Source organism: Mustela lutreola, chromosome 12 (assembly GCF_030435805.1).
Source record: "Mustela lutreola isolate mMusLut2 chromosome 12, mMusLut2.pri, whole genome shotgun sequence".
Classification (NCBI taxonomy): domain Eukaryota; kingdom Metazoa; phylum Chordata; class Mammalia; order Carnivora; family Mustelidae; genus Mustela; species Mustela lutreola.
Window position 1 is genome coordinate 6,432,350 of NC_081301.1, and position 65,727 is coordinate 6,498,076.

The following is a 65,727-nucleotide window of genomic DNA, read 5'->3' on the forward strand; positions in this document are numbered from 1 at the left end:
GGGCGTCAAGGACCCCAGGACAATTGTGCCCTCACCACGGCTTCTGAAGTCCTTGTTCCTCACCTTTATGCCACCCAGCTGGGAGCTCCTGACAATGACCTCCAGGCTCACAGGGGACAGGGGGCCAGCCCCCCCCCCCACATGGTAGAGCATCTGGACAGTTTCCACCAGTCTGCTGGGAACGGCCCATGCTCCCCTGGGCAAGACCCGCGGCGCACGGGAAACCTCCCAGTACTTTTGGCTCTGGCTGTAATTCTGGTTTCCAGCAACACATAAAAATAGCTTCAAGGACACGCAGGGGGCGGGAGAGGGGGAGACCCGGTCCCTGACTTCCAGAAGAACTAGATGCACACTCCCATCTCTCACAGTCCGAGGGCTCCCTGCTGCCCATATTAATCTGGATTTGAACCTGGGTCTGTATCTGCGGACCTCAGGCTGAAACTTGCTGAGCTCAGTCAGCAGCCCCCGCAGCACCCAGCTTGGGGCAGAGAGAGGCAGACGCAGATGCAGAAAAAGCGTCTGAAATCCCTCCCACCGCCAGCTCAGAGCAACCCTCCTGCAGGGCCCTGGTGCATGACCTGAGATGGGAGACAGGCGATGCCGCCAGAGTCCCTGAGCAGAGCCCGGGATCACCCTGGAGCCTGGCTTGGGTCCCTGCCCAGCTGCAGGGACTCACGAGCCTCGTCCAGTCACCAGTGTCGGGGTCCCCAAACAGTGGTGATGCAAATGTGGGATCCAGCTCGCCTTCCGCACCCTGCAGAGCCCATCCTGCGGCCAGGCAAGAGCGCCACAGGAGGAAAAGCCCCAGCCGAGGACGGGCGGAAGGAGAGCAGGGGGACGTGGAAGTGTTTTAGGAACAGGCACATTCAAGGGCACTCCCTGTGCCAAACAATGGGCGTGCATCAGCTGAAATCCTGACAGCCCCCTAGGGACTTAGCATGATTTGTCCCCATCATACAGATGAGCAAAGTGAGGCTCCGAGAGGCAAGGGACCAACCACGCAGCTCGCTGGGACAGAGTCAGAATTCGAACCCAGGGCGACTCAGGAGCCTAGGCTCCTGCCTCTGCACTAAAGGAATAAGCTAAGAGTGGGGATCCATTTTCTTCCCTGCCCCCCCAAAGCCCCCCAATAGGCCTGCTTCCTGATGAAGGCCTCCTGCCTTCAGCTCCACAAACACCCGCGTTCCCAGGCTGGACCCAGGGCGGGGGCCCACAGGAGCTCGCGCCCAGCAGGACCTATTTCTGGCTGCACAAGCGGCCTTCTGTCGTGGCCTCAGCCACAGCCCTGGCCCGGCCTCCAAAGGGCCCATTGTCCAGCTGCCTGGACCGCCGAGCCCGGCTCCTGGACATCCAAAGCTGGGGGCAGAGGGTGCCCCGGGCACAGTGGACTGAGGGGCCTGTGTGAAAACAGCAGCTGACTCAAACAACATCCTACACTCCACCTTGGGATGGCCTCCGACTGGCCTCCGAGAGGCCCTGAGGTCACACACACACACACACACACACCCAGAGGTGACACCAGCAGAGAGCTGACCCACCATTACAGGCAGCAAGGAGAGAAGAGCGCGGGATTTAGAGCCGCTGGGTTGGGATTCTGATACTGGCTGGCTGTGAGGCCTGGGCAGGTCAGGACCGCTCTCTGAGCCTCAGTCTCTTCATCTGCGAAATGGGACACACCCACGGCCTCTAGTTTACAGATGTGCAAACCCAGCTTCAGAGAAGTGACTTGCCAGAGTCCCCCCAAGCCAGAGTTTTCCATATTTACATGTATATTTAAAAGGTTTTTGGGGTGCCCGTCTGGCTTAGTCAGTGGAGCCTGCAACTCTTGATCTTGGGGTTGTGAGTTTGGGGGTAAAGTTGACTTTTAAAAAGTAGGGGGGGCACCTGGGTGGCTCAGAGGGTTAAGCCTCTGCCTTCGGCTCAGGTCATGGTCTCAGGGTCCTGGGATCAAGCTCCGCATCGGGCTCTGTGCTCAGCAGGGAGCCTGCTTCTCCCTCTCTCTCTCTGCCTGCCTCTCTACCTACTTGTGTTCTCTCTCTCTCTCTCTCTCTCTGTGTCAAATAAATAAATAAATAAATAAATCTTTTTTTTTTTTTTTAAGGTTTTCATTAGGAGCACTTTCAAAAATACACAAAAGTCCAGATCCCACCATTCAGATTCAATAATTATCAGGTTGTTGCCCGCCCCCCCTCGCTCTATCTTTTGATAGATTTTGATGATTTAGCTGTTGTCGCTTGAAGTAAATTGAAAGTCAGTCCTGCACATGTCCTTTCATCCGACCCAACTCAGTGCTCCACTGAATACGTGGACATGTGTTCGTATAAAACACGGTGCTGCTCTCCCACCTGGCAAAATTAAGAGCAGTTCCGTGGCATCGTCTCCTACCCAGGGCATAATGGGGTTTTCCCGATAGTCTCATCAATGTCAAGTTCCAGGTGGTTTGTTCGAATCAGGATCCGAGTAAGGTCTACACATGCCATTCAGTTGTTAGGTCCCATGACTTTTTTAAGAAACTGATTTTCTTGTTGCTGGCTTATTGAAGAAACAGAGTCAGTTGTCCTGCGGAATGTCCATATCCTAGATGTATCTGTTTTCTTCTTCACGGTATCATTTAACTTGTTTCTCTGTCCCTATATTTCCTATAAACTAGGAAGTGGGCCCCCTTCCTCTTTAACCGGCTGTTTTATGGAGATGTAATTCACACACCATAAAATTCACCCTTTTCAAGTGGACGATTTAATAGTTTTTAGTATATTCACATGCTATCTCTACCATATCCAACTTCAGGATGCTTTCGTGAGGCCAGAAAGAAACCACACCCCCGTGAGCAGTGACTCTTCGTTATGCCCTCCTGGCAACCGCCCGTCTACTTTCTCTCTCTATGGCTCTGTCTACTCTATCCCATTTCAGATAAATGGAATCAGAAAACATGTAGCCTTTGGTGACTGGACGCTTACATTAATATTTTCAAGGTTCATCATGTTAGACCATGGATCAGGACTTTGTCCCTTTTTATCAGCAAATAATATTCCATTGTACGAAGAGAGCATATTTTGTTTATCCCTTCATCCCGTAATGAGCACTGGGCTTCTTCCCCTTGGCTCTTGTGAATAATGCTGCTATAGACATTCGTGTGTGTTTGTGTTGTAAAAAATGTGTTTTCCATTCCCTTGGGTGTTGATACATAGGCACGGAATTCCCAGGTCATACCTATGGTTAATATTCTGAAGAACGACCACACTGTTTTCCAAAGGAACGAGGCCAGTTCCCCAGCACGCTAGCAATGCACGATGTTCCAACCTTTCCACGTCCTTACCAACACTTATTATTCCCCACCTTTTTTATTTTAGTCATCCTAGAGGGGGTGAAGCAGTAGTATCTTGTGCTGATGATGACTAATGGTGTTCGGCATCTTTTCATGTGTTTGTTGTAATTGTATGTCCTCCTTGGAAGAACGTCTTTTCAAATCCTTTGCCCATTTTTTAAATTGTGTTGTCTTTTAATATTGAGTTGTAAGAGCTCTCTACATCTTCTGGACACAGGTCCTTTATCAGATACATGACTGACAAAAGTTGACTATCATCCTGTGGGTTATCTTTTCAGTTTCTTGGTGTCCTTTGAAGCACAGAGTTTTAAATTTTGCTGAAGCCATATTTGTCTATTTATTCTTTTGTCCCTGTGCTTTGGGCGTCTTATGTATGCCTAATCCATGGTCCTAAAGATTTACTCCTACATTTAATCTAAGAGGTCTGCAGTTTTAGCTCTTACATTTAAGACTATGATCCATTTTGAGTTGACTTTTGTGTATGGTGTGAGGTAGGGATCCAACTTTATGCTTTTGATGTGGGTATCCAGGTGTCCATACCATCTGTTGAAAAGACTATTCTTTCCCTATTGAATGGTCTCATACCCTCATCAAATATCAACTGGACATAAATGTATGGGTTTATTCCTGGACTCTTAGTTCTATCCCATTGGTCTATAGTCTGTCTTTATGCCAGTGCCCCGCAGTCTTGATTCCCATAGCTGTGTAACAACTATTAAAATCAGAAGGTGTGAGTTCTCCAATTTTGTTATTCTTTTTCAAGATCATTTGGCTTTCTGGGTCTTTCACATTTCTGTATAAATTTTAAGATGAGCTTGTCAATTTGTTGGCAAAAAAGCCAACTGGAATTTTGATAGGAATTGCATTAACTTGATAGATCTGTTTGTTGGACTTGCCAACTCTAAATTTAAACTTTGAATTGGATTGGACCCCAGTGATCTATAGTTCTGACCACAAGCTTCCACAGAGACCATGCCCTGAGTGGCCCTCAAGGGTTGAGGGGCCCATACCATTCTGGAGCCAACCCAAGACCCCCAGAGCTTCCAGGCGACCTGCTGCTAGGTCCCACCTAACCGCCATCCTTCAATTGATTTTAAGAGTCAAAATGCAGAAGTTAACATTTCCTTATGTCAAACTCCTTTTGTGAATTATGGATACCAGGGATATCTTCATGAAATCTTAATTCTGCCCAGACAGGGAATGAGCCCCCCCCCCCGGCCGAAGCCCCACAGGGCTGAGCACCCTCATAAGCGCCACTCCCCATCTGCCCACAGCAGAAGCTGTTCTACCTGAGGGTCATTCAGTCCTTGTTCTTCACCCACAGAGTCCCTCAGCTCTGAAGGTGGAGGTGGGGGTTCCTAGGCAACGAGAAACATCGCTGGGCATCATAACCCTAACCCTATCTCTCTGCTGTGTAAACCTCTCATTCAGCCATTCACCAACTCTATGACTGAGTTGTGCCAAGCACAGCAGGGACTGAGGACTCGGGTCCCTGTATCCAGAAGCTCCCAGGCCAGGATGGTGATGAGAGCCACCATCTTGTCCGCCTAGTTCCCCTGAAAGCGCAGTCCAGCCCCACGAAGCATGTGTTGTCATTACTTTGTGGACAAGTGTACATCTTTATCTAAAAAAATATTGATCGAGGAGCTGCTCAGGGCCTGGCCTGTGCAAGGTGATGGGCTTTCCATGCTGACAAAGATTCCCCACATCCCCGCCTCCTTGGTAATGCTCCCCGCCTGGTAGGAGAGATAGACATAGAACGAGAAAGGTGGGGGGGGGGGGTGGGAAGGAAGGTGGCCCGAGCATGCAGTTAACATCACAGGTGACAAGACAGACGAGGAAAAAGTAACAGGAAAGACCTACTTCAAGTTCGTTCATCGGGGAGGGATCTTCTGAGGAGGCCATATTCATACCAAGAGCTCAAGGATGAGAAGGAGCCAGACATGAGGAACATGTAGAAAAGCATTTCTGGTAGTAGAACCACCAGCCCAGGACATGGAGGTGGGGGCTGGACAAAAAGTCCGGGGTGGCCAAGGGGCAGTGAGCAGGGGTGTGGGTCGGGGGCAATGAGACCAAAAGGGTCAAGGCAGATCGTGCAGGTGGGGGAGCCCCGGCCAAAAGCAGGAAGGAGGATGGAGGCTCCTGGGGGTTTAAGCAGGGGCATGACATACTGTGTTGTGTGTTTAAAGCAATCAGGCCCCTCAATGGAATCTTCCAGAAGGAGATGATGACGACCTTCCTGGGGGGTGGTCAGGGGGTGGAGGGAGATGTGGATTGACATGAATGGAGCCAATAGGCTGCGTCTGGATGAGGAGAACAGAGGAAGCAGAGACGCCCTCAGGCCCGTGTTCAGAGTGAAGGCTGAATGCTAGAACAGACTTCCCACCTCCAATCTTGTCTACTTCTCCTTCCTGGGCCACAGACGCCTCCAGAGCCTATCAGGCCATGTCCACCCGCGACAAGGAAGGTGGGCGAGCACAAGAGGCAGCCAAACCCTCCCCTGCTGGTCTCCCTCCTGCTGCCCCACTTGGCAGCAGGGTGGGGAGGAAACACGGCGTCCAGTCCCCTGGCTAGCTGTGTGGCCTTGGGCAATCACAGTCCTTCCCCGGACTCAGGTCATTAAATGATCCTCCCCACTGTGGCCTCCGTAACTGAGACCAGGTATCGAGCACAGAGAAAGCATTTACTCTAGTTTACAGCGCATTACAATGAGCGAAATGTTACCATCATCCTGTGGGTCCCAGGAGGAAAACGTGCTCTTCTGTCACATTCTGTCCCCAAAGGACTTCTGTGGGCCATCCGGACCCTCCCAGTGCCCGGTGGGGACCCCATCATGGTCTCCTCTGCTGAAGGGGAACCGAAATCTCACTACAATCGGGGTGGAGTAGCCCCCCCATACCACTACCAGCAGATACCACGAAGCGCTCACTGTGTCCAGCTCTGTGCCAGGGTCCTACACAGATGTCACCCCCTTCATAGTCCTGCCTGGAAGGCTTTATGGCCACGACCTCTGTTTTCTGGGGAGGTGGGTGGCCAGCAGCCATTCCTGGCCCTTGGCTTAGACACAGAAAGAAGCAGAAGGTCCCCAGCCTGGATGGAAGACGCAGGGAGGAATCATTCAGTCAGTCAGTCCCTGCGGAGCCCCGTTGCGGGCCAGCATGTCCCAGGCATGGGGAAGCAGGCACACCCTCCTGCCCGTGTGGGGCATACAACGGAGTGTGGAGGTGACAGAAAATGAGAAAACCCGCCCTGCGGTAGATGCCAGGGAGCCCAGGCTACAGAGATCTTGCTCCAAGTACCCCGCGGCTGGGACAGAAACAGTCAACCCCCTTCGTGACTGTTGCTGCTGGACACTCGGGGTCACCCTCGTCTCCTGCTTCGTCTTCCCTCTGGCCAGGATTGTCCAGGTTCCCAAGACAGGCAGAGAAACCGAGGCAGCCAGGAATGCCAAGGGGCTCCATCTGACCCCCCCCTACCGCCGGGCATGGGGCGGGGCGGCAGAGGTGGGCCTGGGAGCTCTCCCACAGGCCCGGGCCATGCCTCCCTCCTCCCGGAGTAAGCATGTGATTAAGTAATCTTATTATGAAAGTCCCACATGATCAGACACCCGGGCTACACTTTGAATGAAATTAATTCCAAGGTTCAACCAAGTCCCTGGGCATTTTCCTTCCAGGGAAGGTGGTGGCAGGGAAATGAGATCTGTGGGTTCCAGAACCCCAAGGAACAGGCCCCAAGTCCCAGTGCTGCTGGAGGCATGGGGGAGGATTCAACTGGTCATCGCTCACCCCCAAATCCCAGTCACCTTAGTGCATGTCACCACTCAGATGCCCCAGATGTGCCTTGGCCAAAACTGGATTCCTCGATGCCCGGCCTCCCGTGCCGCCCCTCAGATGGGTTCCTCCTCTAGGACCCCTCACTCTGCAATCGGTTCCATCCTCCCAGCCACCCTGCCCCGCAGCCCCCTTGTCCAACCTGTTGTCCGGTCCACCTGACCTCCCGACACTCGTCAGTGTCTCCCCTTGTCTCCATTCCTATAAGAGCCCTCATTCTGCTGATAAGTCTGGGACACAGCCTGGGAACAAGGGAATGGGGCTTATGGTTCTTACTCATCACGGTACACAGGAGGTGCCTAATCAATGCTCTCTAAGTGAATGTGGAAGCTCCACTCCATCCAGCTGCTCCTCATCTCGTGGAGGGTGATCCCAGCAAAAGCCTGCATGGATCACGGAGATCAGCTTGAGCTCCCTGGCCTCATAGGATGGAGGCGGATGTGACTAGCCTGGGAAGGGAAAGGACATTCTAGAAAGGGACACAGAGTCCTCAAAGACAGTGGGCAGGAAGGAACATGGTTAGGCTCTACTAAGAACGCCTCTCCGCCTGGCCCTTCCTCAGTGCTCTGGGATAAATACTGCCACCACCTCTTTCTTACAGATGGGAAGAATAAATGGTTAAATTCTTTTATCCAGGTCCTACAGGCAGAAATCCTAACCTGCGTCAGAGTCCCAGAGCCCTCGGATCATTGCTGAACTGAACACCTCCCCAAATGGCTTTCTCTTCGCAGCGGGTTTTAGAATTTGTGTGCACAGGAATGAACTTTACATGAAATAGGGTTTCCTGTAGTTTGAATTAGAACTTCCCCTCTGGTTTATTCTGTTACTGCGACATACAGCCCCAGTTTTTTATCTCGGGGCCAGGGAGAGAGGAGCTGCGCATTAAGGGAAGTGTGTGCTAGAGGGGCCTGGGGCCATTCTGTGCTGAGGACTGGGCAGGTGGGGTGGATGGGGAATGAAGAAAGGACAGTCCTTTGGTCCAGGTGCACTACCTGTTCAGTTAAGGGTAGGAGATGGGTCTTCAAAGAGCTGGAACAATCGACAATGTCAGGGCAGGAGTGAGAAGTCATCCATCCATCCATCCATCTGTCCATCCAGCAAATATTGCCTGAGCCCACAGTCAATGAAGTGACACACAGGAAAGCAGGTAATTACAATCCAATGTGATCAGTGCTGTGATACAGGATGTACAGGGCACTAGGGGGAGCCCAGAGGAGACACCTGATCTAGCAAGGGGTTGTGGTGGAGCAATTAGGGAAGGCTTCCTGGAAGAGGTGATGGCTAACCCGAGACTTTGAGGACAAGTAGATCTTAGCCAGGCCAAGAGGTGGGAAAACGGCAGCTCAGCCTGAAGGAACCAAACAGCACCTACCTACTACACCAGAAGTGAGTAAGTAGCCTACAGGGAGGAGAACAGCTCAGTGTGGCTGACACAGCAGCAGCGCGCGGGCAGGGCAGAGTGGGGAGGGGTGCATTTTCAGAGGAGGGAATCGGTGGCCAGATCCACCAGGACCTTGAGAGACACAGTTAAGAGCAGGATCTTTACAGAAGGGCAGCAGGAGCCTATCAATACTTCTTAAAAGAGGAGACATGTGGCCAGATTTTCTGTTTAGAAAGATAACTCAGGCTTCTGATGAGGAAAGGCTGGGTTATTCTGACCACGCTTCTAAGGCAACTTAACTTCAACTATCTATCCTCAATACAGAGATGCAGATATATTTGAAAAAGCATTAAACGTTTACAAAAGAAGGAGAAATTTCCAAACGAAGCCTAAAGCGAAAATAGGAACTCAGAGCAAGGAGTGCACACAGAGGCGTCTTCTGCCTAAGGAAATTTTCCAAGCTCAGAGAAGTCTTCTTTGCCAGCTGCAAAAAAAAAAAAAAAAAAAAAAAAAAAAGGATGGGGGAAAGGGATGGAAACAAAAGCCCAGACCCACAGCCTAACAAAAGACTCTTTCCCACAGTAAGCGGGGACCCCCAAGGCTACATCCTCAGGGAGAGGGCACCAGTCCTTCTGAGGAAAGACAGCTGGGTTTGAATGCCTTGGACATTTCGAGGAAGCTCCAGCTTGGGTTAGGTGGGCCCCAACAGGCAGGACTTCCAAACGTAGGTTGAGGCCCACAAAATTCCTCTATGAAGGAAAGTAACTTCATCCCATGCCCTAGACCATCCTTGGGCTTCATTTTTTCAAATACCATTGATCAATGAGCAAAGAAAACTGGGCATCCAAGGAGATAAGACATCATGAGAAAACAAACGGATGAAAACACTCAGACACATACCTGCAAAGGTTTCAGATGTTGAAATTAACATAAAACAACCGTGTTCACTATATTTTAAAAAATAAAAAGACAAGCATGAAACATCATGGGAGAACATGAAACTATCAGAAACGACATAGCAAATTGACAAAAGAAGAAAACAGAGGCCCTGGGCATGAACATGATGATAACCGAAACTTACAACTCAGAGATGTTAGGGGCACCTGGATGGTTCAGTCCATAGAGGATATGACTCTTGACCTCAGGGTTGTGAGTTCGAGGCCCACAGTGGGTGTAGAGATGGCTCAAAAAAAAAAAAAATCTGAGGCTTTTTTTCTTGAACCTGTTGGTCATGGTCTCATACACACTGGTTTCTAATGGTTCATTAAATTGCACAGTTGTTTTTTTGTTTTTGTCGGGGTTTTTTTTTTTTTTTTACTGTACTGCAGAGCTGTGTGTTTATAATTTATGCGTTTCATGCACATGGGTTATATTTTGAACTAGTGAGGCATAGAAAGCACTGGGTGGATGGGTTTAAGAATGGATTCAATGCAGCCAAAGAAAGAATTAGGTCAAAAGAAAGTGCCCCAAATACACTGCAGAGAGACACAGAGATGGGCAAAAGAGAGGATAGGCAAGACAGAGTTTGATCAGAGACCTAGAAGACAGAAGGAGCAGAGACAATGTTTAAGAGACAGTGGCTGATAATTTCCAGAACTGATAGAAAACACTAAACCACAGGCGCTGGGAGCTCAGTTCATTAAGTGTGCGAATCTAGATTTCAGCTCAGATCGCAATCTCAGGGTCATAAGAGCAAGCCCTGCATCAGGTCTGCACTCGGGGCGGGGGAAGTCTGCTTGGAATCCTCTCTCCCTCTCCCTCTGGCCCTCCCCCTGCTAGCATGCTCTCTCTCTCTCTCTAAGATAAATAAATACATCTTTAAAAAAAAAAAAAAAAGACACCAAACCACAGATTCAAGACACCTAAAAGTCCCCAGAGATAAATAAAAAGAATTGACACTTCCATCTATCAGAGCAAAGCTGCAGAAACCCAAAGGTAAGGAGAGAACGCATCTAGCAATAATCAGAGGAGAAAAGCCAGACTTACCTTCCAAGGAAGCCTGGTTAGACTGACAGCTGACTTTTCCGCAGCAACCATGGAAGTCGGGAGCCCTGGGAAGTAGCGTCCGCCGGAGTCCCTGTGCAGTGGCAGGTCACTCTGGTTGCTGAGTGAAGAATCAGGTGCAGGGGCCAGACAGAGCCCAGGAACCAGCCGGAAGCTGGGAAGGTGGCCAGGACCAAATCAGCAGCAACAAGGAAAGAGAAGGGTAGACGGATCTGGGAGAGGCGGAGGAGGCAGAACTGAGGGGGGACTTGGCGATGACTTTCTGTGATAGAGGAGGGCTGAGAGGAGGCAGGGTGAAGGTCACGTCTGGCTGCAGGGGCTGCTTAGCTGGAGGCTCCCGACTGCCCTGAAAGAGGAGAAGCAGGTTTTGGGGGGGGATGGGTGGGCTTAGTTTGGGAGGTGGTCATCCCAGAAAATCAAGGCCACTGGTACCCAAAGGAAGGGAGTCTCCTGGGCAGAGGGAGACAGGAAGATTCCCGGATGAAGAGGCAGTGCCATCAGTTCTGAGACAAGTGACAGGAAGGGGATATCTCCAAGATGGCAGCCCACAGAGCTCCAGAATGCGGAGAGGGCGAGCCGAGCAGGGAGCCAGAGGAGGCAGGCTGTTCCCTCCCAGAGCACCAGCCACCAGCAGAGCTTGGTTTGTAACAGGTGCCGAGCTCACGCTCGCTGAACAAGCCAAGTGACAGCGGCCGGCACATGGCCGGTGGTTGTGGTTGGTGTCAATGGTGAGGCCAGCACTTAGCCGGTTTCCCTTTTCCATCCTGGCGCAGAAAGCCACACCAGCTCCCCTTCAGCTGGGGTTCCCAAACCGTAATTATGCCTCCTGCAAACACCAGTGCGTGTTGCACCAAATGGGGAAACTGAGGCAGTCCCAAGCAAAGATTGCTTGGCAAGGTTGGCTTTTTGTTTGTTTGTTTGTTTGTTGGGTGGGTGGGTGTGTGGGTGGGTGGGTGGAGAAACCAAGTACTCCACCCCCCTGCCTGGCTCCCTACTACCCCCACCACCTTGCACCCTGCAAAGACCTTCCACGGAGAGAGACGCATACGTTCCCGTCTCCCCCCAACCCGTCACGCACAGGAAAGCATCTGCTCAGCCTGGCTGCCATCCTCTGGGGTCCCAGCTCCGGAGCTAAATGCACAGCCATAGAAGGACAGAGACCCTCTCCTCCGGGAGCGAGAACCCCCAGGGGTCCCCGAAGCCTGTGACAGTGGGGAACTGCAGCTTCCCGGAGCCCCCCTGCTCCCGCCTGCCTTGCGGCTGCTCGTTTCCACAGAATCTGTGGGCTGAGACTCTGGCGTGTGACTCACCGCCCTCCCCTCCTCTCCCCTCCTCTCCCTGAGTAAATGTCAAGTAACATTAGCGATCCCATCTCCCTCAGCAGCCCCCCCCCTCCATTTTTGGTGGTGCTGTTTACCTCGGCTGGATCAATCAGCGTTTGGGGAGAAAATAGAAACCCTTTTAGATCCAATTAATAAAAAACGGGCCGCAGGAATGTGCCTGTTTAAAATTTCACTACCTGGGCAGGGAAAGGACCAGAGAGGCGGGAGTGGGGAACAAGAAGCAGGCTGGGCCCCGCCACCAAGCCCGGACCCTCCTAGCATTCCGAGGAGAAACCCCAGATTCTGAGGAGCAGAGCTGGCAGCACCCCCCAAACTAGGTCCTGGTCAAGCACTGCCCTTGTGGGCACAGAGCCAGAAGGAGCCTCCTTGCTGCTTCCTGGGAGGGCGGGTGGAGAAGCGAGCGAAGAGACGGAGGGGGGTGGTTTCCACATCAGATGCGAGGCAGGGATGCAGAGTGAAAGCCCGCAGGGGGGACTCGGGGTCTTGTAGCTACATCAGCAGCTCGCACCCAAGCCTGCCTTGGGGGGCCCCCTGGCTTCCTCGACACCAGGACCCCAACCCCGAGGAGATACAGCTTCATTCCTAATCCACCGTGTCCCAGGAATCATGCCGGGTGCTGGGGCTTCCACCACTGGGCTCGTGGTCCCGTCGGCCACGTGATGGTCAAGGGCAGGCGACCGGGCTCTGACCCCGGCTCAGCCGCAGCCAGCTGTAGGACTTTGGGTAAATGCCTGAGCCTACTGAGCCTTACACTTTCCATTCTGTAAAATGGGGTCATGATTGGATGCTTCCTAGGGAGTTTCCTCGTTCTTGGGGGCATCTGTGACCTGGCTCCTGGGACCCCCTGCCTCCCCCTCACCCCCTACAGAGACAGCCATTTGAGGCAAAGGCTGTGATGTGCCTGTTACTGAGGCAGGATTCCACACGGCTCCCCCTGACCCCTGAGCAGGGCCACCCAGAGCTTTGAGGATCACAAGGACCCCACAATCCCACCCACAGGACCCAAAGCCACTGGGCAAGGATTCTCCTTCAGCATATTATGTCCCGTAGGCAGCAAAGGACCCAGAGCAGATGCACTAGCGATGTGGTTTGGAAGGACGAAAGGGTGAGTTTTACAGTCTTCCAAGTGCTTCCACATCCTTTGGGTGACAGCAGGAAACAGACAAGTGACATCTCTGGGTTTAGCTTGTCTGTCAAATGGGAACTGAATCAGATACCTCTCGGACCCACTTCACAACCCTCCAGCTTCAGCTCTGCTCCAGGTGAGCTCCAGGGGGGACAGGCACAGGCAGGCTTAGACTCCGCACGGGGACCCTGTGGCCGCGGTGCGTCCTCCAGTGTTCCCCCTGCACCCCCTCTAACCCAGCAGTGTGGGGCAGCAGGGGGAGCCCTCCCAAGGGCATGCATAGCGGGGATGCAGGGAACTGCCTGCCTCCCAGGGCAACCCTCCATCAGTGCTCAAGCAGAAGGTGCTGGGTAGCTTCCACTATGCCCATCAGAGGGCCCAGCAGGAGAGAGGCCAGGAGTGATCGGCCCTATAACCCCCAGTCCCATGTGGGCTTCTCTGGATGGGCTCCCTCTCCCACCCCCTCCTGCAGCCCCCTTGGAGCTCTTTCTAGAAAAGGAGGCGCACCTGGGTCCTCCCCAGGTTCTGCTGACTCAGGCAGAGGCAAAGGCTCCCAGCAACAAGCATATGGTGACCACATGAGCGGCTGGGGGCACGTGGGGAGCCCAAGCACAGCAGATGTGACACAGGCCCAGTATGTAGTAGCTGCTCAATTAACAGGTGTGGCTTCCCAGGGCCAGGGGGTCGGGGAAGCAAGGGGTATCCTTTCATCCACACAGGCTCCGCTGAGGAAATCCCCGTCCCGCGCAGAGCCACGGCTCAGCTCAGAAATGGCACAGTCCCAGCCCGCGAGGGCCACCGTCTCCCAAAGCAGACAGACAGGCAAGTCGACTGGGGGGTGTGAAGCCCGGTGTGGGGGTGAGTGACGCCAAAGGAGCAGAAGTGAGTGGGCGCAGTGAGGGAAGAAAGAAGGGCACCCTCGAGTCCGGGAGCGGGGAAGGAGACACGAGTGCTCACCAGGCGGACAACGCAGTCCGAAGACAGAGGATGACCTCAGGGGGTGGGAGAAAAGGGAGGGGGAGGCCCCGAACCACAGGCTTCCAGCAGACCAGCCAGGCCTTCACTGGCCTGGGGGCGAGGCCTGGCTCCTGGTGTTGGCGGGAGCCCCTGGGCTAGCCAGGCACAGATGTCCCTCTGCCCTGCCAGCGGCAGCTGGGGCTTTTGTGAAGTGCCCAGCCCCAGAGCCATGAACTCGGGGGAACCCCAGCTGTGCTGTCCCATGCCAGCCCAGCTCTGAAGGCCCTGGCACGGCCCAGAGGTCACATCGAGATTACCCTGTGCAGCTGTGCGGCTCAGCCCAGCTCAGACAGGTCCAGGCAGCAGGACCAAGCTCTCCCCCGGGCTCCCCCGCCTCCTCAGCTCCCACTCTGCCCCGCACCATCACTCAGGAACCCAGGCCAGGAGGGCCTCCCCCATGTGGAAAAGGCGACTTTCTGGGGTCTCCAACATAGAGGAAGAGACAACAGGGAAGTCGCAGCTCCAGCCCAGAAGGGACACATGTCACTTCTTCTCTCCGCCCATGAGCCAGGACACAGGTGTGAGGGCACAGGTAGAACGTCAGTGAGCGCGATCATCTCTGCCACGGGGAGCAGCGTGACTTCTGAGGCTGCGTCCCAGCCCTGGTGGCCTTGGGCATGCGGCTCAACCTCCCAGAGTCTCCATCCCTTCCATCTCTTCGCTGGGAGCCGGGGCCGGGTTAATTAAGTTAGTTAAGCGGTAACACAAGCAAAGTGTGCCCCCCCACCCCCTCTCCCCGCACGTAACCCACGAACGCATGTCCCCTGTGTCCCTGGTTCTTTGTCACCATCTTTGACTGCAATGGTTATGACTGGGAACTACCAAAACATGTTATTGCATTTTCTCCTATTTTATAAAAACGACCTGGAAAATGCAAGGGGAGAACCATGAGCCAAAAGGGAGGAGGGATGGGTGTCGTCAGGGTAACGTGACCAAGGGCAGACATCACGAGACCCACCAAAGAGCCGCAGATCCCAGTGCTCCCCTGGACATGCTCCAGAGGAATTCCAGACAACCGGGGTAGCAACGTGAAGCGAAATGACAAAACTGAAACACATGCAAAATCCTGGACGTGGACGTGGCACTTTGACAACAGAACCTAAAAAGACAGGGGGATTTTATGTTTTCCCACTTCGGGGAGGAGCCAGCCCCAGTATGACGTTCAAGTCCGTGAGACAGTCACACGCTCACTCCCCGTGAGTTTTCTTCAGGAATATATAAGTTGAAAGGAACGGATTCCTGTCACAGGATGTCCACCCCGGCCAGAGGAAGGGATGACCAGCTGCCAGTGGAAGCTGGCTTCACGGAGACAAGAATATTTGGGGCTGGCCTGAAAGCGATGGGGTCACATGCTGGAGAAAGGGACACTAGCAGGCACTGAAGGTCCTCTCGTTCCCAGCCACTTCCAAACCCTTTCCTCCCCTGCCTGCCTCCCATCATAGAGGCTAAAAAGCCATGTGCAGATTTTCCTAGCATGTCTTATAGCCAGAAGAGGCCATGGGACCATGTTCTGACAAATGGTAAACAAAGCAAAATCTGCAGGTGCCTCTAGGTCTTCCTCCCTGATAAAAAGGGTGAAGTCCCGGAAGAGAGCACTCTCTCACCACCCTCCCTGTGCCTCCCATCACATACACACCCTCTCCCTTCCCACTCGGAGATGTGGGATGTGGAGCCTGGGGCTGTGGCATCCGTCTTGTCACCATGAGGGTGATGCCTGGAGCTGTGGCAGCTATGTTGTCACCATGAAGAGAATCAGAGAGGCAACTCAGGGTCTGGAGCCTGACCCTGTGGCTAAATAAACTTGCAAACACCATTCCTGGTCTTCTTTTTAGGTAAACTCTAATTTAGGCAAATTCTAACTTAAGCTCTGGGGGTTAGGTTTTCTGATACCCACCATTAAAGGCATTTCTAAAGGATACAAGGTCCTGCCTAATAATGAGCTCCAAACAAGGAGCAGACTTTGCTTCTAGAAGCCAGACCAGGAATGTGAGTAAATTCCCATTTCGGCGAACAGGAGGCCACAATTCACAGAGGCCACGGCACCTCTCAAGCCGGGTCCTACTGTCTCCAGCTCTGAGAGCTCCTGCCCCTGGCCCAGGACTGACTGGTCCTGGTGTGACAGCTGGGAATAAGACAAGAGGTCACAGCTAGCAAGGGACAGACATCGGCCGGGTGCCCACAATTCACTAACCACTCAATTAACTGTGACAAAGGAAGAAATATCACGCGCCAAAAATTCCTGCAACATGGGGAGCCAGCCTGGGGCCTAAGAGAGGACCTCCCCAAGGATGTGACATTTAAACGGAGACCCAAAGGACTCACTGACCTTCTTCCGCTGGCTGAGGCTGCACAGGTGACGGGGGCTCTCCAAGCCTCAATTTCCACCTCTGTGAAATGGGGGTCCTGGGGGGCCTCCCTCACAGGGTCAGTTTTGGAGCCTGGGACTTCAGTGCAGTGACACAGCAAAGCCCAGGCCTGATGGTGTTAAGTGCTCGGCAGACATGAGCTATGACATCACTCTTCAGAAAGACTGGGAGCCTGATGGCCCCTTGTGACAGGCTAATTGGGGAAACAGCCTTTGACAGCGTGTCTTCGGGCTTGGGGACAGTGGAGCAGCTGGTGCTGGCCCTCCCCGTTTGACATTTGGCAAATGAGGGGTACCCCTCGGGCACTGCTCGCAATAAGACCCAGGATGTGGGGAGACAAAGCCCCAGGCCCAGGGCAGAGAGGCTGAGAGGGAAAGCAGGGGCCAAGCCAGGCCATGGAGGGGTCAGGAGTCAGGGGCCAGAGTGGAGAGCCCAAGGCTAGGAGGAGCAGACTGCCCTGGGATTGGAGTCAGACAGACCCAGGTGGGCTCCAACCCTGGACCCCAGTCCCCCCCACCAGTGATGCTCTCACCTCTGTGGGCCTTCCAGTCTGCCTTTAGTTTCAGGAAAAAGTCCTGAGGCCAAGGCCAGGGGCAAGGCAGCCCCCAGGACATGCTGGAACCCCACGGCCAGTCTGCGGCTTCCTCCCATTTGCTGTTTCCATCTCACACCCTGGACTACAAGAGGTCAAGAGAAGGCTGGGAAAAGGTTGTTCCCTCTGGGGTTGCCAGATTTACCAAATAAACACATAGAATGCCTAGTTACAACCGAATGTCAGATCAACAAATAAAATGTTTAGGGCAAGCATGTCCCATGCAGTGTTTGGGACATACTTAGACGACAAAAGTATCCACTAGTTATCTGAAATTTAAATTAAGCTGGCTGTACTCTATTCTATGGGGCAACCTTAACCTCATGATGTCCTTATGCCATGCCCTCCCTTAAGATTCATCCGTGGCTCCCCAGTGCCTTAGGCCAAAGTGTAGCCTGCTGCACCTGTGACGGCAGAGGCCTGCCTGCGTGGCTCCTGCCTGTGGCAGCCTCAGCAGGAGAAGGCAGTAGAGCCCAACCTTTCCTTTCACAGACAGGAATGCAGCCCAGCTCCACGCCAGGCCCCATGCTGGGGATTGGGGACCCTCCCACTGTGGCTACTTGAGCTCCTCTCCGTGAACCCTGCCCTTATCAGAGACTTCGCACTAACAGGCATTTTTCTTTGTTTTAAGCCTCTGCCCCCCCCCCCATTTCCTCTCCTTCATGGGTGGGAAAAACCTGATTTCAGATCAAAAGGACCCCAAAATTCACATGGCATTTCAAGTTGAACCCACTGCTGGACCACTGACTTCAGAGAGTTCCCAGAGCCTCTACGGGCAAAGCTGTCCGGGGCCTCGCCCCCCGTGTCGCCCTGGAGGCAGCAAGACGGAGCAGGAGAGACACCCGAGCTCCAGAATCCCTGGAAAAGAGGGGATTCGAACAGCAACAGCTAGCACCCCATCATTTAAGACTTGCTCCAAGCAGACCTTCCTCGCCGCCACTGCAGAAGCAATCAGGTCCTCAAGGGACACGCGTCCCAACCGCCTGCACCTTCCTGGCCTGGGGCAGCTCGGTTTCGGTGAATTATTTGGGGAATGGTGTGCTCGGCTCCCTCTTGCTGGGCCCATCAACCTCACTGCTGTTCCCCAGCACCCGGCACAGCACCCGGCGTCCAGTAGGTGCTCAGCAAATATCTGTGGCGTGGGGGGAGGAGAAGGACAGAGTTCATGGGCTCCTTGAGGGCAGGAGACTTGCCCGGCTGGATCGCGGCTCCGTCCCGTGAGTTCCGTGCAACACAGAGGTATGTTGAAGTAACAAGGCTCCCTCCGTCGGCACCAGGAGATTTGCTCCTAGAATGCAACACACCAACTGTCAGGATCTGCAAAGTCTGGTTCACTTGTTTCTCTTCCTTCTCCTCCTGAGATGGTGGCCCTCGCTGGATGCATTGCTCTGATGAGGAAGTGGAGAGCTCCCTACTCCTCATCACAAAAGGCAAACCTAAATCCAGGTATGTATTTATTTATCTTTTTACAGATTTCTTTCTTTCTTTCTTTCTTTTTTTTTTTACAGATTTTATTTATTTATTTATTTGAGAGAGAGTAAGCACAAGCGGGAGAAGAGGCAGAGGGAGAAACAGACTCCCCGCGGAGCAGGGAGCCCGATGTGGGGCTCGATCCCAGGACCCTGGGATCATGATCTGAGCTGAAGGCAGAGGCTTTAACCCACTGAGCCACCCGGAAGTCCCTAAAGCTGGGTATTTAAATATACATCAAGCTCTACAGAAAGGCAGGAAAGCGATTTCTTCAAGAGTTAAGATGGGGGTCACCAGTAAGAGGGAGAAAGGTGGGCATAAGCAGTAAGGGATACACGGGGAGCTTCTGGCTGCTGATGGCAACACTCTGTGTCCCAACTCGATTGACATCTCCGTGTGTGTGTGTGTGTGTGTGTGTGTGTGTGTGAGAGAGAGAGAGAGAGAGAGAGAGAGAGAGAGAAAAACCATGACCTCCCTAAAAATTTGGCCTGTACCTGTCAGGCAGGCCCCTCTAAATGTCTGCTCCTTGGACCTCGGGCCTGGGTGCTCTCCACACACACCCACAAGCACGCAGTGATGCCCTGCCTGCCTGCCTTCCGCACCCTCCACACAGTGCCCACCCCTAGTCTATTCCCAGCCCCGGCTTGTCCAGCTGCCCATTGAACAGCACAAGCTTCTTGGGGCCACCACAAAAACCAACCAGACCTAAAGACCCAGAACCCCCAGCAAGGCCACCAGGTCAAGGAAGAGTATTCTGGGAGAGGAAACAACATGTGCTAAGGCCCTGGGGCCATCATGAGCCCTGACTCATTCCAGGCACTGAAAACAGTTCCTCCTGGCAGAGAGAGGGACACAAAGTGGGTGACACTGTGCGGGGGCATGATCTGTAGGGCCACAGGGGCACACATGCCCATGGGCATCAGACTCTAGACCCCCTGCCCCCAGTTTCCCCACAGGCACCAACTCACACAGGCCTCATGCCTGCTCCCAAGAGGGGTTTATAAAGCCTCTGCCCCACCCTACACTCCCTGCCAGAACCCCCCCACGCCCCCATCCCCATCCTCACTCTTCCTCTCCATCTGCCTCTGCCCCTCCCTCCTCCCTCTCGCCCTGCCCTCCGGTGTGCGCACACTGCTCGTCTGAGCAGGCGAGACAGGACCAGCACACCCTCTCCCCACCCCACCAGCTGGCAGAGCAGACTGGACGGCCCAGGACCCTGGGAGCCCGGAAGTATGGCTGGCCTCCACATCCAGTCTGGAAGCTTCTTTCACAGAAGAGCAGGGCAGGAAAGCCCTTGCAACCTGCTTTCTCCTCACACCCCTCCCCTGGGGCACCCCAGTGAGCCCGTCCACTTCCTGCGGGGCTCCCGTTCTTGAGGGTGGTCGAGCTCAGGCCTGGCTTTCGTCAAACTCCACCCATCCGGAAGGCTACAGGCCCCTGCGGAGGAGGAAGGGGGTCAGGGGAGGGGGTGGAATTCTCCAGATTTTCTCCCAGCTTCCAAAAGGCCTCCAGAGAGCTGGTTATATAAGATTTCTTTAAAAAAAAAAAAAAAAAAAAGTGTGGAAAGGAAATTTTTGCAAATATTAAGAAGGAGTGCCACTCAGGGCAAATACGGGGGTGAACAGGACAAGCCCCGAGCCCAGGAGCCCTGGGCGCTCCAGGTGGGCAGGGGGGCCCCATCTCATCGCTGCTGCGCGGCCGGGCCAAGCTCGGTGCCAGGTAGGAGGAGGCGCTCGGCAAATACTTGCAGATTTAGCATCGAGATCAAGGGGAGGGAAGCCTAAAAAAGGGGAAATAGACCAGGGTTGGGGGTGAAGGGAGGGAGCCCGAGAGAAGACAGGAGGGCGGCTCCTGACGGGAAGGGGGCTTGGGTGGGGGGTGTTTCTCAGGAATCAGGAAAACTGCTGAGTAAAAACTGTCTTTGAAAAGGCCCCAGATTATTCATCTAAGTCCTCATCTCGCTAAATTTCAGTTCAAGCGGCTGCAAATATTTGAAATGAGTAATTTCTCCTGATGAAGAGAGTCTGATTTTGATTCTGCCTAATTTATTTCGAGATTTAGGGGAGCACCCGGAGGAGAGGGGTTGAGCCTGTCATCAGCAGCGGCCACCCCCTCTCTCCCAAGCCACCCCCTGGTCCTGCCCTGCCCTGCCCTGCCCCAAAGTTGTGGTTCTGCTGGAGCAGGGGCGGCCCGGGCAGCCGAGGGGCCCCCATCAGAAGGCAGATTCAGAGCCAGGTGGCCCCAGGCCTCTGCCACGTCTGCTGGGCCTCCAAGCCTCTGGTCCCCTCTGTTACAGCTGCCAGCTCTCCCCGCTCCCTCCCCTCCTCAAGTATCTTCAATGGCTCCCTAGGACCCCCAGACAAATCATCCCTGAGCTCAGCTCCTCCGGCCCAGATTATTTTCGGGCCCCACCTCCTTCAGGAGCTCCTCCTCCTCCACTTACTCAAGTGCCCCCCCCCGGGCCCTGGCACCTTCTCACCACTCCACTGGGCATGAAGCAGACCCTGTTCCTCCCACAAGGATCGAGCCCAATACCACTTCTTCTGTGAAACCTTCCTTGTCCCTGGGAGAGGCGGGGGTCACGGGGCAGGGTGGGCTCCCACCCTGCAGAGCCCTGGTCCCCTGTGCAGCCACCGTCTGGAGACCACCTAGCCGCCCTAAGCAGACTGGGGTCCAGGGCTGGCCCTGTGGCCTGTGGGGGCTTGCTGCCTGCTGCCCACGAGTGCACTGGAGAAACATGGAGAGGCAAGAGTTCTAAAGGCACGACGGACGAGGGTACAATTAAACCCATTTTAACATAGAGCCCACCCCAGAGAAGGTTCCTTTCAATTCTAGCATCGCAGTAAGGCCCACGGGCTGGGGGGAGGCAAGCCTGGATCCAAAGCCCCGTTTTACCATTTCTTGGGCTTCAGCCAATGTCCAGCCACCTAGCCAGGGCCATGGGGCTTCCAGAGAATCTGAGGGGCCTTCTGTCCTAGGGGCCCCAGGAACCCACGGCTCTACCAACCAGAATACCAGTACCCACCAATTCTTGAGAACTCTCCCGGGGCCTGGCCCCCACCAAGGCCTTTCCCACACCACATGACCCACCACCAGGACGACCTTTGCGGCCCTGTTTCAAAGATGAGAAAACCCAGGTCTGCGAAAGCAGACCAACAGGTCCCAGTTCAGACTGGGAAAACACAACACCCAAAAAATTACCTCAGGAGAAGTGGAAAGAGCACTGGAATGTGAGTCCAGGAGTCTGAGCCCTTGCAGGGAGACCCACAACCTTCCACTCGCATTCTCTCTTGGAAAGGAAAAGCAGCCTGTGCGTGGGAACAGAGGGGGCGTCACAGGTGCCAATTCCTGGGGACAGTTGGCAACAGGCTTTACCCACAGGAAGCCGCTGAGGCACAGGTTCATCTCGGGCTGACTGGGCCCTACAATGTGGCAGGCTCTGTGCTGGGAGTGGGGTTCAGAGCTGAATAAGGGTGGGGGTCCCTACCTTTGAGCATGAGCAGCGGGAGAGGCGAGACCAGAAGCATCATTCATGGTAGACTCTGCAGGGGCTGCCCTCCAAGGCCGTTGGGGCTGGCGGCTCAGCGAAGAGAGAGGCTGCCACCAGGAATCAGCTTCTGGACACAGGGGGTCTTCCCAGCAAGAGCTGGGCTGGGCTTCGGCCCCAGAGGGGAAAGGTCTGAGCTGCGTGAGTGGGTGGGATCTCATCCCCAACCACCCGGAACCCCAGATTTTAAGAGGCATGTTGTCTAAGGAGATGAGGTGGGGTGACCAGGGAATGCCCGGTTTAAAATGCAGATTCCCCGGGGGCCTCGGGGGCAGGGGGGCTCAGTCATTAAGCATCTGTCTTGGGCTCAGGTCATGATCCCAGCCCCCTGGGATCAAGACCCATATCGGGCTCCCTGCTCAGTGGGGAGTCTCTTTCTCCCTCTCCAGATCCCCCCGGTGTTGTGTTCCCTCTCTTGCTGTCTCTCTCTGTCATAAATAAATCAAATCTTTTTTTTAAAATGCAGGTTCCTAGGGCCCATCCCCAAAGGCTCTCTGATTCTATCCGTCTCGGCCCAGGCCTAGGGATCTGCATTTGACCATCAGCTCAGTTGACTCTGGTACAGCAGGTCCGGGAGGAGGTCCCTGCCTGCTACCGCAGTGGTGGGGATCCCGGGAGCTCTAGGTCCTGACAAACATGTGGGCGATCCCACCTCCATCCCTTCGCAGGGGGAGGGGCAGAGGGAGAGGGAAAGAGAATCCTCAAGCAGACTCCCCACTGAGCACGGAGCCCAACACAGGGCTGGATCTCATGACCCTGAAGTCATGACCTGAGCCAAAATCAAACGTCAGACACTTAATCAACTTAAGCCACCCAGGGGTCCCCTTCAACTTCCTTTCTGCTGGTGGGTGCCCCATGTAGCCATTAGGAGAGGCCGGCGGGTGCAGGGTTTAAAAGCTCAGGCTCCCCAGTCAGACTACCCAAGCTTCTGCCCCACCTCTGCTGCTCACTGCCTGTGTGACCTTCCTCAGCCTAACGAACCTCTCTGTTCCACAGCTCCTTCAACTGCACAGGGGAGGTAATCACGGCACCTGCCTCCCAGGACTGTTAACGGAAAATACACGTGTGCTGGCACGCCCCACACACTCACTGAACTACAGCCCCTGTGCGTGAGTTCTCAACTTCCCAGCCATCTGCCTGCCCCTGCCCTCACCCCCGCGGCAGCCAGAGGGATCCTGGTAAAGCCTGGGCTCCATCGGGGGCCCACGCCGACTGACCATCCACAGCGGTCTCCTCTCTGGTAACCCTCATCCTCCCTGTGGCCAACTGGCTCTAGCTGCCCAAAGCCCGGCCCATGTCTGTGCCCTCAGCCTGTCCACCACCGGGCCCCCGGCTCACCTGCCCATCCTCTGCCGGAAACTCTCCTCGGTTTGGCTCCTTCCCACTCGGGTCTCGGTCCGAATATTGATACCTATAGTGCGCTGACTTTTGTGTTTGATTCGAATATTTGTATTTGCTTACATCTTTCTAAAGAAACTCTGAAGGATTCTTCAAAAACGAAGAACAGTGATGGGGAATGGGGATGCGAGCAGATAAGAGTGGAGGAAGACAGGGGCTTTTCATCTTCTGGGTGTTGAATCACAGGAGTGCTCTACGTGGTCACAAAAGTAAGTGTATTTTTTTTTAAAAGATTTTATGTATTTATTTGAGAGAGAGACAGCTTGAGTGGGGTGGGAAGGGGAGAGAGAGCAGGGAGCCCAATGTGGGGCTCAATCCCAGGACCCTGGGAACAGCCCCTGAGCCAAAGGAAGATGTGTAACTGACTGGGCCACCCAGGTACCCTAAAAAAAAGTACTGATAAATGGATGAATGCATTTTTTAAATCTCAGCCTTCTAAGAGAGGTTCTCCCAGACCAGACTTAGTAAAGCTGCCCTTTTCCACCACTCTTCACCTTTCACCTGCTTTATTTTCCAGATTTTTAAAAAGATTTTATTTATTAACCTGACAGAGAAAGAGATCACAAGTAGGCAGAGAGGCAGGCAGAGAGAGAGGAGGAAGCAGGCTCCCGCTGAGCAGAGAGCCCAACGTGGGGCTCAATCCCAGGACCCTGAGATCATGACCTGAGCCGAAGGCAGAGGCTTCACCCACTGAGCCACCCAGGCGCCCCTATTTTTCAAATCAAAGTGTATATCTGATTGATTGCTGTGTGTGTGTCTCCCATTGGAACACCCCCTGTGAGCACAGAGTCATGTTCCATCCCAGGGCCATGTCAGAAGTGCTTAATGGATCCTGGGGAAGGAGTGAAAATCATCGCAGAGGTACTCCCCCTGCCCAGCTGTGCACACCACACACTCTCCAGGGCCTACTGACGTTACTCCCAGGACTGAACCTGGCATACCGTCATGGCTCAGTAAATGTTGAATGAGTAAAAGACCTGTTAATAGATGGACACATAACTTCCAGAGGGACAAGAAAGGCTTTTTAAGAGGAAAATATTTAGAAGTGTTAGGCACAGAGTAGATGCTCAATACATGGTAGTTACTATAATTATTACTAAAGTGTAAATGACTTACCTGGGTCTATTTCTGTGAGCAGGAGGAAGACGTGAAGCCAGGAGAAACCCTGATGAGAAGGAGGAAACAATTCCAGAGACAAAATTCTTCTTTGGATTTTTTTCTCCAATCATTGTACGATCTGCTTTATACTTTTCAAAAAGTCTCTGCTAGAAGGTCTCTGCCACCCTGCCCTGCCTGCTATAAAATGTCCCAGTTTGAGGGCCAGAGAAACTACAGTTCTGGACCAGTGGTCAGGAAGCACACGGCCCCCCAAAAGTCCAAGCGGGCCACACCTAGGTGCTGGGGGTGGGAGAGAGCGGGGGTACCCCCTTCAACCCCAACCACCCCAGGGCTCCTCCCAGCAGCCCTGAGAGGCCACAGACGTGGTGGAAAGAACCCAGCCTCTGGAACCTGACAGCCCTGACAGCCTCTGACTTTCCAGCACATTCTTTGCCCCAGACCCCTTACCCATATCTTGATATCTCTGGCTTTATTTCGTCCTCACAACATCTTTAAGAAGGAGCTGCGTTCATGCCCCCATTTCAGAGCTGGGGAGGTCGAGGCCAGAGAATCTCGTGCTCACAATTACAATATAAGAGTGTCCCAAGCCTGGAGTCCCACCAGCCTGTCTGTGCTCCGTCCAGCAACACCCCCTCCCTCCCGGGCCCCGGACAGGCCACCTCCCTGCTTTCCCCGCACACGAGAGGGATGATGATGGCCGGAGAGACGCGGACAGGCCTGCTGGCAGGGCCTTCGAGGACCCACGGCTCTCAGCAAGCCCGGTACAGCGAAAGGCTGGGGCCAGAGACAGAGGCAAGGAGGGGCGCACCTGCCCGGGGCCCCACACACCTGGTCGCCACAGCCACGCGTCATCTACGGCCCTGGGTCCCCTAGCAGAGCCCCAAGGAGCTACAAAGGAGGGGTGGGGAAGGAGGGGAGAGCAACCCCTCCCCATCTTCTGTTTCTTCTCGCAGTGCTGTTTTGGAGGGGTTGTTTTTCTTGGGTGTGTTTTGTTTTTTGGTTTTTTTTTTAACCCAGCCACTCTGTGGTCCAGTCGGGGGCCTCCTGCCTCCTCCCACCTCCTTACTGGTGACTGTCACACGACAGACATTTTTAGTGGTGACAGCTGGCCTTGTGGAACTCGGCTCGAGTACGGGAATGGTTTTTAAAAAAAGAGTGAGCCAAACCACCGCCACTTTAAATAGCAATGCAGCAGGGAGGCGAGGCGGGCTAGCGCGCGTGCAGGCAGGAGCTGGTGGAGGCAGGGCCCAGCCCAGGGGACCTCAGGGCTCATCTTCCCCACCTCTACGTTTGCCCGAGGGAGAAACTGAGGCCCCCAGAGGCCAGAAGTCACACCCAAGATCACTGGGCTCCTGAACAGAAGGGCTGTGACTCCACCCAGGTGTGGGGGGGGGGGGGCGTGACCAGCTACACTAGGCTCTCTGCTGTGACAAGGCCACACCTCCCAGGGCCACCTGCCCTTTCCTGACCTTGGAGAGAGCCTGTGTAGGTGGGGGGGGGGGGGGGGGTGATGGTGACTGCCTCTGAGACCAGCGCTCCCAGATGGGGGCACCATGAGGGCAGAGGCACCTGGCTGGGGTGGGGGGGGGGACAGCGACAGGCCCTGTCTTTGCAGGAACTTGGGTACCATTTGCAAGGAAAAGGGAGATACGGGCTAGGATTCCAAGGGGTCCTCCTGTATCCCCTGGACCCTCGTGTTTGTAGCCGCAGGATCTGGAGCCTATTCGACTCCCCTCCATCCAGTCACACACCCCATCCTGACCACTTCTGTCCCCCTGAATTCCCTTTCGCAGCTTGACCCTGACCATCATGGCGGTACTGACAGCCTGGAAATCGACAAACGATACAATTCAGGGCTTCTCTTCTCCTGAGAGCCTGGGGGCTACCCAGAGACCAGAACACCACCGCTGTCCCAGCCCAGGCACCCACTGGACCCAACAGTTTTTAGGACATCATAAGCATCACCTCTGGAGTCCAAGAGACCCAGGCTCCAGCTTTGCCCCTTCTGCAACTCACTCCACTGTCCGGGTCACTCCACGGCGCCAAGCCCCCATTAGCTCCTCCGTAAAATGGGGAGAGGGGTAGCAGGATAGACCTCAGGCTGAGAATACAGGAAGAAGGACATGTAAAGTGCTCAGCCCAGAACCTGCCTTAAGGAGTGAGAGTCGTTCTTACCGTCACGGGGGGGATGTGGGCTCCCCGCCCTCCACCATCCCGCGCTCCTCCTTCTGGACCTCTGCCCTTTGCTTCTGCCATCACTAAAGGACAACTGAAGCCCAGAACAGAAAAGCCCGCGCCGGCTGGGCCTGGGCAGGGAGAAGAGAGGAGGAGGCCCCCCCTCCCTGGCTCTGGACATTGCATTTCTCTTTGTGTAACCTAAGAACCAGTTCCCCAAGGCTGCCTGACCGCCCCATTCCCTGCGCCCTTCCCTGCTTTCGTTGTGTGCGCAACACTTACCTTCAGTGCTGGCTGGGCTGGTCTGATGCCCATCTCGCCCCCAGAATGCGGGCTCCATGAGGACAGAGCACTGCTGCGACACCAGGTCTAGACCAATGCCTGGCGCATCAGGAGCGCCGGATAGTGCCCTGAGGGGGACCTCAGCCTGCAGACAGCAGCTCTGTGCCACCTGGAGAATTCTGGGTGGGGGATGTTCAAAATTCAAGAAGGGAAACATGAAGCAGAAGGGGAAAGGTGAGAAAATAATCCTGCATTGCAAGAGGGACCTCTTGTATCCTAGGAAGCTCAGTTTACACACTACCTCCTTGCGCCTTCCTCTACGGAGAACCCCCTGGGTGTCTCTCGTTTGATCCTTCCAACACCCTGGGAGGTGGATCTTTTATGGTCTCCCCTACCCCGATTTACAGAGGACACTGAGGCCCAAAGAGGTGAATCCACTAGCCCAAGGTCATAAGCACTAAGTGTGGGAGCCCCAGAGCCTGTACTTGCTATTAACAACCTATTAAAAATGTCCAGGGGCACCTGGTTGGCTCAGTTGGTAGAGCATGTGACTCTTGATCTTGGGATCATGAATTCGAGCCCCAAGTTGAGCATGGAACCTACTTTAAAAAGTAAAAATAAGGGGCACCTTGGTGGCTCAGTCAGTTAAGCATCTGCTTTTGGCTCAGGTCATGATCCCAGAGTCCTGGAATTGAGTCCCATGTCTGTAGGGCTCCCTGCTCAGGAGGGAGCCTGCTTCTCCCTCTCCCCCCCACCTCCATTCATGCTCACCCTCTCAAGTAAATCAATAAAATCTTTTTCTAAAAATTAAAAAATAAAAATAAGGGGTGCCTGAGTAGCTCAGTTGTTAAGCTTTTGCCTTTGGCTCAGGTCATAATCTCAGGGTCCTGGGTTCAAGGCCCACATCAGGCTCCCTGCTTGGAGGAAAGCCTGCTTCTCCCTCTCCCCCTCGTCCTGCTTGTGTGTCCCCTCTCTCGCTGTATCTCCCTCAGTCAAATAAATAAATAAGATCTTTAAAATAAATACATAAATAAAAATAAAAATGTTAAATCCCCACCCCTGCCCAAGAGAGTCATCTTGCATCAGAGCAAAGAGAGAGAACCTTATTTACCATAGGGAGATTCAGAAATTAAACAGGCTGGTAGGTGAAGCAGGGAGCTCCCCATCACTAGAAGGATTCAAAGAAGCTGAGCAACCTTTAGAGAGGGACGGGGGACCAGGTTCTTGCACTGGGGGGCAGTGGGAGTGAACAGAGGGACTGGAGGGCCTCAGTGTTGTGAGCGGTGGTCAGTGTTCCTGTAAATAGCACAGTTACCCTACATTTCGAGGCTTAGAAAAGAAACAATAATGCTAGTAAGTTAAATAAATGTATCAGCATGTCATCGTATACATTGAGAGATGCATTTTTACTTGAGGAAATCTTTGGTTAACAATATCTAATATTTTTTAGAGTGACTGTATGCCAGACTCTAGCAACTATTTCAATATATTAAATATACACATTTTAAGTGTTACTTTATTTAATCCGCACAACCATCCTGGGTAGCGGATATCGCCCTTATACACGTGGACCGGTCAGGTTTCTGCTACAACACTGTTGCATCACAAACACTCCCATCCACAGCAGCTTGCCACATTTCTCTTCCACTCTTAGAGGTCTGCTGATCCTTCTGTGGGTTGGTGGGATTTAGTGGGGCCCCAGGTCAGATTCAGCTCGACCCCATGGGTGTCTCCTTCTAGAACCATCCGCTCCCCAGGCCACGTGTGCTTTGCAGCACATGGCAGAAGCTTAAGTGAACAGGCCAAAAACCCAGCTGCATTTCCAGCCAATGCTTCTGTCACTCTCACTGACAAGTCACCCAAGCAAGTCACGTGGCCAAGCCCTCACTCCCACAGGGCAGAGTTGGGAAAGCCTGTGCCCGAGGGAGGGACCACAGCGTCACAGGGCAAAGAGCATGGAGGTATATAATTCCATCACAGGAGGGAATGAAAAGTTAAGAATAATGGCCCATCTGCCCCTAAGAGGTTTCACAGGTGAGAATTCAGGGCCTCCCGTGGGGACACAAGTGACCCAAGGCGACCCAGCTAGTTATTGGGATTCCTCCTGGGATTCGGGCCGACGCCGTCTGACATCAAAGCCGCTCTGGCCCACAGCTCGTCAGCCGTCCTGGGACATAAGAGGGGTTCCGTAGTGATGGGTTGGATAGCCACGGCCGCGCTTCAGACAAGCGCACTTTATGGCACGTCCGTTCCAGGCAATGAAACGCTGACATTGTTTCTTAAAAGAAACTTTGTTAAAAAAAGGAAAAAACGATCAGTCAATAACTGAAATGTTGGTCCGGGGTACAAGACTCGGTTTTGAAGAGGATCATCAGCAGACGGCCGGGCATGGAGAGAGAAGGTCAGGCCGAGGTGCGGCTGCTCCCCCCAGCCCACCCCTGCTGGAGATGTCAGCAGGAGACCTGGCTTTTCCCGGTAACCAAAGGCAGAGAAAGAGAGAATGGCCAGCGGCAGGGTGGAAGGGGAGGGGTGGGTGCAGGACTCACTGGGACCTGCGCCAACTACCCCCTCACACGGAGGCAAAGACGGTGATGCCCCCCAGCCAGCCAGTGAGCACAGGAAGTCTCCGGGATTCAGGGGTGACGGTCAAGGCCGCCATTCAAGGTCAGCTCCAATATGACACCCGCCCTTTCATCTTTCGGGTCGCTGAAGTGATGGGGCAGGGGGCAGGACAGAACAGAGAGGTTCTAGCCCTGGCCTGTTGGGACCCTTTGCTTTGTGACCCAAAATTCAAGTTACACAATGCCTCAGAGCCCTGGCTTCCCACCAATTTATTTTTTAAAAGGTGGGGGTGGGGGAGCCCTGGGTGGCTCTGTTGGTTAAGCATCCAACTCCAGATCTCAGCTCAGGCCATGATCTCGGGGTTGCAAGATCGAGTCCCATGTTGGGCTCTGCACTGGGCATGGAGTCTGCTTGGGATCATCTGTCTCCTTCTCCCTCTGTCCCCCTCCCCACCTCTCTCTCTCTCTCTCTGGGGGTGGGGGAGGGAGGAGATGGCCAATAAAAGCTTCTGCCCTACTTCCTACCTGCAACATCACTTGGTGACCAAACACAGAGCAGGAACATCCGAGCTAATGCGTGAGAAGGAGTGACAGCATCGGGCTATCTCCACGGGGCAGCCCTGGTGAAATCATGTGCTCAGACCCTGACGGACCAGCGGCAGCTGACCTCCCCAAAAAAGGGGAGATAGAGGGTATTGTACCCAATGAGGAAACACCCTACACCAGTGAAATTGTCTAACAGCAAGCCTGAACGGGGATGAGACTTTAGACCCAAGCAGCAACTCACTGGAAATACTGGGAGCACGGCCCGGGGTCAGAAAACACGGTGGTGGGCGCCTGGGTGGCTCAGTCCTTAAGCCTCTGCCTTGGGCTCAGGTCATGATCCCGGAGTCCTGGGATCAGGCCCCGAGTTGGGCTCCCTGCTCAGCGGGAAGCCTGCTTCTCCCCCTCCCTCTCCCCCTGCTTGTGTTCCCCCTCTCACTCTCTCTGTCAAATAAATAAATAAAATCTTTAAAAAAAAAAAAAAACTGATATGTTTAAAAAAGAAAAGTATAGGAAACATGGTGGGGACCCAGTCAGCCAAGTCCAGCCGGACGGAGACTCTCAGGAACAAATAAAAACAACCCAGGATCGAGGAGCCTACTTAAGAAACAATTTAAAACACGGACCAAAAATAAATAAATAAATAAATAAATAAATAAAACACTGACCGATCTCCAGGTGTGGCCCTTAATTTAGGTTCTGGTTCAAATGAGAAAATCATTCTGCAGGAATGCATGTTGTATACATGTCATATAATATGCGATTACATATTAAATACATAAATACAATTATAGATTAAATGTCTATGTGTAGGAATACGCTAAATATTATATGAAAAAGATATGTGTTTATGTTTTAAGTATAAACGGGGGCCATTGGAAATCTGATGACACCACCAACGCGCCCCACATATATAATGACGTGTGAAATATACTTACACTTACAAAAAATGCAATGATATTGATCGGAGATAGGGAGCTATTGTAGCCATGTGTTACATTTTGAAAGGCCCTGATTCTAGAGCTGCATACTGAAGAAACCCCAGATGAAAAAACAAAACAAAACGGCTGGGAGTTGCTTCGAAGTAAATCGGGTTGGGAAGTGATGGGGACAGAGGTGAAGGGACCTGACCGTGAGTGGGCGTTGGCACCCTGGGTGACGGGCACCCATGTTCATCATACCCTTTTCACCATCTCTGGCAAGTGCTTGGAAAGTTCCATCATGAGATGGTGAAAGCTCCCACCCTTTAAAAAAAAAATGTAGAAAGTTTTTTTTCTTTTTTGATGGGTTTTTGTTTTTGTTTTTCTGATTTTTTTTTTTATCGTGGTCAAATAGACGTCACATATAATTGGCCACCCTGACCTTTCTTAAGTGCACGGTGCATAGCACGGAGGCCATTCACACCGTCCGGTCTCCAGAACTCTCTTCTGCTTGCAAAACTGCAGTTCTGTCCTTGTTAACCCCTGGGCGACCGCCCTTCTACCTCCAGCCTCTGAGAACCTGATGACCCTCGATGGCCCCCACCACTGCGATCACACAAGGTTGGTTCTTTCATGACTGGCTTACCTCACTCAGCATCACATCCCCAGCGCTCATCCCAAGGAGGCAGCCGGAGGCAGAGTCAGCTCCCTTTTGAAGGCTGATTAATATTCCATTCCACTCACAGACCAACCCCATTGCACTTGTCCGTTCATCCACCGGTGGGCTGTTGCCACATCTTGTGGGCTGTTTCCACATTCTGACTCTTGTGAGTCATACTGTGGCGAACCTGGGGGTCCGGACATCTGGCTGGGTCTACTTTTCTCTGAGAAGGTACTATGGTGGCCATCCTCTCCAAATCAGAAGTGGGAACTCAGGGCCCACATTCAAAATAAAATATAGCGAGCTCTCAAGGTTAGGTGCCTCGCTAGACACCACGGATACCACAGGCAGCAAGACGGAGATGCTTGGCCCTAGTGGCCTTTGGGGCAGGAGGACAGGACAAACGCAGCCTCCGGTTTCTGGCTCTGGCAGGGAGGTGGGCTGAAAGGGGACAGGGCTCATCAGAGGGGATCAAGTTCACCAGGCAAGCGGAAAGCAAGAGCAGAACCGTGGGGAGTCACCTCTGCTTTAACAGAAGCTAAGCCCGCAAAGCAACTTCTGGGGTGAGCTGGGGCATCTCTGGCCTCATTGTTCTCCTCGGTGCCCAGGAAATGTGGTGGTTCTCGAGGTACGGAAGGGTTCTCTTCAGAACCCAAGAAAAGTCCGGGCAGCACCTTCCCTGCACTCACCATGAGCCGCCGGGAGCCAAGACTCGGATTCCTGCTCTCAGGGCTTGCTGGGTCGCCGGAGAGCCAGACACACCAACGGCAGTGCAGCAGGCATGGCACAAGGAGTGAGTGCAGACCCAGAAAGGGCCCAATCCCCACTGAAAGTAGGGGCCTTGGCCCCCAGGGACCAGAAAAGAGGCTGACAGGGGGGCAGGGCCAGAGAAGGAAGAGCCTGTTAGCAAAGGAACAGGGTCCGGGTTTCACTTAGGGGCAATAGGGAGCCACTGAAGACTATTCAGCAAGAGACACCTGAGCCGATAATGCCCTCAAAGGTTCCATCGTTCTGGCTGCCAGGGTGAAGATGGGAAATGGGAGAAGACAGGCGGGGGGAAGCCAGACAGGCCGGAGGGCCCCCCCCCCCCCCCCCGCCATCAGGCAGTACCTTCACCCCGTCCTGGGAACCGCCTTCAGGCAGGCCCCCACCCCCCACCCCCACATACATCCAGGAAACTCCAGAATTCTCCATGGCTTCATATTTGGCCTCCACCCCAACCTCCTGCCAAGGTGGTCAGGAGGACACAGCCGAAAACGCAGAGCCCCAGAAAAAGCCTCATGGGCCTGAGCGGTTAAAAACTTGGGATAGAAGTCAGAGAGATCTGCTGGCCCCTTGGTGTCTGTGAAGCCCTGAGGTCGCCACCATTCTGGACCTCAGTTTCCTCACCTGTTAAATGGACATATGCACATTTTCCCCTACAGGGAGGTGAAGAGAACCAATGAGAAATAAGCACCAAGGCTAGCACAGTGCTTGTGGGACAAAAATGTTGGTGACTGATTGTCAGTGGTAGTATTGAGTATTACCATTATATATGGCCCAACGGTCCCTAAAATCCCAACCCCTCCCCACCCCAGCCCCAGCAGCAGAGTTCAAGTATTCCTGGTCTTCTCTACCGGCCTTCTTCTGATTACTTCTGCTCTTATTCTCTAACCAGTGAAATCCTGCCTATGCCTCAAAGCCCTGCACAAAAGTCCCCTCCTCCGGAAAGCCTACCAGGATTCCCCCTCCCCACAACACAGGAAATTCTCACACCGACACCCCCCAGTGCTCACCTCTGTGGCAGCTCCTAGCTTCCCATGCCATGAAAAGTTTGTGTCACCTCGTCACCCCCCCAACTTCCGGCTGGGAGGGCTGAGGTCCCAGCAGAAGGGCAGGTATGGAGCAAGAGCTGAGCAACTGTGAGATGGAAGGGTGGAAGATGGACAGACAAATGGGTGAAATATGTTTTCTGTATTAGTTAGAGCTAGTTTTGAGTACAGAAATCCAACTCAAATTGCTAAAAGCCAAAGCAGATAGGCGGGCTCAGGCAAGGCTGGATCTAGGTGTTCAAATAATATCATCTCTTTTTCTCTCTCTCAGCCCTGCTCTCTACTGTGCTGGCTTCATCTTTGCCCACACTGTCCATGTGGTTGGCCCTGGCGATCTTGACCTTATACCTGGGAGTCTAGACTGCCAGCAGAAATAGAGTCTCACTTTCCCGGGATGGCTTCGCACTGGTAGGCCTTGGGTCACATGATGGCAGCCACCAAGCCCTCTGGCCAGCAGGATGTCCAGGCCAGGATCACATGTTCATCCCCAACAGAGGATGGGGAACCATGTGACCTAGAGAACTGAGGGGGAGGGCGGGGTACTGGGCAGGTAAAAACAATAGCCCCACGCCACCGCTCACTCCCACACAATGTTCCCAGTCTCACCCCAGCAGGTGGGGGTGATCTGCAGACTCCTTTTGGGGAATGCCAAGGGTACACAGGGGGCCCTCTTCAGAGAAATGAGCCCCAAAGGGGAAACCGAGTAAACACATCACCAGGAGCCACACCACCTCCGAGCCAGAGGAGAGGAGGCTGGCCCCTGGGCCTGGGCGATAGGGAAGGCAGCCTGGAAGAGGAAATGCCATGGCCGTGCCTCCCAACCCTCCTCCCCCAGCGATACCTGGCCCCCACGACCCCCACTAGGCAGCACCCCAGAGCCAGAGAGAGAGGCCTGACTTGGCCCTGATTCCAGAGGAGGGTTTCACTGGGTGCACAAGGGAAGGGCGCCCCAGCCAGGAGTGCACACTTGGGGCAGTAAAAACCGGAGTCAGAGTCGGAGGCCACACAAGTCTCCCAAAGCAGTTCTCCCCTCTTCCTCCCTCCTGAGAACAAGGACAGGACAGTGACAACAAGAACGGCGCCAGACTGGGCACAATGCAGTCCCCATGCAACTCGGGGACACAGCTGGTGTCATCACTATCTTACAGACAGGGACCTGAGGATCAGAGAAGGGGCGTCACCTGCCCAGCATCAAACAGTGAGACTGAGCCCGTGGAGCTGTGTCCCTGACACTCTGCTGCTTCCTTCCACTCTAGAGCAACAGTCCCCACACTCAGATGCCTGGCATCTCTGGCCCAGGGGCTGCTCAAAATCCAGGATTCCTGGGCCCCTCCTCAGACCTTCGGCAGCAGCGTGTCGGGCCCTGGTATCTGCATGAAGCACCCTCCCGGAGATTCCGACACAACCAGACCTGCAGGCGTCTGGGAACACCATTTGGTTTCCTGGTCAGCCCAGAAATCCCACCAAAGGGGTGAGGATTCAGGTGCAGATAATTCCCATTCCCAGAAGCCCAAGAGTCCCACGGGGGAAGGGACCCTCTGAGGGACTGGTGCCTCTCTTGTCCTTCCCTGTCCCTCCTCATGGTCCCACATACCCTAAGTTTTTAACTGAGATATTCAGCCCTTTCCTGTTTAAACACAAATGTACAGCCCTCACCAGGACTGGGACGGGGGTGGGAAGTGGGGGGGAGCTCCTGCCAACACTCTCTGTGTGTTCCAATTTCTCCAAGAAGAAGTGACCCCGAAACTGGGAGAAAGATTTTTCCCTGCCGTCTGAATTGCTTTTGTGAAGGGGTAATTGATTTGCTTCCCCATTCTTTATTAATCAAAGCTCACCACGGCCAGCCAGGCCTCTGATCTAGGGAGAGGAGCCGTACCGAGAGGGCACCATCCTTGCCCAGAGCACAGACACCTGACACTTCTGATGGGGCACGGAGCCTTCATTCCCGCTCAGCTTCCCCAAGTGTCCAGAACACTCCCCCGAAGTCGAAGGGCCTAGCACACCAGGTAGGAAGCTGTGGTTACTGGCGGGGAGGACAGATGAGGAGGCCGAGAACAGTTTGCCAAGGTTACCGTGGAAGCAAAGCCCAGGCGCTGTCAGCCTTGAGGCCTGGGTTTCCTGCTCTTCTCTTAGATGTGACCAGAGCCTGAGAGCATGTCCCCTGGAGTCTCTTGGCCATGGTACCAGAGCAGGGAAAACAAGGCCAGCAACCCAGCTAGAGCACACTTTCAGCAACAGAGCTGCCAACATGGCCGCCACCACCCCCCAGGCAACTCGCGGGGCCTGAGGACCCCCAACATCTGGCCTGAATCCTTCCTGCTTCTGCCACATCTGGGATGGGAGGGGGGCAGTGTGTGGAAATGACCCTCCCTGATTGCCCATGGCTGGGTCCTGACAGCTGAAGAGCCTGAGGAACAAAAGGCTTTTCTTGGATCTCACACAGAGCCCCCGCTCAGCAGAAACTTGCCAAGAGCCTCAGTTTCCTCTCTAAGTAACAAGGATGCTGAACCTTCCCTCCTTCCTCATCTCCCTGCCTGGCTCCTGGGACAGCCCTAGGACAGCCTGGGGCCTACTCTCCCTGCAACCCTGCCTTGAGATGTCCCCTGTCCCTAGGGACAAGCCAGGATCCAGAAATGGGGGGTGAGTCCAGGTCCTACCACGGATCCCCAGTCAAGCTTGCACTAGCCAACCTGCCCAAAAAAGTCACACATCGCATTCATTTGAGATCAGACACTCCTCTCCACAGGCTCCTTTAGATACCCACACGTGCCTCACCCTCTCTCATACTGGCCCCTTCCCCGTTGTTCTCTGCCTTCTAGAACCCCCTCTCCGGCTTCTCCAAAAGCCCCCAAGTCCTCTCCGGCTCCAGGGCCTTGCCCCATGCTGTTCCCCCTGCCTGGAACACTCTTCCCTGCTCCTGACCTGGCCAACCCAGGGCCAGCCTGTCCTGTGCAAGCCTTGCCCATACCTGGGGCCTCTTCCGGACCCCTGTGCCATCCTCCCCACCCCCCCACTCTCTGCTAGAGTCAGCTGATGGGTTATTGGTGCTTGAATGTCTCCTGTCGCACCCACCCTGACCGTTAGCACTGTGTAGACACACGGTTGACAATAAGTGCTTGACCAACGGAGAATGGAAAGGTTTCCGCAAGATCACGGGTTTTAAAGCAGGGAAATGGGGGAGTCGACGCCGCCGGGGGCTGGTGTTACCAAGTGGAGAGTGGGTGAGTCAAGGCTGGGGCAGGCGCCCCGCCCCGCCCCTTAAAGGGCCCTGGAGAACGCGACGGAGCCGTCCCGGGATCCCTGACGTCGTGAGGTTTAATCCGAAGGGACTTTAACGCACCAGGACTCCACAGAGGAGAGGGACCTGCGATCCTCGCCAACAGCACGCCCGCCGCGACGCGAACGTCCGCGCACGTCCGCGCCCGTCCGCGCCCGCGGTGGCGCGCCCCAGGCTGAGAGGCTGAACTACAACTCCCATGATGCCGCGCTCCGCGGCAGGCCCCGGGCGGAGCGTGCGCCGACGGCACCGCCCCTTGCGGCCTTCTGGGAGCTGTAGTTCTCCCCGGGGGGGCGCGGCCTGGGCTCTGGGGCGTCTAGGCATTCTCTGGGGGCCAGGTGAGTGGGGAGGCTCTGCGGTCCCTGAGTACCGAGGGGCTGAACGCGCTGGCTGCCTGCTGGCCTGGCTGGGGCTCCTCTCGACTGGATTTCGTGAGCACCAACTATGTGCTGGACCCAGTGCTGATCTCTTGGAGAACGGAGGAAGACAGACATGGTCCCCGTCTTTGCTGGAGCACCATCCAGGCCGGGAGGCAGACGCGGGACATTTCGTTGCACAAATACTTAATTACTCGCACCGGGTCCAGAGTACAGTGTGAGGCTGTAATAGCGGGAGCGACAGGGAGGGCGGTGGTGACTAGTTTCTGAGCCAAAGACAGATGCAGGGAGTAGACAATGGACTGGAATCTTTGAAATTCAAAGGGTGAATTTGATGGGTGGGGTGAGAAAATCCAGACCCATCCCTGCCAACGTCTTCATTATCCCCAAGAAGAAATTGTCCCAGAGAGATGAGGGAACTTGCCTTGAGCCACTGTACCAGGAGCAAAGACATCTAACGCTCTGAGTCCTCCCTTGAATCGGCAGAGCCCCAGCCCTTACCCTGGCGAAGGTCTTCACCCCCCTTGAGCCTGTTTCCCCATCAGTGAACCTCGTTGGGTAATTCCAGCAGAAAAACCAAAGATGATGGATAGACAACCAGCATTTTATAAGCAGGAGAGGTGCCAGTGTGAGTCACTTTCCATTCTGTGCCCCAACGTGATGCCGTGGGACAGCCAGGAGCCATCTGTGGACCACTGCTGGGTGCCAACCAGGGGACAGGCTGCCAGGGCTGGAGGTTCACAAAGGAGAGATACCCCAGGGGCAGGAAGCCCTCTCGGAGGAGTTGGAGTTTAATCTGAGCCCTGAGAATGAGGACAACCCAGTCAGGTCTTCAAGGCAAGCATGCACTGTGTCTCCCCCAGTAATACATCACAGGTGCTAAGGTTAGACATCAGAGCTTCAATGCAAATCAGTCCTCCTGTAAAGTCATCCATGCCTCCTGGCAGCCATCCAGATGACGTCCACAGTCCTTAGCCTGACCCTTGCCCTGTCCTTGGCCTTCTGTTTCAGAATCCACCAAGCCCTTCCCTCCAAGGGGCTTTGGCAGGCCTTTAGCCAACCCAAAGGCATTTTAATACGTCCTCCCTTTCTTCCTTCTATTATAGAGACAAGAAAAATTTAAAGACTCCATTTTCTCAGCCTCTCTTGCAGGTCAGAGTCGCCATGTATCCTGATTCTAGCCAATGAAATGGAACAGCGATCCCGTTTTTGAATAAAGAGATGGAGTCTGGCAGGCAAAGACCTTTTCATTCTTTGCTCTTTGGCCTCTTTTTCTTTCCCTTCTTTCTGCCTGGAATGCAAAGATGAGGCCCGGAGGTTTAGCAGCCATGTTGTGGTTATGAGGTAACCCCATGAGACCGTCACACTGAGATTAGTGAAAAGGAAGGCAGAAAGAACCAGGGTGCCTGGTGACATCTGCAAGCCACTACACACACCACTTGTGGCTCACCTCAGGCTTATTGCTGTCAAAGTCAAAATCCCATGTTTAGGCTGCTGTAGTAGAATTTTTCTATAATGAACATGATACTGATTATACACAACCTTGCCTGTGAGCTCCCTGCCTTGTGTCTATCTTATTTGTCTCCTTGAAGCTTATCCAGTCTGTATGCTGGTCTCTTTTGGTTCCTGGACCAGGCTGAACTCATTCCTGCCTCAGGACCTTTGTACTGCCCCCATCGACTCAAGACTGCCCCCATCGACTCTTTCCACCATTGAGGGCTCAGCTGAAAGGCCATCCTCAAAAGGCCCTCCCTGCTCGCCGCACAATCAGGGGGAGTCTCCCCAGACACCCCCTACTCTGGGACCCTGCCTATTTTTACCACCATTCCTTATTGCTAGCTGATACTCTCTGGTCAGAGTCATGTCCTCATTTGCTTATTATACAGAATGTGAGCTTCACGAGAGGGAGTCAGGATTTCTGCCTGTATTACTTGCCCCTGAATCCCGGGGACCTGGTGCATAGTGGGCACTCACTAAAGGTTTGTTGGATTTATTAATTAGTCAGTGCTACTGTCTCTGCCCAGTGTGCTGTCTGTCCATCTTCACTTGGGAACTCTATTCCTTCCTTAGAGACCCTCCCCCTAGGAAAGCCGCGCTGGTACTCCCGGACATGGACCAAGCCAGGACTGGTTCCCACGCCCGCAGCTTTCACTGTCTTTCCTTCTCTGCCCTTTTGCTCACAATTGCAGGGTAGTGACTTCATCTGTTAGATGTCATCTCCCACTCCAGGATGTATGGTCCGAGAGGGCAGAAACCATATTCTTTGTTCCCTATTCCATGGCCGATGCCGGGCACAGGTAGATGTGTTTGCCGAATGAATGGATGATAGGAACCGCTTACTGACTGTGTGCCAAGCACGGGGGAAGGGGCTACTTTGGTGACTTGGCTCACCGACCCCACCTACAAGATCTTGGTCTTGAGAGCAGGGATCCCTTAAGTCCCTCCGCCCCTGGCCCCCCCGCCCCCCCCCCAAGGTAAAACAAATCAAAGCCCCGTTCAGATTTGCCTTGTTTGGAACAAAGGGGCCGCTGGTACTTCTGCCCTGACAGGCGCCTGCTTCAGCCATGCTAAGCAGAGTCAGCCTGGCTGCACAGCCCGAGGGGCTTCGGGACTGTTCCTCGGCAAGATTTTTGCCCCTTCCCTCCACCCCATCCTCCTTCTCCACCCTCGCCCCCAAATAACAGCACAAACCCTCAGCCCTCGCGTGGAACTTTTCGTCTTCAAAGCACTTTTATAAACATGAGCTCATTAGCACAGCAGCCCCTTGACACCAGGAGGCCGCTCCCTGGGTGTCTTCTGAGTCACAGCGCCAGAGTTTACCGACAAAAACAAGTTTTTCCCATAGAGCGAATGAGGCGCCACAGCCAAGATCACTGTGTCTCAGAAAAGAAAGGAAGAAGGAAGGAGAGACACGCTGCCTCTGGCGAGAACCAGCCCCACCGAGCTCAGGGTGCGTGCCCCTCCCTGCCTAGAGCCCGAGCCCCCTGCCCGATCCCCTCACCCTGGGGGAGTAGGTGCGGGCATGTGGCCCCCAACTTCTTCGCGCAACCCCCTCCTGCCCTACATTGGCCTTCCCTTCCTGCCTCCAACCCATCCACTCCCCAGCCAGCAGGTGACTGCTGCCGCCTAATGAAGGAGACGTGGCCTCAGCCCTCCGGTCTGGAGGGCAGTTGCTTTAGGCATGAAGGACCAGGGTTCGAATCCCAGATCTTCCACTCACGCGCTCCATTTCCCCCTGTGAAGAAGGGACCCGAATTGGCATCGCCTCTGAGAGTGGACTGCGAAGAGGTCTGCCAGGTGGTGTGTGACAGACCCTGTTCCCGGCCAAGGGTGCAGTCCCCCCACACCCCTGGCTGGCTCTGGGGCTCTCAGAGGGAATTCGGAGGCAAAGCCTGCCACACCGAAGCCTCCCACAGAAGTGGGGGCTGTCGCCTTCTCCCTAAGAGAGGGCCTGGTCGTGGCCACCCCTGCCTCCACACCAGCTCATTTGCGGGGTGGGGTGGACTTTGGATGAAGGCCCCCAAAGCGGCACGTAAACCACCACCAAGGCTAGACAGGTTCGGGGGAAAGCCCTGGGAATGTGGCAGTCTAGAAACTCCTCCTGTTTGTCCCAGCATGGGCTCGAGTCCTACTGTGCGTCAGGACCCCGCCTCCAAGGCTAGTAAGAGGGCGCTGAGAGTCTGCGAGGACACAGACGGGTTGCTTCCTGCTTCATACCACAGCGAAAAGGTCGGAATATACGGAGCTCTCAAATGTGGGCTCCGTGAGAACAGAGACCCTATGTTCTGACCGGGTGTCCGGTTTACTCTCTTCTTAGCTCCTAACAGAAACTTGCTTTTCAAGTAGGCAAATAAGCTCAGATAAAATATTCACCTCCCAGAGTCCTTTGTAGGATTGAGGCGTTTCCCGCTGGGAACGTCTAGGAAATCAGATGTTTTTCTGCTAAAAAAAAAAAAAAAAGAGAGAGAGAGAGAAAAAATCACCTTTTGTTCTTTCCTTTCACTTTTCCCCAATTTTCATCTTAATTTTCCTGCCTGGAATGCTGTCATGCTTTCTGGAGGTGAAGCAGCCATTTTGTGCCATCAGGATGAAAGCCCCAGGCTAGATGGTGGAGCAGGAAGCGGGAAGGACCTCTCCAGAGGCTGCCCCAGGTCTGACTGCATCCCGCAGGACTGTCTGGGGTCTGTGCTTAAGCTGTCACAGTCGGGGTCCCGGGCCATGCAGTGAACAGCAAACCCTGACTCATCAGCGGCCACCCGGCCACCCGGCAGACTCCCCGTGCTCCGCAGACGGGCCAGCAGGCCAGCGCAGGGCAGCTGCTTAATAAACGTGAGTGAGCGCCACAGCGAACGGATGGATGAGGCAGACCAGACCCCAAGGCGCCCTGTGTCTGCACAGCAGCACCTAAGCTGCAAAGACAAAAGGGAGGTACCATCGGACAATCCCATCAGAGCGAGGAAGTCTGGGTTCCTGGCCAGCCTCCCTCGGGGCCATGCTGTGTGACCCCAAGCAAGTGCCTACCCTTCTCTGGGCCTCAGTTTTTCTATCTACAAAATTAACGTGTGGAGCTTTCGGTGGGTCTGCAAGGACAGGGTCCCCATGGTTCTTTCCTTTCTTTGTGGAGAGGGAGGAAGGGGGCTCCTCTTACCTCGGATTCCAGATTCCACAGAGGGGACAATAAAGACACTGCTGGGCTGGTTACTATCTGGAAAGGGCTGGCCTGGGCAGAGCTTGCCCCGTGTCCCAAGTGCCACCCATCATCCCACCCAATCTTCACACCACCCTGGGAACCAGGTACACTTAGCATCCCCGTTTAGCAGATGAAGAAACTGAGGCTCAGGGGTTAACTAGCTTGACCTACTCTGCTGGGTGAGCCTGTCGCAGGGCCAGGACTGGCGAGCTAAAGGCATGAGGCGGGACAGATCCTTCATCCCCAGTTATGGGGGTGGAGGGAGGGACATCCGCAAGACATGAGGTCATTTTTCCCAAGGTGCCCAGCATTGGCTGGGTGGGGGGAGTCAGCAGGCAGTCCCAGAACTGGACCCCAGGTCTTTCTGCCTCCAAAGCAGGTGCCCCTGATCACTGAACCACCCTCCCTGGAGGAGCTGGCCGTGGAGATGCTCAGAGCCCGGGAGAGGAAGAGACAGGAAGGGGATTGATCGTGATGCTTGAAGGCATGGAGCAGGGACAGGCTCCTATTCCCCCTGTAGGAGGGCTGGGCACTTGCCCCTCAGTGTTCTCTGCAGGTGGGGGAAGCTGGCAGCTTCCCCCGTCAGACCATGAGCTCCTCTAGAGTCTTCCTCAGGACTTAGCACTGGCCAGGGTCCAGGGGAGGGAGAAAGGCTGAATGAGAGCCAGCAGGGTCTCTAAGTACCTCGAGGTAAGTGGGGAATGATGGCAGGAGCTCTCACAGGGTCCTAGTGTGGCTTGCTCCCAGGCTGGCCCTTACCATGACTGCAACACAGGCATTTTCTCCCTTTCCTCCCCATCCCGCAGCCCAGCAGCCCCCAGACGTGGGAAGTGCTGGCTGGCAGAGAGGCCAGAGGAATCTCGGTGGGGGTTAGACTTATGTTAGTGTCAATGTGACCTTACCCTCCCTCCCAAGATTCTGCGTGATTAATAAGCCCTTGGTGGGTTCCAAGGCGGAGCCAGGTTTGAAAGCCTCTGACTTAACAGGTGCGGGTCTCAGCTTCCTCATCTGGAATATGGGGGAGTGAAAGACACACACCCCCCGCACCTCCCTGACCCATCCACACCCATTGTATAGCTGTGAAAGCAGCAAGACGGCGGATGGGAGCATTTAGCACAGGGGAAGAGCCCTATTAAAAAATGACAGGGACAGCCATTTCATACATGGACCAGTAAGCAGCCACAGCAATGAGGCCATGACCCTGACCTCTGTGTGGCCCAGGAAACCACCCGGACACTGTCCAAGAACCAGAGGATCATTTTACTTGTGACAAGCTCACTGGGAACAAATAGTTTTTCAGTATCTCCCAGATCATTTTTAAAATGCAAATTTGATCAGCAAAGAGGAGCACCTAATGCAGTAATTTGCAGAGAGGAAAAGCAGAAAAATGGTTAAACCAGAAAACCAAAAATCAGCTTCCTCCACCCACCCTCACACATCCCCAGCAGGAGTCAAATATTAATTAACTGCCTCTTCCACGCGGACCCCCTGTTTGTAGGATCTGTTCGTGTTTCTTATAACAAACGCTCCAGGAGCCAGCAGACCAAACCGTCTCTCCAGAGGAGTCCAAAGTCACCAACAGAACGTACATCTGGCTGGGCTGGCCCTTGGGGAGTTTTCTCTTAAAACAAATGTGCCCAATTTTCGGTTATTTATATGATCCACTCCTTCCACTGAAGGAGTGGAAGCGTGGTTACATTTACCATGATTTTAAGTATTTGCAGGTATTCAGATATGCCCAAAACTTGCCCTCTTGAAAATAAGAATTCCACAGAACATTTAAATAATGATTGTGGTATTTGGGCACAAAGATGTATTCCATGAATTCAAAGTAAAACACATTCTCAACACATGAAATAAAAATTTAAATTAATACCTAGAGGGTACTTTTTTTTTTAATCTAACTTGGTGGGAATTTGAAAACTCTATTCCAAAAAACTCTTGAGATAAAGAAGGAATTCAAAAGGACATTATATGCTGCTTAGATATTTCATACTACTTGGACATTAGACAAAACAAGAGCACTGAATGCTAAAGCAGGATGCAGCCAAAGCAATACTCAAAGGAAAATTCATATCCATAAATACACCTAAAAAGTTCCTAAGAAAGGGGTCCTTAAAAAAAAAAAGTTGACTTAATTCATCAAGCAGCTCTCAATAAGGGGAGCAATTTCTGCCTAAGTTGTCTTATCAAGTATCCTTAAAGCTCATAAAACAGAAAGAAAGTTAACATATGGTTTTCTCTCCAAAAACTCCCCATCTCTAGATTTGAGTATGGAGATGAAGTTCCAGGGAGTGGCAGAGGTGTGTAGATATGCTCTAGGTCTACTATCTGCAGTAGACAAAGAGGAAAAGCAAGCCAAAGAGGGTCTGTGATGCCTAGAGAGAATGCTTACCCCCACTCCTGCTCTCATTCGTGGCTGCCTTTGCCTGAAGCTTCCAGATAGGCACTGGATAAGGAGCATAAGGAGGCTAGAGTTCCAGGCCCTGGTGTTTCCATTCATTAGCCATGTGACTTTAATCCGCTTTTGCCACAATGATGCTGTATAACTCACAACCACAAGCCTACCGAGACCTCCTAGCACGTGCTTATTCTCACACGCATTGGTCCTTAGGGGGACTGCAATTTGGATGCTCTGGGCTGGGCTCTACAAGGTAGTTTTAGTTGTTGTTGCTGTTGTTGTTGTTGTTGTTAAGATTTTATTTGTTTATCTGACAGAGAGAGAGTGTGTGTGCACACAAGGGAGGGTAGCAGCAGAGGGAGATGGAGAAGGAGGCTCCCGGCTGAGCAGGGAGACTGATACGGGGCTTGATCCCAGCACCCTGGGATCACAACCCTAACCAAATGCAGACGCACTCAACGCACTGAGCCACTGGGCGCCCCTTCACCAGGTAGGTCTGTTTCACGCTGTGGGTCAGTTGAACTTCATCCCAGGCTGTGGGTTGGGTTTAAGTCGGTTCTATCTGCCTCCTCATTCTTTTTGGATGAGAAGGTAAACAGGACACATTTTGTCATAATGTGTCACAAAGATGCAAGTTGAAAGGTAAAGCCAAGCGGTATCTCCTGAGGTCTCCGCTTAAGTGTGCAGTCTCCACTCCCTACAGCCCATTGGCTGGTCATATGGCCAAGGCCAAAGTCAGTGGAGCAGAGAAATCTATTCTGCCTCAAAGAGAAGGGCATTGAAATAATTGCTGAATAATAATGCAATCTATCCTTTCTTAGGCTCAGTCTTCTTACCTATAAATTGGGGTTGATGAAAATTCCTACCTTGTAGGGACAAAAGTCCTGAGCTCTGTTCTAAGCTATCTGTCCCTGAACTCTGCGCTGATTGGCACTGGACTTGGGTTAGGTCCCACTGTTGCCCAGTGGAGGACTTGGGGCTGCGAATCCTGAAGATTGGATTGGAGCCAAGGCCACCCAAACCACAGGGTTGTTCCTTGATGGAGCAGAGTTGGAACCTGAATTGGGAAGTTCACCGCAGAGCCCACTACCAGCACGGACCTGTTCTTGTTAACCATCAAATCTCATTACTGAGTTTCCGAAATTGCTTGAGTCTCACCAACACGTTCACTACAGGGATCCCCTCCCATTATCAGGCCCCTTCTGGCACTCCATGCAAGGCTGGCAGCACTAATTTTCCCAGCTCCCTTTTTGGCTTCAGCAGTATCTGAGTCTCTCTGGCCTGAGACTAACCTGGTGGGCGTTCTGGTCCAGAACCCCGGAGATGGAGAGACTCATACAGACTCTCTTCACAATTGGATCTCAGGACAATTTCCCAGTCCATCCAGCCTTATCCTCAAAATCATGAGGAAGCCAAAAGCAGGAGAACAGAGTCATGAAACATTTGGATTCTGGGGAAGAAAAAACTTGGGGGCAAACCCTCCTCTGCCACTTTCTAACTAAATTTAAGCAAAGCAGGTAAGGTCTGTGCAGCTCGGCTCCCTCATCTGGGAGATGGGGCTCAGGACTATATCACACAGGCATCTACATGGGATGGTGGAAGGATGTTTCGGAACATAGGCTCTGGAATGGGACAGCATGCCGCTGGAACTCCAGTTCTTCTGAGGAGGGATTCTAGAAAATCTTTGGTCTTTTCATCTGTAAAATGGGGGTGATATAACAAGCTGCCTGATGGGGTGCATGGGACCCCATGTTGTTGTCAACCACTAAGTGCAGTGCCCAGCACATACTCAGTTCTCAACAAAGAATGGTTTCCACCCTCCTGTGACCCCCAAAATATCAAACTGTCTGCCTTAATCAACATGGGACAGAACTAGTCACTAAATGTGGAATGATGGGATATAACGTATGATGTGCTTTCCGTTAACTAGTCCAGTGAATAAAATATCCAGATTTCAGAGGTGTAAGATACAGGGTAGAAATGATGCATTCAGTGTTTGATATTACAAGTGTGAAATCAACTTGTGGTTTCATGGAATAATGTTGTCTAATCTCATTACCTTGGGGTAGCCTTGTCTCCCTGAGAACATGCATGCCATTGGAGAACACGCTGTTCTTTCCCCTTCTCTATGTCCTATAAAGGGTTTAGCACATAGTAGATACTCAACAAATATCTGTCGAAAGAGTGAATCAGTCTATCCCTCCATTCATCACAGAACCAAAGAATGAATCGACAGTGCTGTTTGTTGGATTTAAGAGCTCTGTTCACCACTAGGGGAGGGATAAGACTGGTTAAAACTTTTTTCTTTTCAAGAGGGACTTCCCACTACACTGATATTTAAATATATTTTTGTACACAGCTGATACATGTGAAGCGAAAACACTTGTTCATCAGGATCCTTTCACACAGGCAATGTTTGTTCACTGAACAAACACTGATTGGACGTGTTATTTGCTGGACACCAAGCTGCCAAGCACAGAATCTTATGTCCCTGACCTCAGTTTACAGTCTAGAGGCGGAGACAGATACACATGTTAAATAAACAAACAAACAAACAAACAAACATTTTATGGGTAGCTGTGGGATGCGTGATCCATGAATTGGTCAAATCTTCCCTTTCTCTTACATCAAGAACTTCCTGTCAGTGACAAAAATGTGCGTTTACTGAAGCGGTCTATTTGCCGGCTGAGCGCACCTGAGGACTACATTTCCCAGCCTCCCTTGCAGCTAGGTGGTGTCATGTGACTCCATCCAGACCAATGGAAGGGAGGAATGACGATACAGTCTTTGCTATAAAACATTCTGCATCCTCCTGCCCACCACCTGCCCCCGCCCCCAAAAACTCTTGCATGGTGGAACCACATAATGGGAGAACCTGGAGGCCTGGAGGCCTGCAGGCTGGAGGAAAACTGTCACCCACACTGGATTGCAAGGTGAGAAGGAAAGAAACTTGTATTGGGTCTAGCCTCTAAGATTTCCGGAATGTTTTCTTCCTGCAGCAGAGCATAGCCAAACCCCAAACACCAAACACTAGTAAAATCAAGGGGAAAATAAGAACCAGAGAAAGAAAATAAGAACCAAAACAGCATGGAAGTTTCACGGGTCTACACAAGCCACAGCTCTCAAAGTCCTGGCGGCCACCTTCTTCTTCCTGCCAGGTGTCTTCCCAGGTGTCGGGTTAAAAAAGCCTACCCTGGAGGCAGACCAGTCTAGATTCCAGTCACTTAACCTCTCTGTGCCTCAGTCTCCCCATTTCTAAAATGGGCACTATAATGAAAGTACCTCAGTCATAGATTCTATCATGAGGATTCAACAAGAAGATTCCTGTGAAGCACTTAGCGGCTAGTACACAGTAAGTGCTCAATAAATAGGCTAAGAAGAGCCACTAGGGGACACCACCAAGGACTCAAAGCAGAGACCCAGTTCACTGCACCTGCCGGGGTCAGTCCTGAAGAAAGGCTCTGCCCCCAGCACAGACCACAAGGCTCCACTCTGCTACCTGGGAGCCTCTCCCCTTCCTGTCCCTCACAACCAAATTAATCCAGCTCCTTTGAGGTCACAAGCAGGACCTCTGCTCACATTTCCACCTCCCGAGACCAAAGCTGTGTGGTGGAAGGGAATTGGGGGGGGGGGGAGGCAGGGGGAGGGGAGGAAAGAGCTGGGCTTTAGAGGACCAAATATGCATTCTGCCCCCTACTCCTCCACTCATCAGGAGGACCCTGTTCAGAAGCTTCTTCTCCCTGTGCGTCGGTGTCCTCAACAGTATGACAAAGGTGATGATAGCACCTGGGTTCCCAAGGACCTGGATGGGTTCACTGACGACGTGGATGTTGGTCTCACAGGGTGTCCTTTCACAGCACAGGTCCAGAACTGAAATTCTATTTAGCCCCATGTTTTAAAAAATGAAAAAAGAATAACAAAAAGGAGCTCAGGATTTGAATTGAGGACAGATGATCGTTGCTCACTGGGCTCTGTCTCCCTCCCACACTCTTCACACTCACACACTCACACACACACTTGAGAAATGATTTTTTTTTTTTTGAGAAATGCTCTCAAAACAAAAACAAAAAGTCTGCTTTGTTCCATGTAAGCAGCATTAAAAATTCACCAGTTGTGGGGAGCGAGTGGGACAGGAGTGCAGCCTGAGCTTGGCACAGATCGCTGAAGAGTTTGGACCAGCGACACAGGGACTTGGGCTCTGGGGAGACCACTGGAGAGAGGATTGGGGTCTTGGGGACCCTCTCCTCAGGGGGGCCTGTGAGGCTGGTCATCTTCCCCCTCCCTCTAGTCCCCATCACAAAGCCCTGTTTACCTCCTTTCTCACCCTCACTGCGATCCCGTTTATCTGCTTGTTTATTCCTTATTCAGTTCCCATCTGGTCCGGGATGTCAGTCAGGTCCATGACAGCGGGTACTACTGTGGTTCTAGGAGCTGATGCAGAGCCTGGCACACAGTAGGCGCTTAGTATTTGTGAAAGAACAAAAGGGTAAGTTCATAAATGAGCAAATGCATGAATGGACAAGAGAGAAAGAGTGAGGCACAGTGGGTCAAAAATGGATGAAGACAGCCTTTCCCAAGCTTGGACTGGGGCCAGTACCCACCCAGCACCCCGGGAATGTGTGACCCCAGAACAATTCTCTGGGCCTCTGTTTCCTCAGCTGTAAAATGGGGAGGATAGTAATCCCTACCTCATTCAATTGTTCAGAAGATCAATGAAAAACAAACGAAACTATCTGTGTTAAATGTAATTCTGTGTCTGACACAACGATCTACAGTTTCATTCACTGAACGGGAAGGCGGACGAGGCTGGCCACAGCTAGCTCCCACCACTCCCACGAAAAAGAACTCGAAGGTTCAGTTCCTGAGATCCAAAGAGCTTCTCACTCCTTAGAAACTCCCAGCTGAGCCCGGTGAGGGGACAAAGGTCTATACTAAGTGAGTTATAAAAACAACTCCTAGCTGGGAACCGCTGAGCCGCCCCCCCCACCCATCCAGCCACACACCGGCCCAGGGCAGATCCAGGATTAACTCTGGCCTACCCAGCAAGTTCAGCTTCTGGCAGGATTTTGAGAAAAGAGAAAAGAGAGAAGTCTCCCTTTCATTTCAGTGCTAATCCCTCCCACTCTTCAACACGCTTTGGAGTTACTTGCCACTCATAGGACCTCTGGAGGAAGGTGACAAGTGAGGAGACTGAGTCCTAAGAGGGGTGATACAGGCCAGTCTGGAGCTGGCACCCAGATCTCCTGATGCCCCACCCCCCACTCTGCCAGCAAATCCACCCTGACGTCCAAAAGGCTGAAAGCACACTCTTTCCTCATCCCAGGAGCAGCTACCCAGCAGGTCTGCCATAAAGGCTCCCAGCTGAGCCCTTGGCAGACATTACTAATCAATTGGGGTACATGCCAAATCCCTTTCTCCCCAGAGCTCCACGCAGACACTACCAATCAATTGCAATTGGCCTGGGAGATTAAGAGGATCCTCAGCTCACTCTAGGCTGTGTGAGCTGCCTGGTGTTTTCCCCAGGGGCTTAGCACAGCGCCTGTACATTGGCCAGCATTTAGTCCATGGTTATGGAGTGAATGAATGAATGAATGAATGAGCAAATAGACATCCAGCCTGTCCCAGGTGTTTGGGCCGAGACCCTAATTGAGAGATCACATCCGCCCTCTCTGCACATTCCATCTACAAGTATAGAGTTTGTTCGAAAGGCCAGTAAATTTGTAAGGAATAGTGGGGGTCTCACTCCTCTCTTGGGCTCGGCTCATGGTGATCCCACTTACCCAGAGCCCTGGGATTGAAGTCACTTCTTTCTGGTCTGTGACCCAGGCAAGTCATCTAAGCTCTCTGTGCCTCAGTGGTGCCATCCATAAAATGGGGATTATACCCAAACCTGCCCCAAAGGCTGGTGTGTGGACTCGAGGATATCTCCATGGAAAGCTCTGGGCCCAGTGCCTGGCCCCAGGCAAGAGCTCTGAAAAGCCAAGTTTCCATCCATCTTCCTCATCACACTGAAGGACCTCGAAGCCAGAGACTACGATGTCTTTCTGCACACCGAGCCTGATGCCCAGGACCATGCCTGGCAAACACTGACCTTGATGGGTTAATAGCAACTACCAGGAACAGTGACAGGGTCTGGGTTCTGTGGGGCAGGACGTGGGGGTTGTCTGGCCTCGAGGACCCCAGCCGAGCTCCCCAGTACCCACCAACCGCCAAACAGCTTTCTTGAGATGAGTATAAGGCTCATACCTCCAAGTGTCACTAGTGAGCCCCTGGGCCTCAGAGAGGACTCAACAGTGAACCCTGAGGTCAGAAGCACCCCACCGCCTTCTCTGCCACGGCCTGCGGTCCCCAGTCTCAGTCCCCATGAAGCAACACTCCAAGTCTCAGAAACCAGGAGCTGTGGCAGCCAGACACCAGACCAGGATGTGAGATGGCTGGGGTCGAGCCCCAGCTCCAGGCCAGGCCAACACTCTCAGGGCCTCCTCCCCCGCTCTGGACCTCAGTTTACCTGTGTGGAAATTAGAAGTGGGGGTAGCCTGGTCTCTAGGGCCGTTCTAACCCTAATGATATTTTCTGCATACTTATGTTCATTGAGTCGTTTAGTCCACAAGCATTTATTGAGAGCCTACTGGGCACCAGGCCCTGTACTAGGCTGTGAGCTATTCTCTGCTCGAAGGCCCTTCCCCGCCCTTGGCCTCCAAGTCTCAGCTTCCTGCAGGAAGCCCTCCCAGACCAACTTTGGGGGCCCTCCCCTGTCCTCCTGCAGCCTGGTCCCTCTTCCTATCACGGACTTATCACTCGGTTTATCTTGTCTGCTTCCCTTTGAATCGTGGCCTCCTAAGGACAGGTTCTCATCTTATCCCCTGACCCATTTGCAGGGATTCCAGAGGACAGTCCTAGAGATAACTCTTGGGCAGATGAACAATGAATGCACGAATTCTAAATCTCACCCTTCCCTCTCACCCCAACGCAGCCCCCTTAATTAGGCTTTTGCTTTTGCATCCATTTTCCTCAAGCCAAGTGCTAGAAACCCACCAGGCCAATCCCACTGCTGACCAGGAACCTTCCCAGCCCTGCCTCCCTCCTTCGATCTGGGTAACCAGAAAGAGCTCACAAGGCACATGTAGCACTTTCAAGGCGTTACCTGTTCTGGCACGGGGCTGACGTTGCCAGGGGTTTGGCAGGAACCCAGGTCCCATTGGGTTTTATGCCCTGCTCCGTGCTGTCCTAGCAGACACTCAGCAAATATTTAGGCATTAATTAACTTCCTCCACGGAGCCGTGACCCAGTGCCAGATGTAATCTCCCAGCTCCAGGGGGAAAGGTGAGTGCCCAAACCTTTCTCAGGTGCCCAGACAAATAAGGCCAGCTCTCCATCCTAATAAGTTTCATCTCCCTCAGACCTGCCTCCTGCATGGGGCATGGGTCTGAGGGCCCCTCCTCCCCACATAAGGAAGCACAGGGAGGCTCACATACACAACCCCACACTCACTGCCCTAAGCAGTCTCTGGCACTCTGCTTTGAGCCACTGTGCATCCTAATGGAAGCCTTGTGTGTGACCCACCCATTCTACAAACATTTGTGAGTCCCTACTGTGCGCCCCCCAGCTTCACTGTCCCCCCCACCAGGGGCACCAAATAGCTCAGCTGTTCCGTTGCTTCCTTTAGCAACTGTTTTTGTTACAACAGCTGTGGCAACTCCCCCCTCCAAGGCCACCCCCAAAAAAGATCAAGGGTTTTTAGGAAGCTGGACAACTGCTTTGCTCACCCCACTGGCCCATCTCAATTCTTGAGAAGGAGAGGAAACCAAGTAATTGTGGGCCCTGGACAAGAGGGGCCAAAGTATGGGGTCACACCAATGAGCTGACCATCTCTTAGCTGATCCCTAGGAGTGAAAGAGTCTTAGCAGAGCTCAAACTTGCCTTGGGGCAGGGGTGAGTGAGGGACAGGGAAATGCCAAGGGGAGCTACCCAAGTGAAGAGCCTAGCCCCTGACCCCCTCCTGAGGTTAGAGAACCCACCTCCATCCCTATACTGATTCCCTATCGGGGCCCACAGAGGCATGTTTGGGGGGCAGCTCTGAGACTGGTTGTGAATGATGAGCCTGGGACAGATACTTGCTTCTTCCTGGTTCCTGCAGATGCTGGTCCCAGAGCTGTTGGCAGGAAAGAGGCAGGCGTTGACTACATCAAGGTCACGTTCATGGAGCGTGCGCAGAGGCCTGGGAACTGGACTCAGATCTACCAAGGACAGAAGTAAGCAGCTGATTTCAAAGAAGCTATAATAAGTCCAGGCCTACAAACAGTCCTGGGTTCAAATCTCGCCTCTACCCCTTCTTGGTTGTGTGATGGGAACTTGAGCAAGAACCAGACACTCTCTTAATTTCCCCCACTAAATTTTGGGCAAGGACAGAAGGAGGACCTGAAATCAGCATTAATAATCCATTCTTGGCTCTTACAACAGGCCGGACACTGTGGATCCCAGACTTGACTGTTACATATGGAGTCTTCACAGCTGGAAAACCACATAGGACCTCCCGCCTCCCTCCACATGCTATAATGATATCTCGAAGGTGAACTCCAGAATAAATAAATGAAACTTTTCTGTGTTTTGAAGACAGGCCCTAAAGGAGTAAGGAACAATGGATTTTTTTTTTATTCCTATACGCATTATCTCCTGAACAAATTCCATTCTTGTGTGTCTCTATCACCAGATCACCTCTTCCATAGAATGGAAGTAAGATGCGCTTCCTCTGAAGTCACCCTACAATGTCCATCCTGGTGTCTCTGGGTGGGGGTTCAGAGAGATGCTACCCGGTTGAAGAGCTTGGAGCAGACTGAGACAGTATTGAAAGGACAGAGTGCCAATCTGGAGCTGTGGGACCTTGGGCAAGTCATGTCCAAAGTCAATGCCAAGTTCCCGCACCTGCAAAACGGGGTAAATGCTCCCTAACTTTGTTTTCACCCTTGATGCCTGGCCCTGAGTAGAGCTGAAAAGTGTTTGTGGAAACAAATCTGAAGAATTCTTGAGACCAAAGAGAGACCCAGAAACTGAAGGATGGACCGACTGGGTCTCTTCATTCCCACCCAGGAACAAAATAGGCACTGAGGACAATGGACCCAAGGAAAAGAGGACACTCAGAAGAAGTTTGCTCCCGAGACCCCATCCCCACCCCAGCACTCCCCCAAGGCCCGCCTAGCTCGAGCAGTCTCTGCGAAGCTGGGGCCTCCTCCACGAGGCCAACGCAAGGACTCTTCCTCAGGCAAAGCTCCTGGACCCCCCACTCGACCAGCAGTCACCCCCTTCACGCCTCGCCATAGAGATGGCAGTCCTATCCCTCTCTTCTCCAATCCCCAGTCCCCAGCTGGGAGAAGGTGGCCCATGGATGATGGTTCGGGGCAAAAGGGAAATGGTGTTAACCAAAGTTAAGTTGAAGAGTTCCTGGACCTGGGTGATTCTCCCCCCACACACCCATCTGGAGCTCACAGTTCTGGCCCAAATCCTCCTCTGCACCCTGGGAGCTGTAGGATTCCACATGTCCCACTCCTTGGAGACTCTGGTCCCCGGCTCTACAGTGAGGGATGCACGATGTTTCTGGCAAGGGTCTGCCGCACACTAGACACCTAGTAATAGTCCTCATTGTCATTATGATTAGTTAGGAAGGAAAGGAAAGGTTACAGAACCAGCGATAAGGACACTCCGTGTGGCTCAGAACGCCTTCTGACCTCAGCTGGTTTCGAGGAGATAGGCCCTCAGAGACCCAAATTCACCATGTTTTGGGTTTTCCCGTCAGACAAATGGGGAGGAGGGCGTTTCCCCGCGTATTTCCTAAGACGCCTTGGCCAAAAAGCCAAGAGAGTCAGGCCCAATATTCTCTGCGGTTGAGGTACCTCCAAACCTTTATCCCTTAAGAATCCCCAAGGTCAGGCCGACGGCCCCACTAGTCTCCTGCAGAGGCCTGGGTCCCGCCGGTCACCCCGGGTCGGCAGGTGAAAAAGGAGGTGCCGCGTGGCCGGGAGTAGGGAGTTGCGCGCACCTGCCGCAGGTGAGGCCCAGCCGTGCGGAAGGGGGTGGAGCCGCCGCCGCAGCGCTCAGGTGAGCCGACCCCCGGCTCGCAGGAGCTGGGCCGAGGGCGGCTGCGGGCTCCAACGTGGCGGCTGCGAGCCGGCCCAGGGTGCACACAGCGGCCCCAGCGGCTCCGAGTCCCGCGCGACACGGCAGCCCCAGGAGAACATTCGAGGCAGCGGCGGCGTTGGAGGCCCAGGGTCCGTTCGGTATTTGAATAGCACAAAGGAACCGCCTTGGTCTGATTGGCTAGCCGAGTGGCCCCGGGGCGGGCATCGCCTGTCACTCGGGAGGCTCCGGGTACTTCTATTGGTTGGCGCGGGGATGGGCGTGGCCCGGACGCCCGGCTAAATAGCTGGGGCCGGGGCCGGCCGAGGCTCATTGCTTTGGCGCCGACTGGGGAGCACGGTCCCGCGGGTGGCGCGCAGCGCATGGTGGCGGCTCCTCTCGGAGCGCAGCCGACCCGCTGACCCGGGCTCCGTTTCCCTTGCCCGGCGCGACCCGGCGACCGGCTGGAGGCCGAAGCAACAGCAGTTTTAACAGCAGCAGCGGCCGCGGCTGCTTCGCCGCCACCGTCTCCGCGGGAGCATGGAGTGCGCCCTGGACGCCCAGAGCCTGATCAGCATCTCCCTGCGCAAGATCCACAGCTCCCGGACCCAGCGCGGCGGCATCAAGCTGCACAAGAACCTCCTGGTGTCCTACGTGCTCCGCAACGCGCGCCAGCTCTACCTGAGCGAGCGCTACGCCGAGCTCTACCGGCGCCAGCAGCAGCAGCAGCAACAGCAGCAGCAGCAGCAGCCGCCCCACCACCAGCACCAGCACCTCGCGTACGCGGCACCCGGCATGCCGGCCAGCGCGGCCGACTTCGGCCCGCTCCAACTTGGCGGTGGCGGGGACGCGGAGGCGCGCGAGCCGGCCGCCCGGCACCAGCTGCACCAGCTCCACCAGCTCCACCAGCTGCACCTCCAGCAGCAGCTGCACCAGCACCAGCACCCGGCGCCCAGGGGCTGCGCGGCGGCGGCCGGGGCGCCCGCGGGCGGCGCGGGGGCGCTCTCGGAGCTGCCCGGGTGCGCCGCGCTCCAGCCGCCGCACGGCGCGCCCCACCGCGGGCAGCCCTTGGAGCAGCTGCAGCCGGGTCCTGCGCCGCTGCCGCCGCCCGCTCCCGCCGCGCTCTGCCCGCGGGACCCTCGCGCCTCGGCCGCCTGCTCCGCGCCCTCCGCGCCCCCAGCGGCCGCCCCTCAGGCCGCTGCTGGCGCCTCCCCGCCCGCCTCCCCGGCCCCCGCCTCCTCCCCAGGCTTCTACCGGGGCGCGTACCCGGCCCCCTCGGACTTCGGCGTGCACTGCAGCAGCCAGACCACCGTGCTGGACCTGGACACTCACGTGGTGACCACGGTGGAGAACGGCTACTTGCACCAGGACTGCTGCGCCTCCGCCCACTGCCCCTGCTGTGGCCAGGGCGCCCCAGGACCCGGCCTGGCGTCGGCCGCCGGCTGCAAGCGCAAGTATTACCCGGGCCAGGAGGAGGACGAAGACGACGAGGAGGACGCGGGCGACCTGGGAGCCGAACCCCCCGGGGGCGCCCAGTTCGCCCCCTGCAAGCGCGCCCGCTTCGAGGACTTCTGCCCGGACTCGTCCCCGGACGCGTCCAACATCTCAAACTTGATCTCCATCTTTGGCTCGGGCTTCTCGGGGCTGGTGAGCCGACAGCCGGACTCCTCCGAGCAGCCGCCGCCGCTCAACGGGCAGCTGTGCGCCAAGCAGGCGCTCGCCAGCCTCGGCGCCTGGACTCGAGCCATTGTCGCCTTCTAGGGACCCCCGAGGGCACGGGGACCCGGGGCCCCGCGGGGCTGGGGCCAGACAAAGACTCGGCTAAGGGGCGAGAGGAGGGAGCGAACGGGCGCCTGGCCACCCGGGGCTGAGCTGGGAGCGAGCAGGGGGAGGCGGCTGATGTTTTATAAATTGTAAAATAAAAAAAAAAAAAAGAAATCTAAGATCTTGGACTTTATTTTTGCAGAGAGAAAAAGCGCCTATTTAAGTATGCTTTGTGTTTCTCCTCTTTTTTTTTTTTTTTTTCCTTTTTATTGTAGTGATTGCAGTGGTGTTTAGCGAGGAGCCAGCCACGTGAGGGAGGGCTGCTGCCCGGAGGAGGTGCCGGGCAGCCGGGGGCGAGGCAGGGCGCCCGGGCTGCCAGGGCGCGCCGGGGGCGCAACGCAGGAAGGCGCGGGGCCCGGGACGCCGATTCCAATCAGTTGTCAGACCCGGCAAGCCCGGCGCTCGGTTCTCCCGAGTCCCTCCATGGGGTGAGGAATGGGTCTTGTGAAATCCTGAGCAAAAACAAAGGCAAACTCTCTATCTCCGAAAGGGACGTTTGGGTCACATTTCCTCTCCGGGGGCGGCCTCCAAAGTTCTCAAAATGAGAAGGCAGAAATGAAAACACTTCAACTTTCCCCCCCCTCCCCGGGGCGGGTGTCTTGAACCCCTCCTGTCCCCGCCCCTCTGGCTTCGCTCTCTTCCCCTCCTCCACCCGTCTCCCGGATTCGGGGGTGGCGCCCGACACCCCGACACTCCCGGACACCGTTTGGGGAAGGGGTGGGGGGCGGGCACGGCTGACTACATTTCCCATCATGCCCAGCACTGCGGTCCTCACTAAACAAAAAAGGAAGTCGATTCCTTCACCTGGATCCCCCGCGGCCCCGAGGGAGGGAGGGGCCGGGACCGCCGACTGCGCTGGAGACTTTTCACTAAGTTCCCGGTCAGATGTGGTGTTTGTGTGTGTGCTTCTAAGTTGCACCGTCCTGATTGAGGCTTCGGTTGCATTTCATGAAACCAGCATTGTTCGAGGCTGTGAGAACCCTGTCCTGTGTCTTCAGCTCGATAGATTTTGTTTACTTTAAAGCCTTTTGTTGTAAAAAGGTGGGGTTCATCTGCAGCCCCTCTGGTTCTCTGCCATCAGCACCATGTGGACTCCAAAACAAGTTGCCAACCCTTGCTTTCTTGGCCCTTCTCCCTCATTCTTCTGTATTTTCGTGCATACTGAATTGTATATCACCGGGTAAAACTGTTCAGATGATTTGTTTAAATTTATAATCTTAATAAAAAGTCGATTATAGAGGATGGTGGTGTCTTGTTTTCAGATAGGTCTGGAGGTGGTGGGGAGATCAGGGGGAGGTAGGGAGACCCCTACCCGCATGCAAATCTCAGCTCTCTCCGGGGGCCTGGGCGGTCTGGATCTGCCCACTACGGCAGGGCCCGGGGTGGGAGCGGGATTGGGAATGGGGGGATGTTGGTTGCTGGGGATGAAGCTAGTGTTGTGCGCCTCCCAGGCCGTTCTCCCCTGAGAGGCGTGCCCCCCACGGGAACGGCCGCCCCCGGGGTCTCCAGCAGAAAGCCGAGCCTGCCTTCAGCGCATTTCCTGCCCAGCCAGGGGCGGAGGGCCTGGTGGGCCTAGAGTCTGAGCTCTCTGCGGCTGGGGAAAGCAGCTGAGGGACGCCGGGGGGCTTCTGGGCCACCCACGCTCCCCGCCCCACGCCTCCGCCCGCTCGTCCGCACGTCTCGGGCTGCAACTTGGGGAAGTTTTTTCCTTTTCCTTTTTTTTTTTTTTTTTTTTTTTTAAGTTGAGTTTGTTATCACTGCTCGGTGCCACTTGGTGGTGTGCTGGCGGCGTCTCCCTCCCTCCTCGCGCCCCTCCCCTCTCCCTCCCTCCTCCCTCCCGCCAGCCGCTCTGCCCTCCCCAGTGGATGGAGGCAGGAAGGCTCCAGGCGCGCTCTCCCCTCTGACCACCTACGGAATGACCTCAGAGTGGGAGAATGTGCCAAGGCCCCGAGGAAGCTCGCGTTCTCCCCACTGGAACCAAATTCACATCTGGAGCCGCAGCTCAAGCCCGGGGGCGCGCGGGGTGGTTCCAGCTTTGCAAATAGGGGATAGGGAAGAAAGCCTGGAAAAAAAAAAAAAAAAAAAAAAAAAAACAAGAAAGGAAAGGGAGGAAAAAAAGCAAAGTGGCAGCTTGCTCTCTGTTTGTTTGACAGTATTTCTCGCTGTCCCTCTGTCTCTGGCCGTCTCCCCAGTGTTCTCGCGCTCGCTTTCTCACCCCTGCGCTCCCCTTTCCGGCGCGAGCCACCCCGCAGGACGACTCGCGCCCCCAGCTCAGCCTTCACGCCTCCAGCAGCGACAGGAGGGGCGGCCGCCGAGAGGCCCCACCCCAGACTCTGGGAGGAGGACGCAAGCCAGTCCCAGGGGCCCGCTCGGCTCCGGGTCCCCGTGTCGCGCGAGGCTTAGTACTCGGGGACACTCCAGAGCGCGGGGGGCCGCGAAGGTCCGCGATGGGGGTGGGGAGGAGAGACTACGGAGGCGTGAGTTACTGGCAGGAACGGCACCTTCACCCGCCCGCCTCCCCCCCCCCCCAGGGCTGTTTTCTCGGCCTCCCACGGGAAGAGTCTGGAGCTGCTGGGGAGGGGGAACCGTGTGTCTCCCCGCTCCCCATTTCTTTCCTGCAAGTACGAGGAATAGCTGTTTGATGCTCGGTTTCGCTTCAACCCACCAAGCCAGTTGCCAGAGCTCCCCCTAGCGCCACTTCCCGGGCGCTGCAGCGGCTGCGCCTGGGAGTGGGCGAGGCACGGCCCCGGCGGCGGGACTGCGGGGGGTGCAGCTCTGCGCCCACCTGGGGCGCAGCGTCGTGTCCGGACCCAGCCCCGGCTGGAGCTGGAGGCTGGGGCCACGTGCGTCCCCATTCCTGGCCTGCGTCGAGGAGGGGACACGTGGTCTGTCGCCTTTGTTGGGAGCGCCGACCTGGGCACTGGAAGGGACCGGCCAAGGGGCATGGGATTCCCATTACGTTCCCCACCTCCACGCCTAGGGCAGAGAGGTGGGGGTGGTAAGCTGCTCATAAGAGCTCTGAACCCAGCAGGACTCCAGGACCTGCATTCCCCGCCCTTTTGCCAGGCGACTTGGGCACCTTGGGATCTAACTGGTGGAGGGATGAGAATGGGGGGCTCAGAGAGCACCCAGAAGGGAGGTTCCCTTCCCCCCACCCCCGTTTTCTTTTCAGGGCCCAGACGTTTGCTCAAAGGGTTAATGCCCTCACCGTTATAGTAGGCAATGGCCCAAAACACAGCCTGCTGGCCATCTACAGCTCACGCAAAGACATTCTGGACAAAACAGTTAACTCAGGCACTTGCTACTATGCTGCATATCACACCAGGGGCCACACCCAGCCACACTGCCCCCAACACAAGACACTCTAAGCAGCATCTTCATTCCACTCAAACCCCTAGGGTATCTCACTGCGCGCAGCATGCCTGCCCAGAACATCCTGAGAGACTAATATTCCTGTGCATAGCACAAGGGAAAGCAGGGGTGGCGGGTGTGGGGGAGTGGGGGGCATGGCAGACGATGCGGGCCCTGACAGTCCTCAGAAAGAAGAAAGGGGGCAGGCACTCAGTCCATCCAGGAGTCCACAGACCCAGATCCACAGATAAGCCCCTCTTTCTCCAGGAGAAAGACCAAGCCAGACCCCACAAGAGCCCCGAGGCAGGGGTGCTGGAGGTAGGGAGAATAGAAGAGATTGGGGGACCCAGGGAGTGAGGAGGGGAAGCTTCCAGAGAACAGCAGCTCTGGAAGCCAGAATTCCAGCAAGCCAGGCATCTCATCCCCCCAGGTTAACCAGCACTATCATCACTACCGCCACCCCTGCCCCCCTACACACACACACACACACGCACACGTACACACACACACACACACACACACACTCCCAGAACACTGCGGGTCCTGCTGCCCTTGATACATGATGTAGGGCTGAGCCAGGCTCCAAGCTGGGCTCCCAGCAACGTGGAGCTGCTGGGATCCTCAGGGAGCTGCAGGCTGCCCTCCAGAGAAGCCAGGGGCAGGGGATGCCCCGGGTTCCCATGAGAGTCACTGTGCAGGGCACTGAGATCTGAGTGCTGTTATCGAGTGATTGTGTGTGCACGTGTGTGGGGGAGTGTGTGTCCATGGTGTTCCTCTGGTACAGGGCGTGCACACCCAGAGCTGTCTTTCTACATCCCCACTCACTGGCCACATATGTTTACAGAGCAACCATTCGGTGCCTAGCCTGTACAGACTGCTGAGCAGACCCCCGCAAAAGATGAAGCAAATAAAAAGAGCAGCAAATCCCTCTTTATGGATTCACTCGTTTGATTTCCTCTGAGATAGATACTATTAGCATCCTTGTTTTAGAAATGAGAAAACTTGCCCCAAAGTCACACAGTTAAGAAGTGGCTAGTCTTCCTACTGAAGTGCAGAGTCTCGTAGGAAGGAATTTATAACATATGACACGGGGAGCCAGCGAAGGGCCCTGATGTGGTCTAAAGAGGAAAAGTGAGGGGAGCCTGGGTGGCTCAGTGGGTTAAAGCCTCTGCCTTTGGCTCAGGTCATGATCTCAGAGTCCTGGGATCAAGTCCCTCAATGGGCTCTCTGCTCGGCAGGGAGCCTGCTTCCCCCCCTCTCTCTGCCTGCTTCTTTGCCTACTTGTGATCTCTGTCTGTCAAATAAATACATAAAATCTTTTTAAAAAGTATAAAAGTGATAAGTCCCAGCCGAAGTTCAACTAGCAGGTTGGCAGCAACCCCCCCAACTGCTTCATTGCTTCATCCTCTGGGACCCTGAGCATTGCATCGATAGACACACAGGACACACGAATAGAAATGGGTGTGTCTGTATCCCCCGCCCAGGGCAGGGACTGACCTAGACCTGGTATATTTTTCAGGATCATTATGGTAGAGGACAGCAACCTTCCTGGAATCAGCTTGGGCAAAAGGTGGTGGGAGACGGCCACTCCCCCATGGCAGACCCACTTCTCCGAGCAGCTGTGGATGGCAGCTCCTGGCTTCCCATTTCATAGCTTTGCCACCCAACAGGGACTGTCCTTTTCTCTTATTTTGAACTCAGAAAATCTCAGGGAAGGATCCTGTCATGTCCCAAGCATATGTCCTCTGCCAAACCTCTGGCACAGGTTGGAGACCCTTGGTTGGTAACCCAGGGCACAGGCATGGCAGCTTTGGGGCATGGTAAGTGCAGCCAGCATAGCTCTGAGGAAGGTATGTTCTCCTTGCTCCTAGCCAGGATAACGGGGCTCCAGGGCCATCTGGTACCTCCTAGGTTTGCCACTCAGGCAAGAGGTGGAGAGGCTGTGGCCCCAGGACAGGGGTGGGGTTCTCCCAGCAGGCTCCGTGGCAGGGTTAGTGACAAGGGCACTAAGCTGGAGCTCATATGTGGCCCCAGAAGGCACTCCCAGACACAACAGCAAAGGCTTTGGGGTTGGGGGGGCAGGGTGATGAAAGGATGTTTGCTGCCTGGCAGGATGGAGAGGGAAGAGCCATGCCCACCTTTGCACCCCCGGCTGGTGCAGTCTGGGAACATCTAGGGTATGGGTAACATTCTCTCTCCTCATGTGCAGGTCAAAACAGCTGACCAGGAGCTCTAAAATGCTAGCGATTACTACTAGATGGGAACTTTCCAGACAACCTTTGCTTGATCATTCCTACGTTTCCATATTTTCCAAATTTTCTGCAATGAGCATGCATCACTTTTCCGTTTAGAAGAAAAAACGAACACCATATTTTTTCAGAGAAAAATGTGACATGACAGGTGCTGTAATCGATGTACAGCCTGCTACAGAGCAGAGAGGGGGAGCCGCTGTGTTCAACCTGTCTGGGGCAGGCTCACCCCCGAGAAACAGAATACACACCGAAAAGCCTTGATTCACCACCATTCACCCTCCTGCGCTCTGTCTTTGTTAAAAGAAGCGTGAGACAAAACGACAGCTCATCTCAAGGATGTTGTTGAGGAGATGTTCTAGAGGGAGCCTGGTTCATTCTCACCTCTGACCCCTGGCCCAGCTCCGCCCAATCCTACCCATCCATCATCACCGACTGGTTTGCTCCCAGTTGCTAGATTACCTGGCGAGGCGGGGAAGAAGAGGCAAATGGGCTTGAGAGAGGTTTTCGGCAGCTTAGGCTAAAACCAAGGAGCAGGAGGCAAAGCTCAGCCCAAAGAGCACTGGGTCAGGAGTCTGGACACAGAGGGGGCAGGTTCTGGCTCAGCCAGAGGCCGACCTTGACACCTGGGCTGAGTCACGTTCCTAGCAGGCCCACATTCCCACACCTGTTGGGACAGAGCAAGAGAAGAGAATCCCCAAAGAGGAAAAAGCAGCCATTGCTTTCAGCCTTCCAATGATATGAGGTTTTATGTCCAATCACAGTAAGAAAAATGCAAGAGTCAATTATCAGGTTCCGGTACCTGCGAGCACGACCATCTGCCTGTCTCATTCACTCATTCAAGAAATCCACACACTCCGGGATGCCCAGGTGGCGAGGTCGGTTAAGCATCCGACTCTTGGTTTCAGCTCAGGTCCTGATCTCCGGGGTGGCCACGGGTCTGCTTAAAATTCTCTCTCCCTCGGGTGCCTGCATGGCTCAGTCGTTAGGCATGTGCCTTCGGCTCAGGTCATGAGCCCAGGGTCCTGGGTTCAGACGCCGCGTTGGGCTCCCTACTCAGAGTGATGGTTGCTTTTCCCTCTCCCACTCCCCTTGCTTGTGTTGCCTCCCTCGCTGTGTCTCTGTCCAATAAATGAATAAAAACCTTTAAAAAAAATTCTCTCTCCCTCTCCCTCTGCCCCTCCTGCTCATTCTCTCTCTAAAATAAATAAGTAAATCTTTAAAAAAAAAAAATGAAAAGAAAGAAATCCATGCATTCCAGACATTCAAATATTTATCTAGTACCTCTAGGTGCCAGGCACGGTGCTGGGCACCAAAGATGCAGCCGTGAACAAGACAGACAAGGGCCCGCCCTCATGGAGCTTACATTCTAGCAGGGACAACGGACAATAAGCAAAGGAACAAATCAACATTAAGTTACATGTCACAGGAACTAGGACTAGGGAGAAGGGGGTGGTCGGATTTGGTGGTCATGCAAGGCGACAATGTTTCAGCTGAGACCTGGATGGCTCAGCACTCTTCATCAGGATAGGATAGGCTCTGCTGTCATAACAGATTAATCCCCAAATCTCAGAGATTTAACACAATGGAGATCAAGTTCTTGACCAAGCAATGTCCAGCTGAACTGCCAACTCCCAGAGGCTGCTGCCCTCCATGGGGTGACTGGGTGATTTGGGAGTAGAGCCCTGCAGTCAGGAAGTGACTCCCCTCACCTCTACTCACAGCCCGATGGCCCCAATTAGTCCCCTGACCTTGCCCGACTGCAAGGAGCCCAGCGGAGGCAGTGCTCTGGGGAGAGGGGGCTGGGGGGCTGGGAAGGAGAGGTGAAACCCATGTGGGGGCACTAGAAGTCTCCGCCACCAGCAGCTGGACAAACAGCAGTGGAAGAGAGTTCCAGATAGGTGCAGCAGCAAGGGCAAAGACTAAACACGGGAAACCACTTTGGCGTGTTCGAGGACAGGGAAGATGGCTGGTGTGGCTGAGCCAGAGGGCAAGGGGCAGAGCAGCAAGAGATGGGACCAGAAGGGAAGGCACGGACAGGAAGATGCTGTTATGACCCACGGAAGAACCGCGAGCTGTGTCTGGCACACAGCAAGTACTCAAGAAATGGTAGCGATTACTGGTCTTCTAGAAACTTCCTTCTTTTCCCCAGGTCAGTAGGGGGAGGCTGTCTGGGGAGGGGGGGCGGGCAGAGGGAGGAGATAAACCAGTACAACCACAGTCTGGGTCAGCTGCCCCAACCAGTTTCCCTGGTCATGCTGGGCAGGCTGGGGCTCCAGGCCAACTGGAGCTCTGTCGCTCTGCCTGATGGATGGAGCCCCACAGACACACACATCCAAGGGACCCTCAGCTAAGAGCAAGGCTGGAAGGGTCGTCCCAGTACTGCCTGAGGGATTGTGTGGCATCCGCTCCCTGGAAGTTGTAACATCAATTGAGCAAAAGTGGACCAGCACGCATAAAGCAGAGCAACAGAGGGCTCCCCGGGACCGTCCCACTGGGGGTGCCTGTCCACAGCCCAGCCTCGTGGCTCCAAGCTCAGCCTCCAGCGCCACCCAGACCTAAGTGCCAAGTGAACTCTGCTGCTTTCTAGGTGACAACAGGCTTTTCACTTCCCTGAGCAGTGAGACTTCTACAGCACCACACCTGGCATACAGTAGGTGCCTAATAAATGAGAGTTGTGATATTGTCACCCACCAGGCAGCTCTGCCCAAATAATAAATCTTCACTGCAAAATACAGGAGCATTTTTCTACCGACCCTCTCCTGTTGAATAAAACTGATGACCAAAAAAGTCAGGAGATGCACCTTCTTCCGGAGCGATCCAGTCAAGATCTTTTTAACTCTGGGACTGGCGGAAGGAGGGCCGAGGAAGCCCTATGAGCTTTGTTGAATTTTTTTGTCTTTTTTGGTCTTCTCATAATTGGCACTCGTGTTTTCAAAAAGGTTCCTCTCCAGGAACGTGTCTGGGTATCTTTAGGGCCTGGCTATGCCTAACAGCCAACATTGACTCAAGGTGTGTTTAACAATTTCATTCACAGGGCACCTGGGTGGCTCAGTGGGTTGAAACCTCTGCCTTCAGCTCAGGTCATGATCCCAGCATCCTGGGATCGAGCCCTGCATCGGGCTCTCTGCTCAGCAGGGAGCCTGCTTCCCTTCCTCTCTCTGCCTGCTTGTGATCTCTGTCTGTCAAATAAATAAATAAAATCTAAAAAAAAAAAAAAATTTCATTCAGGATGTGCGCTTGGAGATTGAATGAATGGATGGACAGATGTCGGCTCAGGTCAGGATCCCGGGGTTCTGGGATCGAGCCCCTTGTCAGGCTTCCTGCTTAGTGGGGGGCCTGCTTCTCCCTCTCCCTCTGCCTTATCCCACTGCTTGTTCCTTCTCTCTCTCTATTAGATAAATAAATAAAATCTTGAAAAAAAATAAAGGCAAAACAGTTGGTGAAATTTGCTTGCCTGCCTTCGCCTAGTCAGGTCCTTCCTACCCCTCTCCCCCTCGATCTCTAACTCCTCCCCCTTCTTTCCTGAAGTTTCTCGAACATTCCCATGCACCCCCTTCCCACATTTATTCTGCCTCCCCGTCCTCCACCGCCCCCAGTTGCCTTCCAGGGCACTATACACACACACACACACACACACACACACACACACACACCCCAAGGTGGAACTTGAAGTTCACCTTCAACACCCACATCGCCCAGCCTGGGGAACGCTGGGAAGGCCGAGGAATGAAGCTTCCCGGGAAAGAACCGGAGGTCTGAGACACATAAACGACCTGACTGAGAACAGCAGAGGTCCACATGGGGAGGGCAGCAAGAGCTCTTACGTGCAGACATTCCAACCGGATGGACAGTTCCAGAACTCTTTCAAGTCCAGACAAGAATCCAGGTGTCCAGATTGCCAGGCTTTGGAACCTCCGCTCCGGCAGCTTGAGCAGACAAGGGACTGACGGCTTAGGAACTGGGAAGCGCACGGG

At 54.2% G+C, this 65,727-nt stretch overlaps 1 protein-coding gene and 2 long non-coding RNA genes across 4 annotated transcripts; 2 read left to right on the forward strand and 1 right to left on the reverse strand.

The window, feature by feature from the left end:
• The first annotated feature begins 20,002 nt into the window (after positions 1-20,002).
• On the forward strand, positions 20,003-25,129 carry LOC131812604 (uncharacterized). The gene is made up of 4 exons (XR_009346418.1): positions 20,003-20,173; positions 22,998-23,241; positions 23,475-23,608; positions 24,538-25,129. It is a non-coding gene; the product is annotated as an uncharacterized LOC131812604 (long non-coding RNA).
• Positions 25,130-40,219: 15,090 nt separating this feature from the next.
• On the reverse strand, positions 40,220-50,492 carry LOC131812574 (uncharacterized). 2 transcript variants are annotated; one of them, XR_009346401.1, is made up of 4 exons: positions 48,905-50,492; positions 48,529-48,676; positions 40,999-41,067; positions 40,220-40,360 (listed from the first exon to the last, which is right to left on the reverse strand). It is a non-coding gene; the product is annotated as an uncharacterized LOC131812574 (long non-coding RNA). The 2 variants fall into 2 exon arrangements; XR_009346400.1 differs by having other exon boundaries at positions 40,220-41,067.
• Positions 50,493-54,668: 4,176 nt separating this feature from the next.
• On the forward strand, positions 54,669-57,392 carry IER5L (immediate early response 5 like). Its single transcript, XM_059142719.1, has one exon. The coding sequence runs from the start codon at positions 54,867-54,869 to the stop codon at positions 56,085-56,087; it is 1,221 nt and encodes a 406-aa protein (XP_058998702.1). The 5' UTR covers positions 54,669-54,866; the 3' UTR covers positions 56,088-57,392.
• The last annotated feature ends 8,335 nt before the right edge of the window (positions 57,393-65,727 follow it).

Coding starts and splice junctions, on each gene's coding strand:
- IER5L (XM_059142719.1), top strand. CDS start 54,867: ATGGAGTGCGCCCTGGACGCCCAGAGCCTGATCAGCATCTCCCTGCGC.